The sequence below is a fragment of the Myxine glutinosa genome, unplaced genomic scaffold (assembly GCF_964187855.1).
Source record: "Myxine glutinosa unplaced genomic scaffold, kmMyxGlut1.1 SCAFFOLD_2412, whole genome shotgun sequence".
In the NCBI taxonomy this organism is placed as follows: domain Eukaryota; kingdom Metazoa; phylum Chordata; class Myxini; order Myxiniformes; family Myxinidae; genus Myxine; species Myxine glutinosa.
The window spans coordinates 1-67,500 of NW_027618506.1; the positions used below are offsets into that span (position 1 = coordinate 1).

The following is a 67,500-nucleotide window of genomic DNA, read 5'->3' on the forward strand; positions in this document are numbered from 1 at the left end:
AGGCGCCTAACAGGGTTGGCGGCACGAACCCGGAAGTCGGAACTCATTGTCATCAAATAAATGTGGCATGTATGTTTCACTCTCTGTCACATGCCGTTGGTCCCATGTCAATCGGATGAAGTGGAAAAATTAACATTACGAAGTTTCTCTGGGACGTACTGATTCCGAATAATGAAGTTGAAAAATTAACGTTCCGAAATACGCTAATTACGCTAACAGAAGCGCTGGCGCTGCGAAGCGCTAGAGGGAGCGCTGCGCTCCCTCCCTTCGATTCCCTCCCTCTTCTGCTAGCGTTTCTGCGCTAATACGCTAATTTTAAAACCCGAAGTTTTTTAAAATTTAAGGTGTGCTGTAGTTGCTCTGAGACGTACTGATTCCGAATATGCCTTTGGTTTTTCTCTGCGATGAGTAGTTCTCGAGTTATAAGAGGACAAACAAACATACTTTACTGCTTTATATTGTTACGGACGCGGTTTAGATGTTATTTACCGAGCGGTGGTATTGCCGCGACCGAACAGTTATTCCCCGACTAGACCCCGATTCCACCCAGACATTGACCAAATCGCGCTATGCCAAATCAATGATGGAAAGGACGCGATGACTGGGAAAGAGGAAACGACGCAAGGGGTACAGTTCTCAAGACCTCCGGAGGAGGGTATAATTACAGTGGTGGAGAAAAGGGGGTAGATTACACGGCAGAGTGAGGTAAAAGACACAGAAGAGATGGGCACTTAAATACAATCTTATCTATTCCCGGACAGACCACAGACAAACGGAACAAGGCTGACTTACACAGGGATTGATGGCAGGGAGGGACAGGTAGTTCGATGGCACAAGGTGCACCTTGGCTCGGGGACAGGATAAAGCACGGTCCAGTCCAGAAGATGCGGGGAGGCCTCACAGCGCTCGGAGGGTACGTCTTGCTTGCTCCAAGCTCAGCGCGCATCTGACGTCACCTCCCTCTCCCTGCGCATGCTCAGCGGGGAGTGACACGCCCTCGGCTGGTTGGCTCCGCCCCACTGGGGCCGGTCCGCCGCTTCCATTGGGTGCGGGGGTTACCGGGCTCCGCCCTTGACGAGGAGCTGACAGGGATCCCCTATTTGGTAACCCCGTCGAGCACATATTCGATGGCGGCTCGTTGGGGAGGCCTGGTGCCCTCCCAACACCCCCTACCAACCAAGCCGGAGTGAGGACGCGCACTACCCGCGCCCGCCGCTGCCGTTGTTGTTGTTGCTGAACCGTGAGGAAGAGCTGCGGGGAGGTATTGGGAGGTCCTAAACTTCCTAACGGTGCCATACAATCACATTCTGGTGCAACGAAGGGTCAGAATTAATGGAAACGAGTCCTTAACTGACATAGACTAAGAATAACTAGCAAGATGTCCTATAGTTGTCTTACATGAGATGCGGTGAACCTGGGCACGACATTTAATGGGGGAAATAGGGGGAGGTCGGGTCTACAGAGTGTTGTTTACAGAAAATGGGACTAGGGAATGGGGGATTGGGGATAGTTGGGAAGTATTGAGGAAACAGGGGAATATTTACAAGCGGATATGGATGGATGCAAATCCCATATCCGCAACAATATATATATATATATATATATATATATATATATATATATATATATATATATACATACATATATATATATATATATATATATATATATATATATATATATATATATATATATATATATATATATATATATATATATATATATATATATATACAGACTTGGCATTTAATATGGAATATTTTTTTTTCCTTGACTTGGGTTTACTTTCTTAACTCAGTATATCAATCTGGTGAGTTTCTTTTACACTTTGGTGATTTATTTGTTAAAAGAACCATGTCACTGATTGTCTGTCACAGCAAGAAGTCAACAACAGGATTACATCACAGGTGGCATGGCAAAATGTACAGACAGGTGCATTTGACGATTGGCTTCACAGTCGGGTATACAAGGGTTGTTGCGTTCTGTATTAGTGGAAAACAACTGCTGCACGTCTCCAAAAGTTATTGCCGCTTCCTCTGGAGATGGTCCGTCAACTCGACAATGCTGTTTGTCATGGAGTGGTGGCTTTACGAAATTACGGCATGAAACAGCGTGCTATTGCTCGGCAGTATGGCATCACTCAAGGTCAGGTGACAAAGATCCTGAAATGAAATGCTCAGAGGGATGTCTCTACTCCAATACCGAGGCCAGGCCGTCCCCGCAGAACCACAAGGAGGGATGATCGCCAGCTGCACCGGTTAGTCCGCAATGGCTGTACCAAGTCAGCTAATCGGCTTGGGGCTGAGTGGCAGCAACTGACAAATGTGCCTGTATCCACAGAAGGCTAGTCAACCAACGACTGGTTCAAGCAGGCTATCGTGCCAGGCGTCCCCTGAGAAAGCCAGGCCTGACCAGACAACACCACCAGCGCCGATTGCAGTGGGCCAGAGAGCACCTTCAATGGCAGCCAGGAGACTGGAATCATGTGATCTTCAGTGACGAGTCTAGATTTCTGGTCTATCGTCAAGATGGCGCGTCCGAGTGTACAGACAAGTGCATGAAGCCTACAACAAAGATTGTATAGTGCCAAGAGTCCAAGCTGGAGGTGGTGCGGTGACCGTTTGGGCTGCTTTTCATGCAGGGGGCAAAACTGACCTGGTTGTTCTGAATGGAAACCTGAACCAGTTCAAGTACAGGGCCATTCTGGAAGAAACATTGCTTCCATTTGCTCGTGCAGCCTTTCGAGGAAACTTTGTCTTCCAAGATGACAATGCACGGCCTCATCGTGCTCGCATGATCCAACACTTTCTTGCTGACCGTGGTGTAGAGCATATGGAGTGGCCTGCCATGTCCCCAGATATGAATCCGATAGAGAACTTGTGGGCAGAATTAACATGTCAAATCGACCACTTGGACCAGCAGCCGACCTCTGTGCGTGAATTGCAGCAGGCTATTGTCACTGCATGGCAAGTGATTCCTGTCCAAACCTTGGCAAATCTCGTGAACAGCATGCCTCAACGTGTACGTGCTCTCCTGAATGCTCGTGGGGGTTACACGAAATACTGAACTGTAATTTTACTGTCCGTAATCCCAGTCGTAATTTAACTTTTGTTTTTGTTAAAAAAAATTTGCCTAATGTGCAAAATAAAGAGATACTTCTGGAAAACGTACAGAAGTTTAACACAGTACTGTCCATGAATTGAGTTCGATATCAGTTTACATCACTTTCAAGGATCAATTTATTTGTTTCGAAATGTCAAATGTGGTTTTTGCTTCTTTTAAAGGTCAAATTAACAAAATCTAGAATAATTTCAACATAATTCCAATGAACTTTTGGTTCTAAGACATCTTGAAAAGTAAGTTCACCCCCACAAAAAAAATATTCCATATTAAATGCCAAGTCTGTATATATATCTATCTATAATTCCAGCAATCTCTGTGTGTGTGTGTGTGTGTGTGTGTGTGTCTGTGTGTGTGTGTGTTTGTCTGTGACCACTGTTTCTCGACAACCACGGGTCCGATATACTTGAAACTTGCCAGGTATATTGCTGGGGACCCGAGGATGTGCCTTTTCAAGGTTTTAAATTAATCGCAGAAGTAGTTACCGAGCTATGTCCAAAAAACGATTCAACCAATCAGAGAGCAGCGAGCTATCACGTGTGCCGAACGTGGCGAACAGACTCTGCCTCGGATGGCACATTTGAGAGCGTATTCATTTATTTCCCGTCGGCAAACTATGTTGGCGCTATGTTGGCGTTAAACGATGTTTTAAAACTAATTAAAACTAATTTGCGATTCTTTCGCTTTCCTGCGATATGCGACCTTCCGGAGCTCCTGTGAGAGCGTGCGCCATTACGGATAGTACGGGTACGGGCATGCCATATGTTGGCGTTAAACTATGTTTTAAAACTAATTAAAACCATTTCATGTAAATAGAGGGGGGCGGATTGTCACTGTACTCGCAAGCCGTTCGCCGTTCGCTTTGGCGTTGCGAATGGACCAAAACATTTCATGGACCAAACCATTTCATGTAAAGCGTTCGCCGTTCGCTTTGGCGTTGCGAATGGACCAAAACATTTCATGGACCAAACCATTTCATGTAAATAGCGGGGGGGGGGATATAATTTTAGATATATATATAGTACGGGCATGCCCTAGTATATATAACAAGGACATTATATAAGTATATATATATATAACAAGGACATTATATAAGTATATATATATATATAACAAGGACATTATATAAGTATATATATCTATCTATAATTCCAGTAATCTCTGTGTGTATGTTTGTATGTTTGTATGTTTGTATGTTTGTCTGTGACCGCTGTTTCTCGACAACCACGGGTCCGATATACTTTAAACTTGCCAGGTATATTGCTGGGGACCCGAGGATGTGCCTTTTCAAGGTTTGAAATTAATCGGACAAGTAGTTACCGAGCTATGGCGATTTAGCCGTTCGCCGTTTGCTTTGGCGTTGCGAATGGACCAAACCATTTCATGTAAATAGAGGGGGGGGTTCTGTGGTCGTTGCGAATGGACCAAACCATTTGATGTAAATAGAGGGGGGGGATTGTCACCGTACTCGCAAGCCGTTCGCTTTGCCTTTGGCTTTGCGAATGGACCAAACCATTCCATGTAAATAGAGGGGGGGGGGGTATAATTTTAGATATATATATAGTACGGGCATGCCCTAGTATATATAACAAGGACATTATATAAGTATATATATATATATAACAAGGACATTATATAAGTATATATATATATAACAAGGACATTATATAAGTATATATATATATATAACAAGGACATTATATAAGTATATATATATATAACAAGGACATTATATAAGTATATATATATATATAACAAGGACATTATATAAGTATATATATATATAACAAGGACATTATATAAGTATATATATATATATAACAAGGACATTATATAAGTATATATATATATATAACAAGGACATTATATAAGTATATATATATATATATATAACAAGGACATTATATCAGTATATATATATAATGTATATGTATATACATGATGTAAAAATCGTTATTATATATATTTTTATTTTTCTAATATCCTGAACATCTGAACCAAAGAGCTCTCTGGCGGACATTTTCCAACGCAAACTGTTCTCTATAGTGAACAAAAGGACTGAGGAGGATGTTTATATGTATGTGAGTGGGGGTTGCTAATATAAGATGGGGCCTATTGTATATTGCCCCATGTTACTTCATAGAAAGTTGATCATAGCTAATGAAGAAAACAATTTACAATTTAGTAACACTGATTGAAAATTGCTTGCATTGCAGTGCTTACAGGACTCTGTCTGAAATGTAAATGCTAAAACCTGCTTGGAGGTGGAAGTTTCACTTCCAAGGAAAAACTTCTGACCCCCTCCCCCCAGTTCAGTAGAACCTGAAGGTCAGCCTGATATTTGATATTGAACTTTGACCCCCAGGATGTATGAGGTTATGGAGGCTGAGGATGCGGGCGTGGGAGTCTTCGGGAAGAAGTCAAGGGTGGAGTGTTACAATGTTGACCAAGCGCAGCACGTTGATGACAGCAAATCCTTTATATTGTCCCTTATGATTCAGGTAGAAATGGAATGACGTACTGTTGGAAAGAGGGTCTTACAATCACATTGTGAAGATATGTGGGATTTGCTTTTCGTGAATAATTTAAAAACAAGTCAGTTATCTTTTTATATTGACAAATACTAGATTGTGTTTCCAACTTTTGATCATGATTACCAGAGAAATGGGACACATATTGCATGAACTACACTCTGAATACATCTTCTGAAAACGACGACACCGCACACAAACATATATGTACACACACAAACACACACATACACATGTACTGACACACACACACACACAAACACAAACACACAAACATACACACACGCACGCACACACACACACACACACACACACACAGACACACACAAACACACACAAACATACACATATACACGAAATGACACACACACACACACACACAAACACACACCCATACACACACGCACACACACACACACACACATATATACACAAACTGACACACACACACACACACACACACTGATACACACACATGCAGAATACACACACAAACACACACACACATATACACTAACTGACGCACACACAAACACACATATACACAAACTCACACACACACACACACACACACACAAACACACACACATATACACAAACTCTCACGCACAAAAACACACATATACACAAACACACACACACAAACTCACACACACACAACCACACACAACCACACACACATATACACAAACACACACAAACACACACACATATACACACACACACACATATACACAAACTGACACACACACAAACACACACATATACACAAACTCACACACACACATATACACAAACTGACATACACACACTGATACACACGCATGCAGAATACACACACAAACACACTGGCTGGTAATATTCTGACATCAGTGTAGTGTTGGACAAAAATTCGTATTTCCCACATTCACTTCGTTATTTTTGTTTATTTAATGAATTATAGCCAAAATAGAATACCGTATAATCGTCTGTTCATTATAAGTTAAAGAAACCTCTCCCTCATATTAAATTGGGGCCATTTGGTCAGTGATGCCTTTTCATGGGTAGAATTTTAGTGCCTACTCCAAGTTGCCCTGGGCATATTTATACTGAATCTTTCATGCAGAACAGGTTTGTAGGATTTAAGGGCTGTCTGTATCGCTCAAGAGGAGCCTTTGAGCTTGTTCTGGGTTTGATTCCTGACCCGACTATAAACTCCCACCCTGGTGTTTAACAGGATGGTGTCAGATCAATGAGTGTGCCATCTGTTGGAAGTCAAGCCGGGCATCATTTTGCCAGTGATAGTTGTTGGTGGGTGTTACATTCACAATTAATAGGTGAATAATTGTTGTTGGCACCGTGGCCAAATTCCAAATTCCTGCTCCAGATTTTGCTGAAAAGGCAACGACAAACCACCCAGTGTAGTCATTGCCATAAAACTGCTGTAGTATGCATAGAGATACAGATATGAAGAATTCCTTCAACTTAGGAGGATGAGGGGGAGGATGGGTAGGAGGGTGCAGAATCATTATATAAGTAGAATCAGAATCATAAGCATGTAATACAGAATCATATGAGCATCTAATGCAGAATCATTATACAAGCATCTAATGCAGAATCATTATATAAGCGTGTCATGCCGAATCATTATATAAGCGTGCAATGCAGAATCATTATATAAGCGAGTAATGCAGAATCATATGAGCATCTAATGCAGAATCATTATACAAGCATCTAATGCAGAATCATTATATAAGCGTGTAATGCAGAATCATTATATAAGCATGTAATGCAGAATCATTATATAAGCATGTAATGCAGAATCATTATATAAGCGTGTAATGCAGAATCATTATATAAGCGTGTCATGCCGAATCATTATATAAGCGTGCAATGCAGAATCATTATATAAGCGAGTAATGCAGAATCATATGAGCATCTAATGCAGAATCATTATACAAGCATGTAATGCAGAATCATTATATAAGCGTGTAATGCAGAATCATTATATAAGCATGTAATGCAGAATCATTATATAAGCATGTAATGCAGAATCATATGAGCATCTAATGCAGAATCATTATATAAGCGGGTAATGCAGAATCATTATATAAGCGTGTAATGCAGAATCATTATATAAGCATGTAATGCAGAATCATTATGCAAGCATCTAATGCAGAATCATTATATAAGCGTGTAATGCAGAATCATTACATAAGCGTGTAATGCAGAATCATTATATAAGCGTGTAATGCAGAATCAATATATAAGCATGTAATGCAGAATCATTATGCAAGCATCCAATGCAGAATCATTATGCAAGCATCTAATGCAGAATCATTATATAAGCATGTAATGCAGAATCATTATATAAGCGTGGAATGCAGAATCATTATATAAGCGTGGAATGCAGAATCATTATATAAGCGTGTAATGCAGAATCAATATATAAGCATGTAATGCAGAATCATTATGCAAGCATCCAATGCAGAATCATTATATAAGCATGTAATGCAGAATCATTATATAAGCGTGTAATGCAGAATCATTATATAAGAATATAATGCAGAATCATTATATAAGCATGTAATGCAGAATCATTATATAAGCGTGTAATGCAGAATCATTATATAAGCATGTAATGCAGAATCATTATATAAGCATGTAATGCAGAATCATTATATAAGCGTGTAATGCAGAATCATTATATAAGCATGTAATGCAGAATCATTATATAAGCGTGTAATGCAGAATCATTATATAAGCGTGTAATGCAGAATCATTATATAAGCATGTAATGCAGAATCATTATATAAGCATGTAATGCAGAATCATTATATAAGCGTGTAATGCAGAATCATTATATAAGCATGTAATGCAGAATCATTATATAAGCGTGTAATGCAGAATCATTATATAAGCATGTAATGCAGAATCATTATATAAGCGTGTAATGCAGAATCATTATATAAGCATGTAATGCAGAATCATTATATAAGCGTGTAATGCAGAATCAATATATAAGCATGTAATGCAGAATCATTATGCAAGCATCTAATGCAGAAGCATTATATAAGCATGTAATGCAGAATCATTATATAAGTGTGTAATGCAGAATCATTATATAAGCGTGTAATGCAGAATCATTATATAAGCGTGTAATGCAGAATCATTATATAAGCATGTAATGCAGAATCATTATACAAGCATCTAATGCAGAAGCATTATATAAGCATGTAATGCAGAATCATTATATAAGCGTGTAATGCAGAATCATTATGTAAGCATGGAATGCAGAATCACTATTATAAGCATGTAATGCAGAATCATTATATAAGCATGTAATGCAGAATCATTATGTAAGCGTGTAATGCAGAATCATTATATAAGCGTGCAATGCAGAATCATTATATAAGCATGTAATGCAGAATCATTATATAAGCATATAATGCAGAATCATATGAGCATGTAATGCAGAATCATTATATAAGCATGTAATGCAGAATCATTATATAAGCATGTAATGCAGAATCATTATATAAGCATGTAATGCAGAATCATTATATAAGCATGTAATGCAGAATCATTATATAAGCATGTAATGCAGAATCATTATATAAGCATGTAATGCAGAATCATTATATAAGCATGTAATGCAGAATCATATGAGCATCTAATGCAGAATCATTATATAAGCATCTAATGCAGAATCATTATATAAGCATCCAATGCAGAATCATTATATAAGCATGTAATGCAGAATCATTTTATAAGCATCTAATGCAGAATCATTATATAAGCATCTAATGCAGAATCATTATATAAGCATCTAATGCAGAATCATTATATAAGCATCCAATGCAGAATCATTATATAAGCATCTAATGCAGAATCATTATATAAGCATCTAATGCAGAATAATTATATAAGCATGTAATGCAGAATCATTATATAAGCATGTAATGCAGAATCATTATATAAGCATGTAATGCAGAATCATTATATAAGCATGTAATGCAGAATCATATGAGCATCTAATGCAGAATCATTATATAAGCATCTAATGCAGAATCATTATATAAGCATCTCATGCAGAAGCATTATATAAGCATGTAATGCAGAATCATTATATAAGCATGTAATGCAGAATCATTATATAAGCGTGTAATGCAGAATCATTATATAAGCGTGTAATGGAGAATCATTATATAAGCGTGTAATGCAGAATCATTATATAAGCGTGTAATGCAGAATCATTATATAAGCATGTAATCCAGAATCATTATATAAGCATCTAATGCAGAATCAGTATACAAGCATCTAATGCAGAAGCATTATATAAGCATGTAATGCAGAATCATTATATAAGCATGTAATGCAGAATCATTATATTAGCATCTAATCATTATATAAGCATGTAATGGAGAATCATTATATAATTAGAATCGTATAAGCATCGAATGCAGAAACATTATACAAGCATCTAATGCAGAAACATTATATAAGAATGTAATGCAGAATCATTATATAAGCGTGTAATGCAGAATCATTATATAAGCGTGTAATGCAGAATTATTATTTAAGCGTGTAATGCAGAAGCATTATATAAGCATGTAATGCAGAATCATTATATAAGCATGTAATGCAGAATCATTATATAAGCGTGTAATGCAGAATCATTATATAAGCGTGTTATGCAGAATCATTATGTAAGCATGTAATGCAGAATCATATGAGCATCTAATGCAGAATCATTATACAAGCATCGAATGCAGAATCATTATATAAGCGTGTAATGCAGAATCATTATATAAACATGTAATGCAGAATCATTATATAAGCATGTAATTCAGAATCATTATATAAGCATCTAATGCAGAATCAGTATACAAGCATCTAATGCAGAATAATTATATAAGCATGTAATGCAGAATCATTATATAAGCATGTAATGCAGAATCATTATATAAGCATGTAATGCAGAATCATTATATAAGCATCTAATGCAGAATCATTATATAAGAATGTAATGCAGAATCATTATATAAGCGTGTAATGCAGAATCATTATATAAGCGTGTAATCCAGAAACATTATATAAGCGTGTAATGCAGAATCATTATATAAGCATGTAATGCAGAAACATTATATAAGCGTGCAATCCAGAAACATTATATAAGCATGTAATGCAGAATCAGTATACAAGCATCTAATGCAGAAGCATTATATAAGCGTGTAATCCAGAAACATTATATAAGCATGTAATGCAGAATCATTATATAAGCATGTAATGCAGAATCATTATATTAGCATCTAATCATTATATAAGCATGTAATGCAGAATCATTCTATAATTAGAATCGTATAAGCATCTAATGCAGAAACATTATACAAGCATCTAATGCAGAAACATTATATAAGAATGTAATGCAGAATCATTATATAAGCATATAATGCAGAATCATTATATAAGCATCTAATGCAGAATCATTATTATAAGCATCTATGATTTGCTTTACCTATTGATGACTGACTCTCACAAACCTGGTCAATGATCTGTTACTGGTAAGTGGCGTATAATATCCAAACACAATGCCCTTCAGAAGGTATGTTAAGAGGAGCAATGAGTGGCAAGCAATGCAATCAATATTTTGGTTGTGTTGATCAATAGCCAAACTAGGGCCACCTGCATTGTTTTAAAATTCGTTTTAACTGAGATCTTGGAAAGCGCATCCAACAACCAGCGATCCATTAGAATCCGATCGCCAGCAGCCCCATACTGATGGTAGAGCCATCAGCCGTTATTATTTTTGCAGCTGGTGCTCCCTCTCTCCCACGGCTCGCAATTGTATTCGCTATTGGAATAAATCCAACGCTGAAAATCCCCCATGCTTAACTGCTGTTTGGATAGAATCAAATGTCGAACCGATGTTTGCACAATTGTCAAACAACGTGGGGTGGTGTGACAAAAGTCATTGGCCTCCCAAAGATATTTATTAATCGGGCATCGCATGGCCTTCCCAAATTGCGTAGCAGGTTTCGTTCCCATCACCAAGGGTTAGACTCAGTCGGTCTGAGTTTTGTTTTGTGATTTGTGGTTTTTCTTTTTCTATTCACTTGGCATCCCACAAATATGTCAATGGTCATCCCAAAAGTTTTGTTCCTCAACAGGTAACCTTTAGTTAAAAAATTTTGGCGATAGCAAAATTACGTTTAGCTTGTATATTTTCCATACATCTAATTATTCATTGATTTTTTTTTTCCACTCAAAACCCGAGGATCAGGTAAGGGCAAAATGACAAAGGTCACCATGTTTACAAACTACCACAGTGTATGTGTTGGTGGAGGTGGGTGGACATACTCAAGGAGGAAATGAAGAATAATACAAAAACGAGCAGCAATGTTCGGGGATTTCTTTACGTGTTGGTTGAATCTGCAGCTGCTGCTTCCACCTCATTAAAGCCAAGTTTTCCGAACCGGATCCGTCTTGTTTTTCTGTTATATCTTCATCCCTGTGTTACTGTTTGTGTTTCCGTCCCTTTTCCGTGTTAATTCGTACCTTGTTGTGCTATATTTGTTGAATTTGTTTTCGTGTTATTCAAGAACTACTACTCGGATAGTCGCCATGTATGTGTCCTTTTGATGCTGTATTCCTCGTTTTGCTTTCTTCTTCCAAAATACTGTACTTTCCACCTCTTCAACATTATCCTATCCTATTTCCCCTCCTCACTTCAAAAAAAATAAAAACAAGCAATAAATGAAAACATAGGGGCAATACCCCTGGCACTCAACTGGTAGAATAAACAGTATACTGTAGCGGTTGCCGGAAGGATGGCACAATTACCTTGCACCGGCCGATGACGCAACCGGCGAGCGGTCACTTGTCCGGACTCGCCCGGGCGTGTCCAGACTTGCCTTTCCCGGGCGAACACTTGTCTTGCATACCATGCCCCATTGAGAGGCGTGGCTTACCTATTTGCATACCACGCCCCACCTGAGAGGCGTGGCTTTTTGTGTGTTGAGTTTGCCTTATAAATTGCCGCCCGTTCGATGGGCTGATTCAGTGCTTTTGAGTTCTTTCGTGTTGAGCTAAAATAAATAGCTCGGTGAAACTTCGTTCCTGTGTCGTCCATTTTGTCTGGCTTTATCGTGCGAGCACAGCTCCCACAATTGGTGACCCCTTTCTAAGAACACGGCGATGGAGTCAGCTGTAGCTTTGAAGCTCCTGGGCTTTTGGGAGTCGCACGCGGCCGTTTGGTTTGCTCAAGCGGATTCTCAATTCGCCCTGCGGAAAATTACGGAGGACACGACGCGCTACCACCATGTCGTCTCCGCGCTCAACGCCTCCACCGCTGCCCGGGTCCTGAGCTTCCTACAGCACCCGCCGAACGCCGACAAATACGGCGCGCTCAAAGGCCTACTCCTCAGTGCGTTTGGACTCACGGAGACCGAACGCGCGCGACAACTACTCGACCTCCGGGAGCTGGGCGAGGCCCGTCCATCCGAACGCATGGACCACATGCTTGCTCTTCTCGGTGACCACAGCCCGGACTTCCTCTTCCATGAGCTGTTCCTCCGGCAGCTACCCGGGCAGGTATGATTTGCTTTGGCTAATTCGCCCATCACGGACCCTCGCGCCCTGGCCAAGGATGCCGATAAATTTTTCTCGGCCAGGCGACACGTCGGAGCGGCCACCTGGAACCCTGGGCCGACCAAGGCAACGCCCGCGCCACGACCAGTGCCACCACCGGCCGAGTCCGCGCCACTGACGGCAGCGGCCGCCGCGACGCCCCGTCGACCAAACCCGACGCGACCACCAGAGCGGACCATGTGCTATTACCACGCCAGGTTCGGGCAGAAGGCCAGAACGTGCCGCCCACCGTGCACTTTTGGCGGGTCGGGAAACGACCAGGCCGGTGCTCGCTGCCTGCCATGAGCGTCGGCCATTCAGTCAGCCTTCTGTTTATCACGGACACAGAGTCCGGGCGGCATTTTTTGTGTGACACCGGTGCTCAGCTGAGCGTGATACCCGCCTCGGTGCAGGACAAACAGGCCGCGCTGTGCCAGGCGGTCTCAAAGGCCTATTGGTCCCGGCCCCGCCTTGGTCACAGCAAACGGCTCCTCCATCCACACCTTCGGTTCGCGCAGCGTCGCATTCTGCTTCGGGGGCCAGCGCTTCAGGTGGGACTTCATCATGGCGAACGTGCCCATGGCCTTGCTGGGTGCAGATTTTCTTTGCGCGCATGGGCTTTTGGTCGACGTCAAATGGCGTCGGCTCATCAATGCGGAGACCTTCAGCTCGCTCGCTTGCTCATTGAGCGGATCCGCTCCGACCAAGCTAGCCTGCGCGCTCCCGGCCGCGGACCATTTCACCCGCCTACTCGCCGAGTTTCCCTCCCTCATGCAGCCGACGTTTTCGGCCGTCGCCGTCAAGCACGGCGTCGAACACCACATCCCGACCACAGGTCCACCGGTCTACGCCAGGGCTCGCCGCCTCGACCCGGCCAAACTCGCCATGGCGAAGGCGGAATTCGACGCGCTGGAGCGATTGGGAATTGTGCGGCGCTCGAATAGCGCGTGGGCCTCGCCCCTGCACATCGTGCCCAAACCGGGTGGCGGATGGCGACCATGCGGCGATTACCGCCGCCTCAACGATGCCACCACCCCCGACCGGTACCCGATACCACACATACAGGACTTTTCCGCCCGTTTGGCGGGGTGGGTGATCTTTTACAAGGTCGACCTCATTCGGGGCTACCACCAGGTACCCGTCCGGCCGGCCGACGTGCCAAAGACGGCGGTAATTACACCTTCTGGTCTCTTCGAGTTCCTTCGCATGCTGTTCGGCCTTAAGAACGCGGCCCAGGCCTTCCAGCGGCTGATGCACAGCGTGCTGCGCGACCTCACCTTCCTTTTCGTTTACCTGGACGACATTCTCGTCGCCAGCACTTCCCGGGCGGAGCACCTCATCCACCTGAGCACGCTGTTTGAGCACCTCGGCCAGCACGGCCTCATCATCAACCCGGCGAAATGCCAGTTTGGCGTAACGGCCGTAGACTTCCTGGGGCACCACATCATGAAGTGCGGGGCCCTCCCGCTGCCTACCAAGGTGGAGGCAGTCACAAGTTTCCCACGCCCCGGCTCCATGAAGGCCCTACAGGAATATTTGGGGATGGTAAATTTTTACCACCGGTTCGTGCCTCGCGCCGCCCAACTCATGCGTCCCCTGTACGAAGCCCTCCGGGGCAAGCCAGCCAAGCACGACGTCGCCTGGACCACAGAGATGGATGCGGCATTCACGGGTGCTAAGCTGGCCCTCGCCAACGTGACCATGCTGGCGCACCCGGCGCTCGACGCACCCATCGCCCTCACCACGGACGCTTCTGACTACGCGGTGGGCGCCGTGCATGAACAGTGGGTGAACGGGGCCTGGCAACCGCTGGCCTTCTTCAGCCGGCAGCTTCGCCCTAACGAGCGCAAGTATAGCGCTTTCGACCCCGAGCTCCTCGGCCTTTACCTGGCTGTTCGCCACTTCCGCCATCTTTTGGAGGGCCGCCCGTTCACGGCGTTTGTGGACCACAAACCCCTGGTCTTCGCCATGGCCAACGTTATGGAGCCGTGGTCGGCCCACCAGCAGCGCCACCTCTTCGCCGTGTCCGAATGTACGACGGACATCCGGCACGTTGCGGGCAAGGACAACATTGTGGCCGATTGCCTCTCCCGGTCCGGCGCGAACGCCGTCCACGTGGGTGTGGACTTCGCCCGCATGGCGGCCGACCAGACCGCCGACCCCACAGTGCAAGCCCTCCGGATAGCGGACACAGGCCTGCGGTTGGCCGACGTCCCCTTCGAGGACACAGGCACAGTTCTCCTGTGCGACATTTCCCTGGGACAACCTCGCCCCATCGTGCCCACCGGATGGCAGCGGCACATTTTTGACGCCCTCCACGGCCTTTCTCGCCCGGGCCGGAAAGCATCACAGAAGCTCGTGGCAGCGAAATTCGTCTGGCACGGGCTCCGTAAAGACATCCGTGACTGGGCCAATGCCTGTGTCGCCTGCCAGCGCGCGTAGGTCCACCGGCACACCCAGGCCCCATTGGCACCATTCGACGTGCCCGCGCGGCGCTTCGACCATGTCAATGTGGACCTGGTGGGACCCCTTCCCTCCTCGTGGGGCTTCACCCACCTCCTCACGATGGTGGACAGGACCACCAGGTAGCCGGAGGCCGTCCCGCTAGCATCAACAACATCCGCCGATGTGGCGCAGGCCTTCATTGGCACTTGGATTGCCAGTTTCGGCACCCCCTCGGACATCTCCTCCGACAGAGGCCCGCAATTCACCTCCGAGCTTTGGGGCGCGGTCGCCCAGGCCTTCGGGGTCAAGCTTCACCGCACCATGGCCTACCACCCCCAAGCCAACGGCTTGTACGAGCGGTTCCACCGCTCGATGAAGGCCGCTCTCAGGACCAGCCTCCAGGACGACGGTTGGGCCGACACGCTCCCGTGGGTCCTATTGGGCCTCCGAACGGCCACTAAAGAGGACCTCCAGGCTTCCACTGACGAGCTGGTCTACTGCCAGTCACTGTGCGTGCCGGGCGAATCCATCCCTGACGCCACCCGCCCCTGGTCCGCGGCTCGCCAACGCTCAGTCCTCCAGGAGGCCGCCAGGAGATTTGCCCCCGTGCCCACGTCCCACCACGGCTGCCCCCAACCCCACGTCCCCCCAGCACTTCGCACTGCGGAGTACATTTTTATCCGGCACAACGCACATCGGGGACCGCTCCGGCTGCCGTACGATGGACCTTTCCGGGTCCTGAAGAGGGACGACAAGTCATTCATCATCGACATCGGCGGCAAGCCAGACCACATCTCCGTGGACCGCCTCAAGCCGGCCCATTTGGACCTTGACCAACCTCCACGGTTGGCCCTGCCTCCACGACAGGGCCGTCCCCCATCAACCAAGCCCCCCGCCCGACCATCCACCGCCACGCCACCTACCACCCCCACACGAATCGCCAGGGGTCGTTTCGGCCGGGTCATCAGGACCCCCCTCAAACTGACTCTCCCGGTGCATGATCATTCTGGGGGGGGGGGGGCGCATGTAGTGGTTGCCGGAAGCATGGCACAATTACCTCGCACCGGCCAATGACGCAACCGGCGAGCAGTCACTTGTCCGGACTCGCCCGGGCGTGTCCAGACTTGCCTTTCCCGGGCGAACACTTGTCTTGCATACCACGCCCCGTTGAGAGGCATGGCTTACATATTTGCATACCACGCCCCGCCTGAGAGGCGTGGCTTTTTGTGTGTTGAGATTGCCTTATAAATTGCCGCCCGTTTGATGGGCTGATTCAGTGCTTTTGAGTTCTTTCGTGTTGAGCTAAAAGAAATGGCTCGGTGAAACTTCGTTCCTGTGTCGTCCATTTTCTCTGGCTTTATCGTGCGAGCACAGCTCCCACAATACTGCACTGACTAAAGGTATTTTAAACCAATTTCTAGCCTATAATTTTCCCATTGCAGACAAGTCGGTGGTCTCTCTGTCTTCTACCGCACCCATTCTGGTCTTGCACCCTCTGCTCTTTCCGTGCTTTGTCCCTTCCAGATTTGTGCATGGCACACACATTCCACAATCGACCCCTTTCCAGTGAAACTACCTAAATCCTAGATCACTGCTCACCTCCACTCATTTGTTCCTCTTTTTCCCACCTGTTGAACCAGCTTCCACATTCTCTTCAATTCAACTCTCCCCTCCAAGTCCTCAAGACAACTGTTCATCACCTTCTCATATCTTCCCCCATACAAAACTTTCATACCTCTAATTAACCCTCCCTCCCAACCCCAGCCCAACTCCTTCCAAATTTCCAGATTTTCCTTCCTGAGAGTTGCTTCTGTATCCATCTTGTTGACAACAGACAGCAGTAATCTATATAATAATACCGTAAGGACTCGACTTTGTTATCCCTTTTACGCCGCACCCAGTGACCCGATGCCCACGGCACTAATGGATTTACGATCTACGAACCACGCTCTTTGTTTGTCACGTACAGCCACACTTGAAAAATCTGAATTAGTCGACTTTGGGGCCCAAAAGCATCCGATTAACTGCCGATACGACGCCATCGTATTGGCGTCTGCTGGGCGAAGGCGAAGCGAGCCGTCCGCTGATTGGACAGTCGAGTGGTGTGAACATGGGTGGTGTGAACCAAATGGTCTTTTTATTCCCTTGAACATTTTAAATTAGGATATATAAGGAAGCGTCTTCATCGTCATTTTAATAAAGTTAAATGGAGTGACGTTGCAATACTCGGGGTGCGTTGCATAAATCCTCGTAACTCAGAGAGGTGTAGCAGGTGGCGAGACGTAAGGGAGCTTAAAGATAACGAGCTGAAACAGACGAACGATATGTCAATCCCTTTCTACACCGAACGGCAATCAAAGTATGAGAGCGGGAAGGCATGGCCTGAGCACTTCGAGCAGAGGGGACTGATTGGACTTAACTTAAAGAGAAAAAATTGGAGCTTAACGGAAGAAGAAGATCCCATGAGCGCTGCCGTCACTTATCGAGGTGTGTTGAGGTCTGAAGAGATGAGGTGGTTTCTAGGAGCGATTTGCACCTTTTTACTGCTTGAGGTGAGTTCGGTTCGTGTTTTGTGACTCGTAGATTTATTAATAAAAACATGGTCACAGTGGCGTCAGGCACTGTGACCGTGTATGTGACTCATATTCGCGATTACCACAGAAGCACATCGACGGGGAGTATCTATATAATAATAGCGTAAGGACTCGACTTTGTTATCCCTTTTACGCCGCACCCAGTGACCCGATGCCCACGGCACTAATGGATTTACCATCTATCCCCTATGCCATCCATAATGGTACACTCTATCCATACACCACATCCTCCCTTCCGTGGATGTTCCACGGGTTTCGGCTAGTCTATATAATAATAGCGTAAGGACTCAACTTTGTTATCCCTTTTATGCCGCACCCAGTGACCCGATGCCCACGGCACTAATGGATTTACGATCTACGAACCACCCTCTTTGTTTATCACATGCAGCCATACTCGAAAAATCTGAATTAGCCGACGTTGGGGCCAAAAAGCATCCGATTAACTGCCGATACGACGCCATCTTACGACGCCATCGTATTGGCGTCTGCTGGGCGAAGGCGAAGCAAGCCGTCCGCTGATTGGACAGGCGAAGGCGAAAGCAAGCCGTCCACTGAGTGGACAATCCAGAGCATGCATTTGTGCCGGTGTCGGCGATCGTTGTTCATATACGCACTCTTCATTCTCATCTTTCTTCCTAACTCTTACTCGGACAAGCAAATCCCCTATGCCATCCATAATGGTACACTCTATCCATACACCACATCCTTCTTTCCGTGGATGTTCCACGGGTTTCGGCTAGTTGTCACTATTCATGATAATTTGCTCTACTTATGCTTTAAGAATGGCATAGCTGTCATGACAAAATTCACGGGGCGTAGCATCTGTCGTGAATTATTGAAGCACTTGGAACCTCACGGGCGTGATTGGTTGGCTTCTCTTTTCCCGTACATCCATGCAACTGGAGCCATCCCATCAACCTGGAGAGAGGCTAAAGTCATAAACCAAGGAAACCTGCTGCTGTCCCATCTAGCTAGCAGCCCATATCTCTGCTATGTACGACATACAAGTTGTTAGAGCATGTCCTTTAGACAAGGCTCTCTCTACTGGTAGTGCCAAACCTTCCCAATGAACAAGCTGACTTAAGACATGGTAGGAGCTGTGTTGATCAACTACATTGAGGCTGGCTACCAACATGCGCCCAAGGCAGGTGTTGCACCAATTGATCTTTCATCAGCATATGATACGGTATGGCAACATTGTCTTTTTTTGAAAGCTGCCAGACTTTTCCAGTGCCAAGCCACCATGAGTGTCCTTGCTCTCTCTGAGAGCAAACAAGCTCCATCAGGACTCTGAATTATGGTCTTTCCCAAGGGCCTGTCTTAGCTCCAATCTTCTTCAACATATATGTGAGCGACATGCCTTGTATCACCTCCAGAAAGTTTGCCAACACAGATGATCTTGCCCTTGCTATCCAAGCAATGAACCTTGAAGATCTCAGCTGTACCCTTTAACAGGACTTAAAGGTAATGACGAAATTCTTAAACTACTGGCGCCTCTGCTCAAACTCAACTAAGAATACAGTTACCGCTTTCCATCTCAGCAACCGATTGGCAAACAGCAAACTCCAGGTTTCCTTTCGTAGCAAACCAGTCAAGAACAAACCGTTCCCAAAGTACCTTGGAGTCATCCTGGATCGTAGCCGCCTCACTTTCCGTGAACCTAACACGGGTCACAGAAAAGATCAAGACTAGGGTAAACATCATCTGGAAACTGGTGGACACCAGCTGACGATCAAGTGCATGCACTCTTCACACTGCTAGCCTTGCTTTTATATACTCTGCAGAAGTATATTGTTCTCCTCTTTGGGCAGCAAGCAGCCACAAAAACAGTTGGACACTGTCTTGAAAACACTGATGCGGATAATCAGAGGTACACTGATATCAACACCCGTTCAGTGACTCCCAGTCCTGACTAACATCCCACGCACTGATGTGTGCCAGAAGGCAAGAATGCTGAGAGAGTTTGACTACATCAAAGCCAACCCAGATATTCCAATCCATGAAGACCTGCAGAATCTACCAAATATGCAACTCAAGTTACGCAAAACTTTCTGGAGCTCTGCAAATGGTTTGAGTGATGCAGGGTTTAACACAAAGGACAGGTGGCGCAATCTCTGGACAGATAACGTTGCTAACAAAGACCTGGTGAGTGATCCAACAAAAGAGCCTCCAGATTTCAACCTCCACCAGAAAGAGGTCTGCACTCAACAGGATCCGTACTCTCCATGCAAGATCTTTTCTACCTCTGTTAATCTACCTTCTTCAAAATCCATTTTCAGTTCTGAAAGTCCTTGTAGTGTCCATCCTGTTTACCCAATGTACCCAGCCCAAGCCCTCTCTCTTCCACAAATCTCCCGATGTCCCTGTTCTCTCCTGTTGTTGTGTTTCCCTCTCTCGCCCGCTCCTTTTTTTTATTGTTCTATGTGTTAGCTGTTATACGAGCCTCGACTTGGTGTTTAAAAAAAACCAAGGATGTCACACCACCTCCACAAATAGGATTTCAAAGACAACCCAGCATGTGTCTGTGGTCATCCAGATCAGGCTATTCATCACATTTGGGTAGAGAGTATACCTCTGCCAGGCTGAACAGTTTGCGTTTTGTATCCCACGCATAGGCCCGACCTGGCTTCCGATCTCAACCAAAATCGAATGGGCTTGTTCTTATCACCTACCCGACTCATCCACCACGTTTTGTGATAGCTCGTCAACAAAATTTTGAGATACGGTGCTTTTATTTTAATTTTTTGGATACAAGATCGAGGCTCGTGTAACAGCTAACATTAATGACAAAAAAACAAACGGACACATAAGACAAAATAAAGGGAGCGGGAGATAAGATGGGAGAGAGGGGGAAGCACAAGTACAACATTTGAGAGCAGGGAGATCTGTGGGAGGGAGAGGGCTTGGGCGGAGGAGGCATGGGAAAAAGTGAGGGGGGGATTGGGAGAGGTATAAAACACATGGACACTGCTAGGACTTCCAGGAAAGAAGTCGGTATTTCAGAAAAGTGGATCTGGGGTGAATTAACGGGGGTAGAAAAGATCAAGGTTTTGGATGGGGGAAGATAAGAGATGGTGATGAACAGCTGTTTTAAAGACCTGGAGGGAGGAGTGGGATTGAAGAGAGCGAGGGAGCTTGTTCCAGAGGCGGGAGAAAAGAGGAATGAAAGAGTGAAGGTGAATAGAGAGTCTGGATTTTGGCAGTTTAACCATAAGAGGGTTGCTGGCAGATATTGTGCGACCTTTAGGAATATTTGGGGGACAGAGCACAGACTGGGCTGGGGGGTGGGGGGGCAAGGCCAGAGAGGAGTCGGTAGAAGACAGAAAGACCACCAACCTGCCTGCGGTGAGTGAGTGAAAGGCCCTCACAATCAGCTTAATCGTGGGAGATTCCAATGATTGTGAATGCTTTGGTTTCAACAGCGTGAAGCCGAGCTGGGTGTGAGGCAGGAGCACCGGCCCAGAGGGGAGAACAGTATTCCATTGAGCTGCGGATGAAGGCCTTGTATGTGGTGAGGAGCTCAGGTGTGCCATGGAAGGACTTCGCACGACGGAGGCTGCTCAGTCGGCGACTGGCTTTGGAGGCCATCTTGGAAATGTGGTTTTCCCGGGAAATATCATGGCAGATAGTGAGACACAAAAGCTTGAGTGACAGAACTTCTTGGAGAGGATTGTTGAGAAAGTAGATGGGAGGGTTTTCCAGTCGGTCCTTTCGGAGAGACATTGTAAGAGTGTGAGATTTGTCAGGATTGAAAGACATGTTCCACTTGTTTGACCAGTCTGTGATTTTGTCCAGGTCTGCAGAGAGTGAGGAGGCTGCAGACTGCCGATCTGAGGGATGAGGTATGGAGCGGCAGAGAATGGAGTCATAAGCAAAGAGATAGAGAGGATTTTCCAAAGATTCTCTCGGAGAGATCATTGATGAAGACCAGAAAAAGCACAGGCCCCAGAACACTGCCTTGGGGAACTCCAGCCTGAACAGGAAGGGGAGATGAGAGAAATCCATTCTGGGTCACACGTTGACTACGACCAGAGAGGAAGTTCGCAAGCCATGCGTGGAGATTTCCATGGATACCATAGGAGAGTTTGGTGAGCAAAGCGATATAATGTGCTATATAATGTCGTTTTTGGCCCAATCTATCATAGGTGAAGAATCACTTTCCTAGAACAATACTCTTCGACGTCACGACGTCGACCGATATGCCTCTGCCCACATTATTACTTCATTATAATACTTGTACCAAGTTTGATTTTAATCTGTACACTGTTCAGCTGTTCTCAAGTTATCACATTTTTACCTGTCATGACCTCTGACCTTTGACCTCAGGACCCCAAAATCTAATTAGTTAATCATTACATCATTATACACACCTGTACCAAGTTTGAATGAGATCACTTTAGCCGTTCTCAAGTTATAGACCGATTACAGACTTTGACCTTTAACCTCTTGACCTGAAAAGCTAATCAGTTCATTTTTACATCATTATACATACCTGCAACAAGTTTCACTAAGATCCTTTAAGCCGTTATCAAGTTATCGCGGTGACGAAAACCTATCATGGACGGACGGACGGACAACCTGAAAACATAATGCCTCCGTCGACTTCATCTGCGGAGGCATAAAAATAAATGATCGTATCCAGATCTTCATCAAATTCGAAACGATTCATCCTTCTCACATGCCCAAACTGTCCATCAAGTTTCATCCGAATCCGTCAATAACGTTTTGCGATATCTTGTTCACAAAACAAACAAACAGACAGTGGTGAAAACATAACCTCCATCCACCTTCAGGTGGTGGAGGTAACGAATGTCGCCGACGGGAGTTTGAAGGATTTAGGGCAATCCACCGAATACCAGACAGTGCTTTGACTTGGCTGTCCAATGGTGACTTAGATGTGTGAGCTGTAACTTGTCATACGCAAGATTCGATTGTGGCAAAATGTGATTTGTTCATTACCCTCGCCTGAGGAGAGGGGATTGCATTTGAGTCCGTTTGTTTGTCTGTTTGTCTTTGTCTGTTTGTCCGCACAGAATAAATATGATTTTCTCTGCAACCGTTAGTCCGGTTGACAGGAAATAATTTTCACCATAGGTGCAACTCCACCTGTAGAATTTTTAAATTATAATTATGACGTCATACGTCACGTGGTACGGGCGCCATCTTGGAAACACGGAAAACTTTTGCACCTCTTTATCTCCAAAAGCGCTACGTATAAATAATTGAGACGTGGCTCATTGTAAAGAACTCTCCATGGGGAATAAAATATGTTATTGATGATGTAATAGGACTAACAGGTGCCTCCATTATGACGTCGTAATCCGACAAGTACAAAACTTCATCTGATCAAGATGAAATTTCTTGAGCGTCATCTAGGGATAACTTTGGTGGAGAAAAAAATTATAATGATGACGTCATCGGTCACGTGGTTCGGCCGCCATATTTATTAACACAAAAGCATTAAAAACCACTAAAGCCCCTGTCACACCTTGACGATTTAGCCAGCGTATGCCGACGTATCAAAATTGAGTGCTGGTGTGAGTCATACGCTGGCATACGTCGACAAATTTTGTGCATGCACAAAATTTGTCGACGAGCTCGGCGTACTACGACGTATGCCGGCGTGCTTCAGCGTGCTCTTAACGTAGCCAAATTTTTCATACGTCGACATACGCTGGCTAAAACGTCAAGGTGTGACAGCGGCTTAAGACACGTCCTCGCGAAGGAATGCAATCTCTGATTGCTCTTTCGTGTTTATTATGCACTCAGTTCAGGACTATATTATTAAATGTTTCATTGTTTTGAGAAGATTTTTTTAAAGTAGCACTGCATTGTATTTACATTTAAAAAATATTGGATCGATATGGATTTTGGTTGATATCTCTTCTTTTATTATTACATAGACAATAAGCCATTAATATTTCATTTCCCATTTTGTATGCTTCCAAACTTTTGATATACAGAACGTCTTAAAAAAATATAAAATACAGTTTCAATGCAAACGCATCAATGGCTTTGCCTCCAAAATAAAAATAACATTATTTTAATATGTGCCTATTGATGAAAAATGCAGAATTAGTGTAAGGATTTATTATTAGCTCCTGGTGGACTTGGGCTTCGGCAGTCCACTCCCATATCTCGGAGATGTATGGACCAATTTTGTTCATACTTGGCACAAAGACAATACATGATGGTATACATACGCACATCATTTTTTTCGCGATGCGAACAAAGATGGCTGACTGGTGGCCATTTCAGTTGTAAAGAACCCAATATTGAACACGTCCTCGACTATTTTTCGGAAATGCATTTACTTATCTTGTTCAAACTCGGCACACAGATATAATGAATGACGGCTTACATAGGCAACTCACTTCTTTTCGAGATCAGATCCAATATGGCCGACTGGCGGCCATTTTGTTACTTCAAGTGTCCCCAACCATTTATTGGACATGCATGGACCGATTTTGTTCAAACTTGGCAAAAAGACAATACTTGAGAGTATACATACACAAGCAGATGATTTTGTTTTGGAATCCAATCAAAGATAGCCGACTGACTGGCCTTTAATTCCATACAAAAAATTTACTAAAACCATGGGGACTATGCCATTTTATGTCTTTTCCTCCTTGTGGATTATAACATTAAATGAAGTGTCTCAAAAATTTATATGAGGATCCCTGATAGTACGTTGTGGTAAGTATACCTGGATAGTCAAATGATTTATAAAAAAAGAAATAAACTATTCATCGGCCATAGATTTATTACATTGTCACTTTTAGCTGCATACAATTATTTATTCAACTAAACAACAAAATAGAAAAGTAACTGCCATTTTGTACCAATAAATAATCTTAATCAGTAGGACAACCCAACTGTCATTCGCAAATCGTAATCCTGGTGAGTAATAAATTTGACTTCCAATTGTAATATGTTAAGGGCTGGCAGGATGGCAGAAAAACCACCGTTTAGAGGCCATTTTTCCCCGCAAAGCGGGGGTTGGCCTTTTCGGGGACCGTGGTTGTTGTTGTTGTTTTTTGGTCCCCTTTTTGAAGCAATGTTTTACGGCCGGATGCCCTTCCTGACGCCAACCCTTTTTGTCGCCTTTTTACGACAAGCAGGGAATTACCAGTGTACTGGTACTCAATTTGCCGACCTCGGAAGGATGACAGGTTTTTTTTTTTTTTTTTTTTTTTTTTTGTATACAAGATCTAGGCTCGTGAAAGAGCGAACATTAATCACACAGAAAGACAAACAAACACATAAAACAAATAACATCGGGAGCGGTAGACAAGATGGGGAGAGAGGGGGAAGGACACAAACACAACATTTGAGAGCAGGGACCGAGAGACATGGAGACATGGAGAGATCTGTGGGAGGGAGAGGGCTTTGGGGGGGAGGCATGTGAAGGGGGGGAGGCATGTGAAGGGGGGGAGGCATGTGAAGGGGGGGGGGGTGGGAGAGGTATAAACATATGGACACTGCCAGGATTTCCAGGAAATAAGTTGGAATTTCAAACAAGGTGGATCTGGGGTGAATTAGTGGGGGTAGAAAAGATCAAGGTTATGGATGGGGGAAGATAAGAGATGGTGGTGAACAGCTGTTTTAAAGACCTGGAGGGAGGAGAGGGATTGAAGGGAGTGTGGGAGTTTGTTCCACAGGCGGGAGAAAAGAGGAATGAAAGAGTGAAGGTGAGCAGAGAGCCGAGATTTCGGCAGTTTAACCATCAGAGGGTTGCTGGCAGATCTTGTGCGACCTGTAGGAATATTTGGGGGACAGAGCACAGAGAGAGCTGGGGGAGCAAGGCCGGAGAGGAGTCGGTAGAAGACAGAAAGACCACCTACCTGCCTGCGGTGAGTGAGTGAAAGGCCCTCAGAGATAGCTTCATCGCGGGAGATTCCAATGATTTTGAAAGCCTTGGATTCAACAGCGTGAAGCCGAGCCAGGTGTGAGGCAGGAGCACCAGCCCATAGGGGAGAACAGTATTCCATTGAGCTGCGGATGAAAGCCTTGTATGTGGTGAGGAGCTCAGGTGTGCCGAGGAAGGACTTCGCACGACGGAGGATGCCCAGTCGGCGACTGGCTTTGGAGGCCAGCTTGGAAATGTGGTTTTCCCAAGAAAGATCATGGCAGATAGTGAGACCCAAAAGCTTGAGTGACAGAACTTCTTGGAGAGGATTGTTGAGAAAGTAGATGGGAGGGTTGTCCAGTCGATCTTTTCGGAGAGACATAGTAAGAGAGTGAGATTTGGCAGGATTGAAAGACATGTTCCACTTGTTTGACCAGTCTGTGATTTTGTCCAGGTCTTCAGAGAGTGAGGAGGCTGCAGACTGCCGATCTGAGGGAAGAGGAATGGAGCGGCAGAGAGTGGAGTCATCAGCAAAGAGATAGAGAGGATTTTCCAGAGAGTCAGAGAGATCATTGATAAAGACCAGAAAAAGCACAGGGCCCAGCACACTTCCTTGGGGAACTCCAGCCTGAACAGGAAGGGGAGATGAGAGAAATCCATTCAGGGCCACACGTTGACTACGACCAGAGAGGAAGTCCGCAAGCCATGCATGGAGATTTCCATGGATACCATAGGAGGAGAGTTTGGTGAGCAGAGCTGGGTGCCAGACCGTATCAAAAGCCCTTGATATGTCAAGGGAGACAGCTCTGATTTCCTGTTTGGCATTGAGGACCTCCATCCATTGTTGAGACAGCAGAAGCAGCATGTCCAGAGTAGAGTGACCTGGTCTGAAACCAAATTGATGATCAGAGATCAAGCCATTGGAGAAGAGGAAAGATTTCATATCCGAAGCAATGATGGATTCCATGACTTTGCTGATAATTGGGAGCAGGCTGATTGGTCTGTAGTTGCAAGGATCTGTTTTTGCACCTTTTTTGTGTAAAGCGGTAATGTTAGCTGATTTCCAGGATGCTGGCAGATGACCTTGAGCAAAAGATAGGGTGAAAAGAACAGAGAGAGGGTGAGATAGAGCGGCAGAGCAGGATTTTAGGACCCGTGGGCTGATGCCGTCTGGTCCAGTTGCAGAATCAGAGTCGAGGTTTGACAAAAACTCCTCCACCTTGTCAGGAGAGAAGGACACAGAGTCCAGGAGCAGTTGGGTTCGACTGGGAAAGGTGGGAACAGAGAGAGATGGGTTTGGGACTAAGGATTTCGAGGCGAACACAGAGTTGAGGCATTCGGCTTTGTCACGTGCGATGTCAACTGTGTGGCCATTTGAGGTAAGGGAGGGGATGGAGGGGGAACAAACACCAGAAACGGATTTGACCAGACGCCACCAGGATTTGGAGGAAGGAGACAGGTTTGAGAGTTCATTCTTGAGTGAGGAGAGATAGTGCTTCCTGGCACTCCTGAGGGTAGACACACACTTGTTCCGAGCTTGGTGGAAGGAACTGAGATTTCCTTCAGTTGGATTAGCCTTCCAAGAGGCAAAGGCAAGTTGTTTCAGGGCAACTGCCTCACCACAAGATTCAGTGTACCATGGACGGGAGGAAGGGTAAGACAATTGAAGGCGAGATGGGATAAATCTGTGCATGAACAGATGGAACAGATGGCGGCAGCATCTACCAAAGAGATGGGAGAAATGGGGGAGGAGATCAGACGAGGTGTGAGCGAGGAGGTCTCGGGGGTACGCGAGGAGGTAAAGCGAGGTGAGGAGCATATGGAGAAAGAGGTGAGGAATAGGACGGCTAGGTTACAGGGGGGAATAGAAGATCTAATGAGGGGAGTAGGACAGCTGACGGTGGGACAAAAGGAATTAGTGGAGCAAGTGGAGAACACTGCGGTAATCGGGGGATTAAAGGCGACTCAGAAGGAGATAAAGAAGGAATAAAGGATAAATAAAGGAATAAAGGAAGGAATAAAGGAAGGAATAAAGGAATAAAGAATAAAGGAATAAAGGAATAAAGGAGAATAAAGAAGGATAAAGAAGGATAAAGAAGGAAGGGGCTGAGTCAACCCCCCTGGCGTTAATTCAGCGATCGACCGGGATTAGCGAACCCAGGATCCTTGGATCCTAAGCTGGCACCCTAGCCGCTAGCCCAACACTAGCAACCCAACACCACCAGGCAGGATGGCAGAGATGGACGTTAAATACTCCACGATGCCCTTTGCAAAGTGTAGGTGAGCTATCGCCGGCACCCGAACAAAATTATAAATTCCTGCCCTTACCTGCAGGGGGCACCGCATCGGCGGCACAGCAGTGCCCTCAGCCATTATACTACTCGCAGCCTTGTGCTCCATATGAAATAAGAGGTAATGTGCTCTTCAGCCAAAGTTAACGCTTATCAAGTTGACCTCAAAATGAAACCTCACATTGAACATTTCCATTTTGATCCTTTAAAAAAGGGCTTCAGACCTTTCTTTTCCAGTCTGCCAACATGAGTTGGTGGATGTTAAAGACCCGCACAGTGTCCTTCACAAAGAGTAGGCAAACTATCGTCGGCACCATGAACAAATTTCAAATTCCTGCCCTAACTACTGCTGGGAAGGCAATTGCAAACCATCCAGTATAACACATCCTCAGAAAACTTCTTAGGTGGCACTGAAGCTCTGTGAAGAGTATGGCACTGTACATCAGAGACAGAGGAACTCCTCTTCATGTTTCCAGCCGAAAATATTGGGAACTTTTTGTTGACAAAACTCGTGCAAGAATTAAAACTAAGCAGGAATTGTGGATTGGCCTTTGATTCCCCAAAACAAGACCAAATGAAGAATGCCACATATGGCAATCCAAATAGGGGGAGCCGCATTGTCGATCGGGCCGATGTTCCTTCTGGGGGCATTGAACCGTGCCAACTGCATTTTGAGTTAGATCCTCGTGTAGTCTTTCACTATGCCGGATCAATTCCCTGGAAAGGTGAAATATAAAGTGTGAATCTGAATGATTATGACAGTTCCAGGCTTATGAGCTCCACACAACACTGTTTACCTAACTCTCATTTAATTAATTATATTCCAGAAGAGAATCAAATAATAATATTAGGAAGTCACAGTTCGACCTTTTATTAAGTTTTCCACTGGTATAATAAAAAGTCTTTTTTATGAACAGTATGCACAATCAAGAGCGAAAGGTATCGAGCGGGATGATGGTGTTGAGATTAATCAATATTAATCAAAATCCCGCATTTGTGCACAGGTGGGTACTTTGATGAATGAAAGCTTTATATTGTACAATCATAATGTATAACAGTCATCCGCTCTCCCATTCTGCATTCACCTGTTGAATATTGCCAGAATGCATAAGCAGTTGCATAAACAAAAAACATGGCCTCCACTTTTATTGAAACAAACATCCATTATGGCTTCAACAATCCAACAATCATGGATATGTCACAATGTTTTTTTTTGTTTTTTTTTTACTATAATGTAGTTTTATCATATTTTGTTGGTAACACCAACATCCTTCATATCTGGAAACGACCTCATACATGATTGTTGCTTTCTAAAACTACTTTTACACCGAACTATAGAAAGTAATGCAGAAGACATTTATAACAATTAAAATATATATGCATCAATAACATATGGGATCTTACTATAAGATACATTGCAAAAAAAATTATACAGGGCTATTAAACGGATATTTGGATAGATATCGTAATTAAACTGTATACTTTGTAACAATCAGCTTCATCTTTGCATAAACTTTTTCAAATTCCCACAATGCATTACATAAAATACCTTTTTCTGAAAAGGTGAGCATGCTGGATTATCATCTGGTGTTTAGTACGCCATGTAGATTTCTACCTTTGCCTCATCTAGTGGTGACTGGACAGCAAAAAGGTGTGTGCATTCGCCTTTGAGCTGTCGTAGAAGAGTGCACACTAAATAGAATGTCCACACCTCAAGAACAATGTCAAGGTTTAATTCAAAGGAGAAACCTCACTTAAATCGTCCAGCCTGGGTTTGAATCTTGATCCAACTATAAACTGCCATCCTGGTACTTCACATGCCGTCAAGAGGACCCATCTGCCATCAGTGGCTGCGGGCGGCCGTTAAAGATCCCATGGTGTCTTTCTTGAAGAGTAGGAAACTTATCAGATTCCTGCCACGTTCAGTCGAGCGAGTATCCTGCGTCGGACTGACAACCTGTCCAACATTAGTTCTAGTCTTGGAACGTTTTATGACTAGTCGTGGATGCCCCAAACCTCAGTCAAGAGTATCGGCCTTCATTATTATAATTATTACCTTATACAGACCTCATACGTAAGCGAACAAGACTGACATGCATGATCAAATAATTGAAATAAATGTTTTTACAGTGATGGTAGATGCAACATCTGATTGGGAAGTAAAATAGTGAATCAAATTTCCTGGAATTTCTTGGAAAACACCGGGCACATGGCATATTCCAAGGGAAAGAAAATGCGTTCAAGAAGGTGGCAGTAGATAAATAATCCACAAATGAATTAATGCTATTCATGATGGTGATAATAAATTTAAGATTTTAAGATTTAACCATAGTCATGGCTGAGAAGTGAACCAGCGCACAACCTGGTTGGTTTCCTCTCGTGGAAAAAACAAAACAAGAAATAATGTTAAAATTATAAAGAAAAATCCCACTTGCTAAGGATGATGATCAGATAGGTTATGTTAGTGTCAAAAAAATGGAAAATGAAGAGAGCGCATTTCAAGCATATACAGTGGGAACTCAAGTATTTGCTGACGGCCTATTAACACAATGGCAGGGCCAACACAAACAAACACCCTGTTCTACAGTTATGACAGGTAAGATACTTGCGAAAAGGAAAGTTTGAACGCAGACGCTGGAATTTTTCTATGCACAATGTTCAGTTGTGCTGTGGATATAGAGGTAAAGCTGCCACAAATTTCCACACACGAGGTTCCAACTTAAAGCAGGATCGTGCCTGCCCACCGCGTTTCCATTCGCACCTCCTACTCCGTCATCCCGGGGCATTTGCATTATGGTTCCAAACTGCAAAACAGATCATTGCACCATTTTAAAAACACCAACCCTTACAGAAGGGCCTAAAATAACTCTTTACAAACTCCATAGAATTATGTAGAGCTTTTACAAAATCTTTTTGTTGGGTTTTATACTACCTTGTTTTTATAATCGTGTTTTACAAGGATATTTTGCGAGACTTTTGCGCTACTACTACTACTTATGCAGTTGGATTGGATGCTGCTGGAATGTAAGGAAGTTGAGAAGCTCAGATCAAAACGCTCACCTTGTAAACATTTAGTTCAAAACAAGTCACTAGTTTGTTTAGCGGAGTTTGAAGTTTCCCGCTTTAAAGTAACACGAGGTTTCACGTTCAGCAACACGATGTATACTTGAGGTTGAGGTAGCAGATGTGTGTTAATTTGATATTAAGTGCAATTTCCCAACAGCAAAATGAGATGTTGCTTTAAGATCGAAATGTTAGTACCGATGCCTTCAATAAAAAAAAAGAAAGAAAACTATCCCACAAAATCCGATTTGTATTATTCACGGGATTTAGAAAACTAGAAGAAACAAATATGGCGAGAATCGATTCCTAATGACGTTCCAAACGACTATCTCGAGATTGCGAATTCAATCCCCCGAAACACAGGAAGCATGACAGGCACACAAGCGAGTAGGCACTCCGTCATGATGCAGGCTTATCGGAGAACTAAGACAAAGCCAAACATACGCTCACACGCAACAGTTAAAGCAGGAGCTCACACTTAAAATGTTAATTATTTCTTCCACTTGGACCAATCTGGCCAAAATGAGGCTTCAAGTCAAACTTGTTAATGGTGGTCATGCATGACGGTGTGAAGGAGAACGACAGCTTGCAGTTTGTTGGGTATAAAAACAGTATCGCTCTCGCTTGCAGTGACTGGTCAAATGGTGCCTTTCTGTTGTTCCCTCTTGGGCCGCCACACGGAGGCAGAAATTCTGTCATGTAGTGCAGGATCACGTAAGTGCTGTCACGGTAATGTTCAGGTCGGTTTTGGGTTTCGAGGACCAACCTGCTCTGCGATGCAGCTTCCCCCAACCTGGTGTCCGTTACTGCCATTATCTTCTCAAATATTGAGCACATGACTGCTCATGGTGATTGTCTTTGTATGCCAGCAGGTCAGAGATTGTCACCTGGCCCTAAGAGTGCAGTTCCCCATAAAGAAAAACCGATCGGACCACATTCTGCAATGCGGCATCTTGGGTATTATTTTTCAATACATACGGTAAGTATGCTATAGTCTTAGACAGCAAAAACACCAAACCAATTATATAGTGTGAAATCTCGGTATACGTACAGAATCGATATTCCAAATCATTCACACGATATCCAACTCCCCTAGCTCGGAACGACTCTCTTCGGATTGCAGCTTCTGAGCCACATCCTGGCGCTGCAGCTTTGCCAGTGCGGTGAGGAGTGTTGCCTTGGTGGTGCCTTCTTGTGCTGACCACCCTGACAGCAAGACTTGTGCGGGCCGCTCCGCCTGGCTGAAAGCCACAACGTCTTCCTCGGTGTAACCCAGAACCAATGCCAGCTCTCGCCAGCCCGCCGCCTCTTTGCTCTCGAGCAGGCCCTCGAGCTCCTCCTGAGCATGGGGTGGCAGTGCCGCATATGTCCAGCTCTTACACTCCACTGCCGTATTTTCTGCTGGCACTGTTAAAAAAAGAGAAGATGAATAACTGATCAGCTTCAAAGGTTTGAATTTGAACTTGCTTCCAAATCAACTTATGCAGACAAAAACGTTCTGCCGAAACATGACAAGGTACAACACTCTCAAAAATCCATATAATAACTAGAACGGCACTCAGTTGAGAGCATACCTCCGCCAGTTGAACAGTTTACGTTTTGTATCCTAAAGTAGACCAGAAAATCACAATACAGAATCACATTTAATCAAAATCATCGGTCCACAACTTTTTGAGATATCCTGCTATATATCGTTTTGGGCCCGAACTCCCAATGGTGAAGAATCACTTGAAAATTCTACTAGCCGGATCCGGATCCGAATCTTCACCAAAATCGAATCGATACTTCCTTGTCACACACCCAACCTGTCCACCCAATTTCGTCCAAATCCGTCCACAACTTTTTGAGATATCCTGCTATGTATCGTTTTTGGCCCAATCACTTAAAAATTATACTAGCCGGATCCAAATCCGGATCTTCACCAAAATCTAATCATTTCGTCCTTGTAAATCTAATCATACGCTACGATATAAGTAAAAATCGAATCATACGCTACATCTCTGACAAATTTCGTCCGAATCCGTCCACAACTTTTTGAGATATCTTGTTCACGGACAAACGGACGGACAAACAGACAGGGGTGAAAACATAACCTCCATCCACCTTTGGTGGCGGCGGTAACTATATTGATTATTTATCATTTATGCAACTCTGTTCACATCGATTTTGTATGGATAAACACAAATGCCTTCAAGAAATGCTACACATCGCTGCACTGTCTGCTTTCCCAAGCCACATCTGGAATGAAAAGAATGCCAAATGGGCACAGGGCTGAACAAGACTTGCCCACACACAACTGGTTCTTATTGCGGAGTGTTTGTGTTTTGTAAAAACGCCATATTTCAGTTCTTCTGAAGCATCCCAATCACCCACAGGCACAGTTTCGAATCTTTTGAAGCTAAGTCGAGCAGTTTGAACTAACTGGGTGCTGCTCAGTATTTTATCCAATCTGTGTTACACACTTGCGTCAGCCACAGGCACAGATTTCAATCTTGCACACTGTTCCTTTGCTGAGAAGGAGACTGCAGAATGCTGATGCTGAATGCACTTCCTTGTAGTAAAAACAGAATTTTGTTCAGATGTTTAAAAAAGACAATTTCAACGATAGATATGACGTGTTGTTTGTAATCGAATGATGCTGAGCACACCCTCTCCCCCTCTCAGTGCCCCCTCATCCCCCCGAACGTCCTCTTAAACCCCCTATAACAATATAAAAAGGAACTCAAAAGTCAAGACCGTTCGCTCTGACGAAGGGCTAATGCTCAAAACGGTAGTCGCACCTTCATTGTTTGACTTGTACGTCAATGCAGACAAACACAAACCTTCACGAAGACCAATAATTATTCCCACCTCCCTTGGCCCAAGTCTTTGACGAACCGGCAGGCCAGGGCTGACGTCGAACTGAAGGTGGAAAGGATTTTTAATTTGCTCAGGGGGCCGGCGATAACTCGCCTACTATTCGCGCAAGATACTGTGGGATATTTAACGTCTACCAACAACCAATGGACATCCAGCGTAACATCCATGCGATGGATGGAGGACACATTGATGCATCGTCGTGCATGCCAAACACCAGGGTGGCAGTTTACAACTGCGTTGGCATTTGACCCCAGTATAGACAGCTCAGAGGTGAATGGAAGACATGTTACCATCCCACCTAGATGTGAACCCACAATCTCTAACATACTAGACTGGTACCATGATCTACCAATAAGCCACCATCATATCCATTGTTTTTATTGTTCCATCGATAGCCGTTGTGTTGTTGTTATTAGTCCCCTACCGGTGCACACCGGAGGGGACTATAGGTTTGCACTCCGTCCCTCCGTCTGTCAGTCTGTCCGTCTGTCTGTCCGTCTGTCACGCAAAGAACAGTTTTCCGGACTTTTTTTTCTAAACTCTTAATGCTAATGATTTCAAACTTGGTACATGGTTTCCTAATGATAAGTTACAGATCAAGTTCGAACTTCACGACGTTTCGATCATTTTTGACAAAGTTATGGCACTTTGAACTTTGGGAATTTCCCCAACAGTTTTCCGGACGACAGACTGCCGGTAGGGGACATGTATTGCAGTGCAATACTCAGAATGCTTGTTAGTCCCCTACCGGTGTACACCAGAGGGGACTATAGGTTTGCACTCCGTCCCTCCGTCTGTCAGTCTGTCAGTCTGTCCGTCCGTCACGCAAAGAACAGTTTTCCAGACTTTTTTTTCTAAACGCTTAATGCTAATGATTTCAAACTTGGTACATGGTTTCCTCATGATAAGTTACAGATAAAGTTCGAACTTCACTATGTTTCGATCATTTTTAACAAAGTTATGGCACTTTGAACTTTGGGAATTCTGATAATTCTGATGATCCTAAACTCGGTGCCATTTTAAGTTTTAATTTCCTTTAAAAAATATTTTCTCCGCAATAATAGAACCGATTGAGATCAAATTTTTACCGTAGGGGGGACTCGGTCTGTGGAATATTTTAATGGTAATTATGATGTCACAGGTCACGTGTTTCGGCCGCCATATTGTTTTTTGTGAAAACACGCAAATCCCTTTTTCTCTGCAACGGCTAAACAGATCGAGGCCAAACTTTGCAGGCAGAATCGCATACCCACGACGAACAAAAAAATCACCGAGCATGACGTCATGCATCACATGGTTTCAGAGTTATGACGTTTTTAAGCATGAACATTTAAAACCGAGCTCCTCCATCATTTTTTATCCAATCGAGGGGAAACTTCACAGATCTGTTCAGCATGTCAGTCTACTAAAATGTCCTTTTGGAATTTGCGATAGGGCACGTGGTTTGGCAGGTATCGTTAATTAAACGAAAATATTTTTTAAATGGATATCTCTTGTTTTTTATTCTAGAGTTCTCCTCAAGCCGCACCGCGCGCCCTCAGCCTCGTCTGCGAACGCCAAAAGCGCGACACCGCGCGCGCTTTCGGGAGGGGCGGAGCCAAGCCGAACAACATATATATACACATCGATCATTGATCGTGAACCGGAAAATATAATAAATTACTGATATTTAGCGACTCGAAAGGTTCTTTATCAACAACGTATTTTCTCATGCTTCTGCTGACCTGTCTGCAAGGTGTATAAATCGAAGTCCCGAGTGCGAATCACAGGTGAGCCCGTCCTGAGGTAATTAGCGATTGGGAACGATTCAGAACCTGTGGGTAAATAACCCTTGGTAATTTCCCCAACAGTTTTACGGACGACAGACTGCCGGGAGGGGACATGTATTGCAGCGCAATACTCAGAATGCTTGTTCCTCTTGGTGTATAAATAATAACTTGTTGGCCACTATCACGGATGTCAAGCGAAGTGTAGTGGATGCACAATGGGAGGATGCAGTTAATACGAGTAAAAAGCGGTTCTTATGAGGAGAGTTCCAACAGACCAAGCAACACCGAGCTATGCTATGACCCTTCAGCCAAGCTTTGTTAAATTCCTTCACAGCAACAATTTGATTTTGTTAACCATTTGTTTGGTTAATTTAAATTGGAATTTATTGGAAATTTTACCTGCAGTTTCAAAATGTCGTGGGAAATATCCTCGAATTTGAGGTCCCCGGATGATTGCCGCTGAAACTCGAAACTGGATAATATAAGGCTTGAATCTGGAGAATTTTACCCCGGTGTGTTTTCACGAGAGTAATTGAAGGCATAACTACGTTGGTACACTGAGACGTTGATCAAACGTCTCTGGCTAACCTGAAGTGAAGGAATTTCAAACGGAGTTTGATGTGACAAGTATAATCATGATACAAGTAATATATACAAATTATTTTATTTGTTTTAAATGTGTTTCCAGTCCTCCTGGGTGCACGGTATATACACCAGTTCAGTGTTAAGGAAAAAGAAAGGTGTTAGGATCATACCTGCTTTGGTCATAGGCTGGGCCTCAGCCTGAGCCTGGATGTCTACAAATACACCACTGTCTGTTTGTTGCTTCTCTCCACCACCAGTGACACTGTACTTGCCACGAGCCTCGCTTCCCTGTACATTCTTACAACTGTGCCACCTGAGAATGGACAAACACACAGGACATTGTTGGTGAGTTGTTAGGGTTTATATAAAAATAGAATATAAAAACATATAATTGTTTATAAAAATAACAGTTTGATTGGGCCGTGCTATTTAAAAGTGAATATTGGGATGATAAGCAGAATCTGAGGTTGAAACACAGACAAATTAAGCAATACCGAACAGAGTGTGCTCCTTCTGAACCAGATCCTCACTTTTCATGGTTTTGGCGAATTAACAACAATAATAATAGCGATAAGGTAAGTAAGCCGGCAAAACATATTTTATCTTCATAAAATTGGCATTAGTGCTCATGAAGAAAGTTAGAGCACAGACTTTGTCATATAGTAAATTAATCAGGGCCATGCATCTGTGATGGCATCAAATGTTTTGATTACCAAAGGTGGACGGAGGTTATGTTTTCACCCCCGTTTGTTTGTTTGTCCGTTTGTTTGTGAACATGATATCTCAAAAAGTTGCAGACGGATTTGGACGAAATTTGGTAGAGAGGTAGCATGTGTGACAAGGACGAAATGATTAGATTTTGGTGAAGATCCGAATTCGAATCCGGCTGGTAGAATAATTACATGATTCTTCACTATTGGGAGATAGGGCCAAAAATAATACATAGCAGGATATCTCAAAAAGTTGTGGACGGATTTGGACGAAACTTGGTGGCCCGGTTGAGTGTGTGACAAGGACAAATGGATTTAATTTTGGTGAAGATCTGTGTATGGATTCGGATATGAGAATTATTTAATTCCTAAGTGATTCTTCACCATTGAGTGATTAGGCCAAAAACGATACATAGCAGGATATCTCAAAAAGTTATGGAAGGATTTGGACGAAACTTGGTGGACCGGTTTTCTGTGTGACAGAAGAATCGATTCAATTTTGGTGAAAATCCGGATCCAGATCCGGCTCGTAGAATTTTTTAAAAGTGATTCTTCACCATTGGAAGATAGGGCCAAAAACGATACAAAGCAGGATATCTCAAAAAGTTGTGGACGGATGCTTTTGATTAAATGTGATTCTGTATTGCGATTTTCTGGTCTACTCTGGGATACAAAACGTAAACTGTTCACCTGGCGGAGGTATGCACTCTACTGAGTGCTATTCTAGTTTTCCACCTGTGTTGAGCAACTTTTTTCGAGTACGAGGAGAGAGTGACAGCGAGAGAGAATGTGTGGTGTCTGCACCACTGTGCACTTCCTACCCTCCTCCAGCCTCAGTGAAATAAAGGAAACAAAAACTGATCGATTGAATTAATGTGGTATTGCTAGAACACCAGCAAAACAATGGCCCAGGAAGGTAAGGGAGTTGTGATGTGCTGGGGAAAGAATGGTGCAAAGGTTTGGGTATTAACTACGGAGGGATGAAAAATCCAAGGAAGAACTCAAAATTGTATTTTTCCTTGAGGGTGAAAGTTTCACATGCATCTTCTTTTGTTCTTGCTGGTCTTGATTTAATTAACACCAGGTTAGGACCTCAGTGCATTTGATTCTATGGGGGCACAATCATGATGGCAAAATTGCTTTACCAAGGTGAATTAGGTAAAGTAAACAAAGTGAAGAAACTCAGAGGCTTTAAACAAGAAAATAGTAATCAGGAAAATAAATTATCCCAAATTAGTTTGGGAAATTGTAAACAAAGTTTAATTGCCTTCCGCTTCCTATGAAATATGAGTAGCAAACACAAAGACAGCAAGTGCATTGCACGGCAGAGGCCTTTTAGGATTAAACACTAAAACATGGCCTTTGGGCTTGAGGAAATAAAATTATCCCCAGTTGCTATAAATGAGTTTCTGAACCTTTGTATTTTGCAAACTATGTATAAACAGAATTTCTGTAAACCAGGATGAGACGTCAACTGGTTACCACAAGTTGACATGCTTTTACTTCGAGAATAAAGCAGTCACAAATGTCAAACAGTTACTGCAGTCCAGATTAAGTGACTGTTGGGTAATACAATTGATTCCCATAAGAATAAACAAGTGATGTGAGACATTCTGGATTTCAGTTCAGTATAATGTTTCAAAGATGTGGACACAATTTGTACTTCAAAAGAAAAACATAACTCAGAAAATGATATCATTGTAGTTTACCATATCATATAATTATTCCTGGTGTTGGCTTAATGCAGCTGGCTTAAGATCTTTGGGTCTTGAGTTTGAGCCCCGTCATGCTGTTGAAATAACACCAGGTGGGTTGACTCAGCCTGTCATCCTTCCGAGGTCGGCAAATTGAGTACCAGCTTACCGAGCTGGTACATTGGAGTAATAAGCCATTCAAGTATCCTGCGTCAGAGTGGCCACCCGTCCAGGATTGTACTCCTTAGCCAATAAACCGCCTCGGCAGCCCTATGCGCCTCACGGCATGAAATCAATGGTTGTTATTGGTTTATTGTTATATCATATCATTATACTTTAATAATTACAAAAACAATACACGCAGAGGTGTCAGTACCCAATGATTTGGGCCTAAACAACGCATAAATCAACGAAATTACCAAATACCAGGATCTCAAAAATGAACTCAAAAGATCATGTAAGCTGAAAAGCACCAAAATTATACCACTGATAATTGGAGTAATGGGAATGTTAAAGAACCTCATGGGAATCTTAAAAACAATCCCTGGGGATATTACCACAAACGAACTGCAGCTGTAACTACAGCAGGAAGCTCGGCGATGATCATGAAAAGAGCCCTCGGAACAAAACTTTGAGAACAAGAAAACTTCAGAGCTTGGTCCATAAATCACAATCCCTTAAAGGTGCACAGAAATGCAGAACATTTTTGACTTATTTGTATGAGTATCATTTAAAAAAAAAATAGAAATCGATTTCTTGTAATAAGTAATAGCTAATTTTTTTTTATATAATTTTTTTTCCTTTCCTTTTTAGCGCTCTTGCACCCTGCTAAGCCCCGCCCTAAAAAAAACACCCGAATTTCACTACTACCAGATCACATGGCGTATGACGTCACCTCCAGAACGAAGTCCGTGCCATCTCGATTCGCTATGCTTCGGCCCACGATCAATTTCCATGTAATTTGTACATACACTACTTTTGATTTGCTTGATCTTGATCTGAGGTATGCTGAGACACATGTGTGTCATGCCTCGCCTCGTTGATAAGCCCGCAAGGTTACTCTGTGGAACGGCCTGCACGTATTCAACTATGTGTGAATTATATAATTAACAACTCATGGTCTGAGGTAACTCGGCTAAAAATTATCCGATTTGCACCAAATAAAGTTTACGAATGGTTGCTCAGACCCCTAATTCTCACTAAAAGTGGAAACAGAATGTAAATTGGAGTTAAAATAAGTGTTTGATTTGTATCAAGCAAATGCACGTGGAGCGTGCTTGCGAGCAAGCTGCCCTCTGGAGGTGACGTCACATGGATTACGTCATCGGCTTTGAGGTATGTGGCAGAATTTTTAGGGGCGTTCCCAAGTGGTTCGGTTTTCTTTCATTTTTAATGTTTCAGAGTGAATATAACAAAAAATCAATGCCATATTTGAATTCACCATAAAAAGACTCATTTAGGTGACATCAAATGCATTTTGAGTGAGATTCCGTGGCTGTGGACCTTTAATGAAACAGAAGTACTGTAGATATTTCGAGATGTTGGGGGGACTCCATTCCACCCTCTGAACACCACATATGGCGATAATAATCAACGACACATGTACAAAAGTCTGAGTCCAGTAGCAAATTTATTAAATCAGATATGATAAAATAAATTACTAAAATATGAAACCAAAAGCACTACACATCGGGATTTCCACTGACTTTTAAGGATATTATAGAGTAACACTTCTTATAATAGGGGAAAATAATAACAATCAAATAATCAATGTTGACCTCCTTTTGTTTTGAGCCCTGAGTGAACTCTATTTGGCATCAATTCAATTTGTTTATGGATTATCCTTCAATTAAATATTTCTCAGCAGTTTTCTAATGCATTCCAGAGCATAATCAGACTGCTCATCAATTTTAACTCTCTCTCAAATATACTGACACTTAATTTATTATATTTAGACAAAGTTTATAACTGATAAATGAAATTATATGAATAAATGACTTCAATATAATAAAAAATTGCTGTTTGAAATTGTGGAATGAGAAAACTGGGCATCAATTTTGGTGAACCCAGACTTTTGAAGCCAACTGAATACAGTATATGATATACAGTCGTGGCCAAGAATATTGGCACCCTTGCACTTTTTTCAAATAACTCACAAATTTCTCTAAAGACAAGTTGAAATTGACAAAAGTATTTGGCCTCCACAATTCTTTATTTCACTGTTAATATTACAGAACCTTTTTTAAAATTTTATTTATTCAGAACCTATTATATCCTTTAAAATCGGAAAATAAAAATAAATGGCATTGACAAAATTATTGACACCCCAGACTTAATATTTGGAGGCACAATGTTTGGACAAAATAACTGCAGTCAAGCGCTTCCTATTGCCATGAATGAGCTTCCTACACCTCTCTACTGGCAGTTTGGCCCACTCTTCTTGTGCAAACTGCTCCAGTTCTCCCAGATTTGAAGGGTGCCTTCTCCCATCTGCTGTTTTCAGATCTCCCCACAGGTGTTCAATGGGATTTAGATCTGGACTCATTGCTGGCCACTTCAGAACAGTCCAGCATTTGTCTTGAACCATTCCTGGGTGCTTTTTGAAGTGTGTTTGGGGTCATTGTCCTGCTGCAAGACCCATGACCTTCGACGGAGACAGTTTTCTGACACTGGGTTGAACATTGCACTCCAAAATGCCTTGGGAATCTCCTGATTTCATGATGCCATGCACACATTCAAGTCACCCAGTGCCAGAGGCAGCACAGCAACTACAAATCATCACTGAACATCCTCCATGTTTGACTGTAGGGAAGGTGTTCTTTTCTTTGAAGGCTTCATTTTGTTTTCTGTAAACATAGAGACGATGTGCTTCACCAAAAAGCTCTAATTTGGTCTCATCTGTCCACAGGACATTCTCCCAGAAGGATTTTGGCTTGTACAGGTGTGTTTTGGCAAACTTCAGTCGGGCTTTCTTATGTATTTCTCTCTCAGCAGTGGGGTCCTCATGTATCTCCAACCATAGAGCCAACGATGGATGGTGCAAGTTGAAACTGCCGTACCTTGTGTCTGAAGGTCAGTTTGAATATGTTTGGCAGTTGATTGATGTGATTTCTCCACCATTCGAACAATCCTTCACTGCAATCTTCGATCAAGTATTCTCTTATGGCCATGTCCAGGGAGGTTGGCCGCAGTGCTATAGGCCTTAGACTTCCTGAGAACGTTTCATATGGTGGACACAGGAACATCAAGGTATCTGGAGATGGACTTGTAGCCTTGAGATTGTCCATGCTTGGCTACAATCTTGTGTCTGACCTTCTCAGACAATTCTCTGGTTTCCTTCTTTTCTCCATGCTCATTGCGGTACACACAGTGACACAAAACAGCAGAGTGACTCCTTTTCTCTATTCAAACTGGTTGAATGAGTGATTTTTATATTGCAGGCACCTGCAATTCACCACAGGTGAGTTCATTTCCAAAGTAAAGGAGAATCACCTGCTTGAAATCTAATTATTTCTAACAACTTCCAAAAGGTGCTACTAATATTGTCCGGGCAATTTTAGGATTTCTGTGTGGAATAAGCTAAGAAATACATTTGTGGAAACCAAAATATATTTTTAATTTCAACAATTTTTTGAAAGAAATGATGCATTATTTGAAAAAAGTGCAAGAGTGCCAATATTTTTGGCCACGAGTGCACAAGAGGGGTTTGCTTAGAGATTGTAAGGAATACCGAACCATGCTTCTTCGTATGTACATGTAGGTAAATAATAAATAGAACCCTTATGATTAATTATGGGCAAGCATCACTGACATCCTGTTAGATATCAATTTAGGTTTTTTATTTCACAGTTTACAGTTACATAAATTACAATTCTTTTTTTTTACGGACGCATTTACGGTTTTTTAATGGAAATTTTCATTTGCGGATTTTCATTTGCGGCCAACACTTATGTGAATATTTTCCCGGTGCATCGGCTTTGATGCCTGTGGCGCACAAAATTTCAGCTTTATATGACACATGGAAGGTACCGTCCAGTAATATCAGTCAGTCAGTCATTAGAATAGCAAAAACCAAGCCATGAGGTCGAAGGAACTGCCTGCAGAGCTAAGAGACAGGATTGTGTCGAGGCACAGATCTGGGGAAGCCTACAAAAAAGATCTCTGCTGCATTGAAGGTTCCCAAGAGCACAGTGGCCTCCATAATTCTTAACTGGAAGAAGTTTGGAATAACCAGGACTCTTCCTAGAGCTGGCCGCCCAGCCAAACTGAGCAATCGGGGGAGAAGGGCCTTGGTAAGAGAGGTGACCAAGAACCCGATGGTCACTCTCGCTGGGCTCCAGAGATCCTGTGTGGAGATGGGAGAAACTTCCAGAAGGACAACCATCACTGCAACACCCCACCGATCTGGGCTTTATGGAAGAGTGGCCAGGCGGAAGCCAAAGAGTTCAATCTTGGTTTCATCAGACCACAGAATCTTGTTTCTCACAGTCTGAGAGTCCTTTAGGTGCTTTTTTGCAAACCCCAAGCGGGCTTTCATGTGTCTTTCACTGAGGAGAGGCTTTGGAAAATCGTCTTTAAATAATACTTTAAATAAATTAAATGGTTTTGGAAAATTGCTTATTTTGAAATGAGTACCAATCTGAATAATACTTTAAATGTAAGGTTCGTCAATTAATCAATCGATCAAGCAGGCTTAGTATAGCAAATAAAAAGGTGGAAAAGGAATTTAAAGGTGGGGCAGGTTGTAAAAACGACAGGCTTTTACAAATTCCAATTATCTAACAAGTCACTGTCTGTTTATTGTCTCTTGTACTTTAAGCTGGCATTTACAAAGGCAAGATTTAACATGTCATAAAATGTCTTCTATAGTTACAGAATATATAAATGCTGGTATTTCTTGTTCTGCATCAGTAAATAATGTTTTTATATATATATATATACTGTATATATATATATATGTGTGTGTGTGTGTGTGCATAATAATATTTACGCCACTTTGCAAATTAAATAAAGACCTGCCTAAGGAAAAAAGAATTGTGCTCCAAAAGCGGGACGTCATTTTTGGCCTTCATATTTTCTAGACATCAGACAACTAGCACAATCCTCCCAGCCCTGTCCATCTGACCTGTGGCAATGATGACACTCGGCGTGAATGGCATACCATGATGTTTTCTTTCTGGCAAGTGAAGACATGTCACCTGGCCTTGTATGAGTTTGAACCTCAAGGCAATAATGAACAGAAAAATCCACGGAAGTGGGTACTTCGATTCGCAAGTAACGCCACTTAATTGTTATTTGGTTAATTTGCTGACAGTATCCCTCTGCAGATAGAGGAATTGTTCAAACGATATCATGCGTTCCTTTATATGGTTAGAAATTAAGCAAGCAAAAGCAGGAAAGGTTATTTGACCATACACATTGACCACCTGTGGATGAGCAAAAGTATTACAAAACAAGAAGTACGCATTGAGGGCAGCCACCAACTGCACCTCAAAATGGTATAAACAAAACCAAGTTTCATCTGAATCCATCCACAACTTTTTGAGAAATCGTGCTGTATATCGTTTTTGGCCCTATCTCTCAATGGTGAAGAATCACTTGAAAAATTATAGTATTCAGATCGAGTTCTTCACCAAATCTGTTAAACTACACCCAACGTGCATCAAATTTTGTCCGAATCCATCCACAACTTTTTGAGATATCCTGTACACAAATGAACAAACAGACAAGGGCGAAAACAACCTCCGTCCATCTTTGGTGGTGGAGGTAATAATGCTTCGGTGGCATCAAAATGTGGAAACTTTGGAGGGGGGTGAATACTTTTGCAAGCCATGTTATCCTTTCATTTTCTACTGTGTCTGAGTTTTTGTAAACTTTTTCTTCCCCAGGAAATGATTTCATAATCAATGCATTGATTGAATCAACAGCAATGTTTGTTGGGGGTAATAACTGCAAGGTTTGCAAGCCATTTTGGATCCTGGTGGTTGTTTTCAAGACCATTAAAAGCAAAATCACAGAGATCACTCAAATTGTCAGACTGAAGGAGGTATTCATTTGGAATTTTAATCCTAAACTGGCCGAGTGACTTATCCACAGTAGTTAGTCCATTTCCAAGATCCAATAAGTACTTGCTAAACTTGGCCTCATCGGAATTTTCTCCAGCCACGGCAGCTCTCATCTGTCTCATCGTTTTAAGTTAACTTCAAAACATGTGACCAAAGAACTGAAATTTCATCAATCACCAATAGTTCCGCCTTTTGCATCAAAGTGCCAGTGGCTTCTCTTCTGGTATAGTTGCACATGGATTCCTGCTTGATATTCAACGCAATCTTGCATCTTTAATGGAGAGTTCGACCATTTTTCCGTGGAGTAGCAGCTATCCCAGATGTGGAAGTAGCAATGGCAATTTTAACCTGAGAGCGAACTTTTGACAGGATAAGATTGATAGTGAATGTTTTCCCAGTACCGGCACCTGCATCGAGAAAAAATATTTTTCCTTGTTAAGATGCAATCGATGCCATGACCTGATCATAGACAAATCTGGATTGAAATCTGGATTCTGGATTGAAAGGTGGTAGTTTTACTTGCACAAATAGCTCAAGTCGTTGTTTATCAAAATCTGTTTCCTTACAAATTACTCTTGGCACTTGAGCTTGTCTCAGAATATTTGGATCAGGAATTGGCAATGTGCAATTGACATGAACGTCCATTCCCTCTCGTTCAACTCGTTCTTGCAAGTGAAGCAACGCAGTATGTTCAATATGAGGAGAGGAGACATTGGTGTTGTGCTTGTGATCCAGGTCTTGTCCAAATTGGTATTTCCATTTTTTCCAAATATCCAATTGTTTTGCAGGAGTACAATATAGGAGGATAGTTGCAAATACATCCTGAAGTTGAGGCCCAAACCTGATGGCATTGGCTCCTTCCATGACTCTATCCTTTTCAATGTTATCTTCAAGGAGTCCAAATTTTACACAGACATCTTGGAATGTTTCACAATGTTCACCATCAATGGTGCACAAGTCTTCATATGAAGTGACTGTTTTATTCTGCAGATGGAGTTCCAGATTCTAACTCACTTTGCCCAAAAAAATTAACTCAAGTACTTCTTCCACTCAGGTCTTCAATTGCATCAATGAGATCTTGGTACTTGTCAACTCGAATTGTTTTTTAGTCGTGCTTGGCCCAATCCATTAGACACTCAATTTTTGCCGAGGCATCGACTGTAACATCGCCAATCATTGACTTTGACATTTTCAAGAACAATTTGACATTTCTTTCAAACTTGCAACAAAATATGAGTAGAAGTTGGTCGGGCTAAGTGTACTTCCATCTTCCTTATTTAGAGTAAGCTACCAGCTATCATCACCATGAGGGAATAGGAGAACATAATGCAAAGGTTCATGTGAACGATGCAGCAAGTTGATTGATTGGATGCTACCATCTCTGCAGTAGACTCTGACATCCAGATTTCTAACAGAAGATCCAGGAACTATGGCTGCTACATCAGAGGCTATTGGAGGATTGTACCTTCGACAATGCTTATTTGTTGGCTTTTGAAGTTTATCTGCATGAATGAAGAACAATGTCACAATTTCCTTCAGCTGTAAGAGTGATATCCGCTTTAAATCTTGTTATGTACATTTTGTATTCACCGACAGAAGAAGTGTTGAGGTCTCTTATGATGTTTCGGTCAAGATTAGTGTGAGAAATTCTGTTCTCCAACTCATTTTCTGAATCCACAAAATAGAGCTGAGCAAACTTTGGTTCGTCATTATCTTGAGGAAGAAGTGATCCAAGGCAGTGATAGATTTTACCCTCGATTGTCAATGTAGGATTAAATCCAGGTACTTTGATCTGTTGACAACCAACCATGCCAGAATGTTGCTGTGCAAATGCCACAATGTTGCTGTGCAAGTGCCACAATGTTGCTATGCAAGTGCCACAATGTTGCTGTGCAAGTGCCACAATGTTGCTGTGCAAGTGCCACAATGTTGCTGTGCAAGTGCCACAATGTTGCTGTGCAAGTGCCACAATGTTGCTATGAAAGTGCCACAATGTTGCTATGCAAATGCCACAATGTTGCTGTGCAAGTGCCATAATGTTGCTGTGCAAGTGCCACAATGTTGCTGTGCAAGTGCCACAATGTTGCTGTGCAAGTGCCAAAATGTTGCTATGCAAGTGCGACAATGTTGCTATTCAAGTGCCACAATGTTGCTGTGCAAGTGCCACAATGTTGCTGTGCAAGCGCCACAATGTTGCTGTGCAAGCGCCACAATGTTGCTGTGCAAGCGCCACAATGTTGCTGTGCATGTGCCACAATGTTGCTGTGCAAGTGCCACAATGTTGCTGTGCAAGTGCCACAATGTTGCTGTGCAAGTGCCACAATGTTGCTGTGCAAGTGCCACAATGTTGCTATGCAAGTGCCACAATGTTGCTATGCAAGTGCCACAATGTTGCTATGCAAGTGCCACAATGTTGCTATGCAAGTGCCACAATGTTGCTATGCAAGTGCCACAATGTTGCTGTGCAAGTGCCACAATGTTGCTGTGCAAGTGCCACAATGTTGCTGTGCAAGTGCCACAATGTTGCTGTGCAAGTGCCACAATGTTGCTGTGCAAGTGCCACAATGTTGCTGTGCAAGTGCCACAATGTTGCTGTGCAAGTGCCACAATGTTGCTGTGCAAGTGCCACAATGTTGCTGTGCAAGTGCCACAATGTTGCTGTGCAAGTGCCACAATGTTGCTGTGCAAGTGCCACAATGTTTCTGTGCAAGTGCCACAATGTTGCTGTGCAAGTGCCACAATGTTGCTGTGCAAGTGCCACAATGTTGCTGTGCAAGTGCCACAATGTTGCTGTGCAAGTGCCACAATGTTGCTGTGCAAGTGCCACAATGTTGCTGTGCAAGTGCCACAATGTTGCTGTGCAAGCGCCACAATGTTGCTGTGCAAGTGCCACAATGTTGCTGTGCAAGTGCCACAATGTTGCTGTACAAGTGCCACAATGTTGCTCTGCAAGTGCCACAATGTTCCTGTGCAAGTGCCACAATGTTGCTGTGCAAGTGCCACAATGTTTTTTTTTTTGTTTTTTTTGTATACAAGATCGAGGCTCGTGAAAGAGCGAACATTAATCACACAGAAAGACAAACAGACACATAAAACAAATAACATCGGGAGCGGTAGACAAGATGGGGAGAGAGGGGGAAGGACACAAACACAACATTTGAGAGCAGGGACCGAGAGACATGGAGACATCGAGAGATCTGTGGGAGGGAGAGGGCTTTGGGGGGCAGGCATGTGAAGGGGGGGGGGGTGGGAGAGGTATAAACATATGGACACTGCCAGGACTTCCAGGAAAGAAGTTGGAATTTCAAACAAGGTGGATCTGGGGTGAATTAGTGGGGGTAGAAAAGATCAAGGTTTTGGATGGGGGAAGATAAGAGATGGTGGTGAACAGCTGTTTTAAAGACCTGGAGGGAGGAGTGGGATTGAAGGGAGTGTGGGAGTTTGTTCCAGAGGCGGGAGAAAAGAGGATTGAAAGAGTGAAGGTGAGCAGAGAGCCGAGATTTCGGCAGTTTAACCATCAGAGGGTTGCTGGCAGATCTTGTGCGACCTGTAGGAATATTTGGGGGACAGAGCACAGAGAGAGCTGGGGGAGCAAAGCCGGAGAGGAGTCGGTAGAAGACAGAAAGACCACCTACCTGCCTGCGGTGAGTGAGTGAGTGAAAGGCCCTCAGAGATAGCTTCATCGCGGGAGATTCCAATGATTTTGAAAGCTTTGGATTCAACAGCGTGAAGCCGAGCCAGGTGTGAGGCAGGAGCACCAGCCCATAGGGGAGAACAGTATTCCATTGAGCTGCGGATGAAAGCCTTGTATGTGGTGAGGAGCTCAGGTGTGCCGAGGAAGGACTTCGCACGATGGAGGATGCCCAGTCGGCGACTGGCTTTGGAGGCCAGCTTGGAAATGTGGTTTTCCCAAGAAAGATCATGGCAGATAGTGAGACCCAAAAGCTTGAGCGACAGAACTTCTTGGAGAGGATTGTTGAGAAAGTAGATGGCAGGGTTGTCCAGTCGATCTTTTCGGAGAGACATAGTAAGAGAGTGAGATTTGTCAGGATTGAAAGACATGTTCCACTTGTTTGACCAGTCTGTGATTTTGTCCAGGTCTTCAGAGAGTGAGGAGGCTGCAGACTGCCGATCTGAGGGAAGAGGAATGGAGCGGCAGAGAGTGGAGTCATCAGCAAAGAGATAGAGAGGATTTTCCAGAGAGTCGCAGAGATCATTGATAAAGACCAGAAAAAGCACAGGGCCCAGCACACTGCCTTGGGGAACTCCAGCCTGAACAGGAAGGGGAGATGAGAGAAATCCATTCAGGGCCACACGTTGACTACGACCAGAGAGGAAGTCGGCAAGCCATGCATGGAGATTTCCATGGATACCATAGGAGGAGAGTTTGGTGAGCAGAGCTGGGTGCCAGACCGTATCGAAGGCACGTGATATGTCAAGGGAGACAGCTCTGATTTCCTGTTTGGCATTGAGGACCTCCATCCATTGTTGAGACATGTTGCTGTGCAAGTGCCACAATGTTGCTGTGCAAGTGCCACAATGTTGCTGTGCAAGTGCCACAATGTTGCTGTGTAAGTTCCACAATGTTGCTGTGCAAGTGCCACAATGTTGCTGTGCAAGTGCCACAATGTTGCTGTGCAAGTGCCAGAGTGTTGCTGTGCAAGTGCCAGAATGTTGCTGTATGCCCTGATTTTGGAATGGAATATTTTCCACTTTGGTTGACATTCAAGTACAGAATTTAATCATCTGGGGAGGAGGTGGAGTAAATGATTGTGGCTTGACTTTCCCTTTGCCACAGCATACCGATTCAGATTCATCACTCTGCTTCTATGCATTACAGTATTGACAACACTGTTCAAATAGGTTTGCAACATTGTGCCGCCCAAATAGTCAGGGCCCTTAGGGATATTTTGGGGCCGTTTGGTTCAAATTCTTCCAAAAGCACCAAATTTGGCCCAGATGTTGCCCATGCCATACTCTTTCGATTTTTGACAGGCGCCAAGACGGGCGCCCCCCCCCCACCCCCCCCCCGGGGGCCACATATTGGCGAAATACTAAATGGCCACCACCCGGATTAGAGGAAAATCAGTTAAATAACCAAAAGGGTTGGAATCATGTATGATACCACTTTTCAGGGGTTTTCGAGGTCGAGGAATCCAACTATGATGTTATTTTGATGATTCGAGGTCAAGGTCAACCCTCAAGGTCATCTTAAAGGTCATTTTTGAGTCAAACATGTCGGTTTTTGAGTTTTTGTCAAGATTTACGCGAGGTTCACCATTTTATGTTTCTGGGTTGGGTAATCGAACTCTGACCTTATTTTTGACAATTAGAGGAAATATTTACATGTCCATTTCCTAATTTTCAGGCATGTGCAGTTCATCAGTCTAATTACAAAGGTACGGATTTTGATGTTTTATGAACTGTATGCCATATCCTTGTGTTTAATTTTTGTGCGATCATGATCCGGGTTCATGTATACATGATAGTATACATGTCATAAATATGACGTCATAGGTCATGTGACCTGGCGGCCATATTGGATTTTATGAAAACCTTAAAAATGGATTCCTGCCTTCATTTTTCGCTCGATTCATTTTGTACTTTGACCACTTATAGTACGCCATGTGATTGGATGCATATCCTAATTATGACGTCATAGGTCAGGTGACATTGCGGGATGGACCGGTATGGTCCCCGGATCATACCGCCCTTGGCGCCCGTCAAAAATCGAAAGAGTATGGCATGGGCAACATCTGCGCCAAATTTGATGCTTTTGGAAGAATTTGAACCAAAATATCCCTAAGGGCCCTGACTAAAAGGCGTGTTCTGGTCGGAGAGTTGCTTCACAAAGTTGATTGACATAATTGTCTGGTGCAGCATTTGTTGTAGTTTGATTTGCTTTGATCTTTACAATCTAGCATTGTTATTGATAGCCAAGCGATTATTGAGCAATAACTCTTGAGTTTGTTGTTCGGTTTCATTTGTTTGATGTTGTTCCATAGATTTTTCATTTTGCTCTCGTCGAGCTTGTATCTGTCTGTTCTGTCGTTTCATTCCTTCGGTGTTGTGCCATTGTTTTGTGAAATTCAGATTAAGTTTTATTTGTTCTCGACATTGTTGCTTTGCCAGTTTGTCATTTTCTGCCTGCTTCTTCATTTCTGAGAGGATTAATTTGCTCTGCCTGAAGCTTTACTTTTTGTATCAAAATTTCCTTTCTTGTGTGAATACACTTTTGCACTCTTCCTGCGAAAAAGGGGAAGGTAAGACACGATCATTTTGGCTGTGTTTTGTGAAAGTGTTTAGAAAAAGAAGTTTAAAAAAAACTTTTAGTCATAAAATGTGCTATTTAAAAATAAATAAAAAGTCGAAAATGTAAACACTTTTAGTCAAAGTGCTTTTTACCTGCAACGCGTCGCATGTCCATAAGAACTTGGTGTGGTTGCAATTGGTAATTGTTGCTGTGATTCATTGTTGCTGTTGGTCAGCTGCCGGACCCCACCCACAATTGTGGTTTGACTCCACCTACAATGGTAACCAGACGAAATATTATGGCCGCCATATTGGTTTTCTGGAAGGCCTACGACATCAGACCTGCAGGCATTTGCTGATGATGCACTACCCGGGTTTGGATTTTTTGCGTCAGATTTTCATGGGGCTAATTTCAATCCAATGTTACTTGTGATGAGGAACCCCAGAAAATGCAATAGCATGTCGAGTAAAAATTATCAATACGCTTTAATTCAGCATGTAATATACATAACCCTCCTTAAAGCAGTTCCTGGAGTAATTTTTTTGTTTAGAGTCATCCAATTTTCATCAGATTTGTTTCAATCGACGATGATGTTCACATGCATCTTTTGGTTCCTCTGCCATACCCTGAGTAAAATGTGCTTCACACATAATTAAAACTGTACCAACACTTGGCGAAAGTCATCCACTCACTTTGTCTTCTTTTTTTAAGTTTTCCCCATTAAAATTTGTGTACAATTTAAGTTTTTTCGCGTAGCAGGCTGTGACCACAGTGTGGTCGTTTCTTACTTGTTAAAGAAAGAAAAATTGATCTGAATTTTAGAAAAAGAAAAATCTAAAATTTAAACACAAATTAGATTCACCATGAAAAATATTTAGAAATAAAGAAGATACAAAAATGAAATACATATATTCTCTTCCTTATACTTTGAAGAGAACATCATGAACGTTTCAGCTTAATCTGGCCACCTATACATGTGTGAGAGGCTGGACAGACAAACGCACAAACATTTGCTCCATTATAGTATGATATTGTATTATTTAGTGTACATATTGTATTAGTGTACCACTGTACATATTGTATTAGTGCACATATTGTATTAGCGTACATATTGTATTAGTGCACATATTGTATTAGTGCACATATTGTATTAGTGTACATATTGTATTAGTGTACATATTGTATTAGTGTACATATTGTATTAATGTGCATATTGTATTAATGTGCATATTATATTCGTGTACATATTGTATTGGTGTACATATTGTATTAGTGCACATATCGTATTAATGTGCATATTGTATTAATGTGCATATTGTATTGTCACGCGATCCCTTCCAGGTTAACACAAGGGACCGCGGATGGACCAAACGGATTAACTTGAGGCGACGATCAAACACGGACTTTGCTATAAACCCGCGGGAGGAAGAAGGGAAGAGGAAGATGCGGCAAAAGCGCTTACCTTGAGCGAACCGACGGCAGCTCCGATCCTGCAGGGGAATTAATGAACACGAACAAACACAAGATTTAATGTACAAAAATAGAGATTTATTACGGACCTGATACAATGGACACGACGGAAGAAACTAAATCCTACGTTGGGACGTCCCCACACCAGACTTACCAACAGGACACAGGAATGAATGAAAGGAAAATAAAGCGTTATGGTGTGTATTTGTGAAATGTGGTGCGTTTTAACTGTCTGTAGTCTGTCGTCCAACGCGGCTCCCTCCTCCGGCGTGAAGAAACCCTTCGTCCGCTTCGCCCACGCGCTCCGCCAGGCCCGAGCCAACGCCCCACTCGCCCCAGCCTCGTCCTCTCCACGGCACGCCTCGCTCCAAACCCCTTGTCAGTTGCACATGAGGTCCGTTCGCTCACAGCACCAAAAGCACCGAGGGTCGATCTCCAACACGAGCCTGAACTCAGAATGAAGAGCGAAGAAGAGAAGAGCAGCCCCAAGAGACCAGCGAAGAAGCCAAAAGAGAGCTGCTAAAATGTTGTGCAGCGCGCCCTTTTATCACCTTGCGTTCACTCTCCTCCCATGTTCCCTTTCGCTGGCGCCCTCTCATTGGCCGAGTGCCTTCCGCCCTGGTGTTACTCGCCCCTCCCCCTGCCCAATCAACAGTCCTCCTGGGCGTGGCTCCCAGCCCTGCCACGAGGCTGGCTGCTAGGCCAGCTGGTGGCGTGGCTGGCTGCGGCCCCATCGGCGGTGCCCCATCCTGGCTTTCTGCCTGTTTGTCTTCCACAGTCTTTGTAAGGGAAGGGAACTAATTAATGTGTGCACGAAAGACCTATCTAAGTGTTTATATGTGTGCGTTGCCATAAGGGACAAAGGAATGATTACCAGGTCTGACACACAGGGGTTTATCTTAGTCCCTACACTATTTATCACCCGAACATCCTTGTATGTTCACAGGTATACTCCGACCCGACAAACCGCCTAAAACACAGAACATATTACAGGGTGGATTCCCTATCGCGACAGTCGAATACCTACCTATACAGATCTACCTGCCTCTAGATATTCCTTTACCCCCCAGACATAACAGTATTAATGTGCATATTGTATTAATGTGCATATTTTATTAATGTGCATATTGTATTAATGTGCATATTATATTCGTGCACATATTGTGTTAGTGTACATATTGTATTAGTGTACATATTGTATTAATGTGCATATTGTATTAATGTGCATATTATATTCATGCACATATTGTGTTCGTGTACATATTGTATTAGTGTACATATTGTATTAATGTGCATATTGTATTAATGTGCATATTATATTCATGCACATATTGTATTAGTGTACATATTGTATTAGTGTACATATTGTATTAGTGTACATATTGTATTAGTGTACATATGGTATTTGTGTACCTATTGTATTTGTGTACATATTGTATTTGTGTACATATTGTATTTGTGTACATATTGTATTTGTGTACATATTGTATTTGTGTACATATTGTATTTGTGTACATATTGTATTTGTGTACATATTGTATTAATGTGCATATTGTATTAATGTGCATATTATATTCATGCACATATTGTATTTGTGTACATATTGTATTAGTGTACATATTGTATTAGTGTACATATTGTATTAGTGTACATATGGTATTTGTGTACCTATTGTATTTGTGTACATATTGTATTTGTGTACATATTGTATTTGTGTACATATTGTATTTGTGTACATATTGTATTTGTGTACATATTTTATTTGTGTACATATTGTATTTGTGTACATATTATATTCATGCACATATTGTATTAGTGTACATATTGTATTCGTGTACATATTGTATTCGTGTACATATTGTATTAGTGTACATATGGTATTTGTGTACCTATTGTATTTGTGTACATATTGTATTTGTGTACATAATGTATTTGTGTACATATTGTATTAGTGTACATATTGTATTAGTGCAAATATTGTATTAGTGTACATATTGTATTAGTGTACATATGGTATTTGTGTACATATTGTATTTGTGTACATATGGTATTTGTGTACATATTGTACATGGTGTACACATTGTATACAATATGTACACAAATACACTATGTACAATATGTGTACACATTGTATTTGTGTATATATTGTATTAGTGTACATATTTTGTTCGTGTACATATTGTACACATTGTATTAGTGTACATAGTGTGTTCGTGTACATATTGTACACATTGTATTAGTGTACATATTGTATTCCTGTACATATTGTACATAGTGTATTTGTGTACACATTGTATTCTTGTACATATTGTGTTGCTTCAGCAATGGCTTTCATTTGACAGACAGTGACAAATAGTGAGCATATTAACTGCTCAAACTTTTGTCTCAGACTTTAGCAATACTGTACTCAGATTTGACTTAGTGCTCTCATCTGAACTGATGCCTCGTGATGCTGGAAAGCCAAGTTTAAAATAAGACAAAGGTATAAATAGAAATTTGTCGTTTCAGTCAGTGTTGATTAAAAACATATTTTGCAATGAAATGTTCTTTAATTGGAGGTGCAAAGGTCCAATGGTGCAGCATTTCAACTAAGGCCTGTATCATTCTGTGGCACACCACATCCCAGGGGGGAAACCAGCAGCACTGCCATCCTGCGGATCTGGCATCTGCCTTTGAGATTTGTGAAGTCACCGATGGCAGGCTGACAGCTTCTGTATTCCCTCAATGTTACATCTCCCACAGCTTGTTTGGTAGATGTCAAAACGTCAGCAAAACCTCCCGTCAAGGCTGATTCGCTGTTCTCTGGCAATCACTTCAAATTGTGTTTTCGTGGTCGGAGCAAAAGGTATTGCATCAGGCAATACCCGAAGGTAAAGTTGAATGCCTCAAAAAGGATTGTTCAAATGTGTTGTTAACCCTCACCTTACACCCACTGTTATGTCCAACACAATCCCCCATTACCTCCTCCTCCTCACTTCTATCTCCTCCAAAACTTCTTTCCTTTTGTCGCTCGGCTCCTCCTTCCCTCTCCCATTTGAAACAACTCCCCGTCTATCTCCTGCCCCTACCATGCTTGTGAATGTCACACGTAAATGGACTATTTACACAAAGAGTCTTACATGATGTGGTTTTAAGCCACTACATCATGGAAGCTAATCTTCATGTCAAATAAGGTGCATCATGACGATAAGGAAACTACTTCATTTAGATGACTACAAGTACACATACATTCAAAGTACACCGCCCCCATGCCAAATAATGAAATATCCTACAGCGCGGCAATACCGCAGTGCAGCTCATAGAGAGTGCATTGGGAGGGAGAGGTGTACAATAATTGATTGATTAATTGCATAATTAAAATCAATAAAAGATTGTTATAAAATATTTTTTCATCAATTGGCTAATAGCATAATGAAACCACTCGTGCTTCATCCGAAGATGTATATTTTAGAAATTTAATTAAATAAGTCATTAATAAAAAAATTAAATAATTAATTCATTATTCAATAAATAATCGATTAAATGATTAATCAATAAATCAAAAATATCCTTTATAGCCACATCGCCTGGTCACTGTCATGTCCAAATATTAGCTTCCTAGCTCAAAAGGTGCCTGAGATATTGCCCAGATGAGAAAGAAAATAAATAAATGATTAATAAATGAAAATAAATAAATAATAATGGTCAAAAAAATTAAAATAGTTAATCAATTGGCTAATATAATACATAAACCACCACCATTTCATCAGAATCTCTAACTTTAAAAAAATATATTTAGTCATTAATCGAATAATTAAATAATTAATCGATTAATTAATTAATTGATTAATCAATAAATCAAAAGTAGACTTTGCAGCCAAATCACTTGGTCATTCTCATGTCCAAATATCAGCTTCCTAACCCAAAAGGTGCCTGTGATAATGCCTAGAAGATAAAGGAAATGCATAAGTACTGTGTTTTGGTGGTCAGAGCAAGAGGTTTTAGAGAAAAATACCGTTTTTGACAAAGTACTTGCTCACTATTGTGCCGAAATTTCAGCTTCCGAGCTCAAAGGATGGCTGAGATATCGCCCAGACAAACAACCAAGAAAACAAGAAAGAAAACAAGTACACATACATTCAATGTACACCGCCCCATGCCAAATAATGAAATACAAGCCGAAACCCGTGGAACATCCACGGAAGGGAGGATGTGGTGTATGGATATAGTGTACCATTATGGATGGCATAGGGGATTTGCTTGTCCGAGTAAGAGTTAGGAAGAAAGATGAGAATGAAGAGTGCGTATATGAACAACGATCGCCGACACCGGCACAAATGCATGCTCTGGATTGTCCACTCAGTGGACGGCTTGCTTTCGCCTTCGCCTGTCCAATCAGCGGACGGCTTGCTTCGCCTTCGCCCAGCAGACGCCAATACGATGGCGTCGTAAGATGGCGTCGTATCGGCAGTTAATCGGATGCTTTTGGGCCCCAACGTCGGCTAATTCAGATTTTTCGAGTATGTCTGTACGTGATAAACAAAGAGCGTGGTTCGTAGATCGTAAATCCATTAGTGCCGTGGGCATCGGGTCACTGGGTGCGGCGTAAAAGGGATAACAAAGTCGAGTCCTTACGCTATTATTATATAGATCCTACAGCGCGGCAATACCGCAGTGCAGCTCATTGAGGCTGCATTGGGAGGGAGAGGTGCACAATAATTGATTGATTAATTGCATAATTAAAATCAATAAAAGATTGTCATAAAATATTTTTTTAAATCAATTGGCTAATAGTATAACTAAACCACTAGTGTTTCATCCGAAGATGTATATTTTAGAAATTTAATTAAATAAGTCATTAATAAAAAAATTAAATAATTAATTCATTATTCAATAAATAATCGATTAAATGATTAATCAATAAATCAAAAATATCCTTTATAGCCACATCACCTGGTCACTGTCCTGTCCAAATATTAGCTTCCGAGCTCAAAAGGTGCCTGAGATATTGGCCAAATGAGAAAGAAAATAAATAAATAATAATGGTCAAAAAAATTAAATAGTTAATCAATTGGCTAATATAATACATAAACCACCAACATTTCATCAGAATCTCTAACTTTAAAAATATATATTTAGTCATTAATCGAATAATTAAATAATTAATCGATTAATTAATTAATTGATTAATCAATAAATCAAAAATAGCCTTTGCAGCCAAATCACTTGGTCATTCTCATGTCCAAATATCAGCTTCCTAACCCAAAAAGTGCCTGAGATAATGCCTAGAAGAGAAAGGAAATGCATAAGTACTGTGTTTTGGTGGTCAGAGCAAGAGGTTTTTGAGAAAAATACCGTTTTTGACAAAGTACTTGCTCACTATTGTGCCGAAATTTCAGCTTCCGAGCTCAAAGGATGGCTGAGATATCGCCCGGACAAACAACCAAGAAAACAAGAATGAAAACAAACAAGTACACATACATTCAAAGTACACCGCCCCCATGCCAAATAATGAAATATCCTACAGCGCGGCATTGCCGGGGCGCCTCCGGCACCCGGCAATACCGCAGTGCACCTCATAGAGGCTGCGTTGGGAGGAAGAGGTGTTCGCTAATTGTTGATTAATTGTATAATTCAAATCAATAAAAGATTATCACAAAATATTTTCTTAATCAATTGGCTAATAGCATAACTAAACCAGTAGTGCTTCATCCGAAGATGTATCTTTTAGAAATTTTATTAAATGTCATTAATAAAAAATTAAATAATTAATTGATTAATCAATAAATAATTAATCAATTAATCAATAAATAATTAAGCAATTAAATGATAAATCAATAAATCAAAAATATCCTTGATAGCCACATCACTTGGTCACTGTCATGTCCAAATATTAGCTTCCCAGCTCAAAAGGTGCCTGAGATATTGGCCAAATGAGAAAGAAAATAAATGAATGATTAATAATGAAAATAAATAAATAATAATCATAAAAAAATAAATTATTAATCAATTCGGTCGGAGAACACATAAACCACCACCATTTCATCAGAATGTGTAACTTAAAAAAAAAAAATTTTTTTGTCATTAATCGAATAATTAAATAATTAATCGATTAATTGATTAATTAATAAATCAAAAATAGCATTTGCAGCCAAATCACCTGGTCATTGGCATGTCCAAATATCAGCTTCCTAACTCAAAAGGTGCCTGAGTTAATGGTCAGAAGAGAAAGGAAATTTAATTAATTAAATAAGTACTTAATTAAACGCTAATAAATAAATAACTCCTCAATTAATTGATTAATCAAAAAACAAAAAATACCGTTTTTGACAAATGACGTGCTCACTATTGTGCCGAAATTTCAGCTTCTCAGCTTGAAGGATGGCTGAGATATCACCCGGACAACCAAGAAAGCAAGAAAACAAACAAACAAACAAACAAGAAACCAGAGTGAAAACTGAGTACTCTCTTTCAGCGTGCGTCACTGCCGAGCCCCCTTCGGTGCCCGGCAATGACGATTTGCAATGCCTGGAGGTGGCATAGGAAAGGAGCGGTGTACAACAAGTACACATACATTCAAAGTACACCGCCCCCATGCCAAATAATTAAATATCCTACAGCCCGGCAATACCGCAGTGGAGCTCATAGAGGCTGCATTGGGAGGGAGAGATGTACATATAATTGATTGATTAATTGTATAATTAAAATCAATAAAAGATTATCACAAAATATTTTCTTAATCAATTGGCTAATACCATAACAAAACCACTTGTGCTTCATCCGAAGATGTATCTTTTAGAAATTTAATCAAATAAGTCATTAATAAAAAACTAAATAATTAATTGATTAATCAATAAGTAATTCATCGATTAATCAATAAATAATGAATCGATGAAATGATTAATCAATTAATCAAAAATATCCTTGATAGCCACATCACTTGGTCACTGTCATGTCCAAATATTAGCTTCCCAGCTCAAAAGGTGCCTGAGATATTGGCCAAATGAGAAAGAAAATAAATAAATGATTAATAATGAAGATAAATAAATAATAATCATTAAAAAATTAAATTATCAATCAATTCGGTCACAGAACACATAAACCACCACCATTTCATCAGAATCTGTAACTGGGGGGAAATTTTTTTTTTTAGTAATTAATCGAATAATTAAATAATTAATCGATACATTGATTAATTAATTAATAAATCAAAAATATCCTTGATAGCCACATAACCTGGTCACTCATGTCCAAATATTAGCTTCTGAGCTCAAAAGGTGCCTGAGATATTGGCCAAATGAGAAAGAAGATAAATAAATGATTAATAATGAAAATAAATAAATAATAATCATTAAAAAATTAAATTATTAATCAATTCGGTCAGAGAACACATAAACCACCACCATTTCATCAGAATCTGTAACTTTAAAAAAAAAATTTTTTGTCATTAATCAAATAATTAAATAATTAATCGATTAATTGATTAATTGATTAATTAATAAATCAAAAATAGCCTTTGCAGCCAAATCACCTGGTCATTGGCATGTCCAAATATCAGCTTCCTAACTCAAAAGGTGCCTGAGTTAATGGTCAGAAGAGAAATGAAATTTAATTAATTAAATAAGTACTTAATTAATCGCTAATAATTAAATAACTCATCAATTAATTGATCAATCAAAAAACAAAAAATACCGTTTTTGACAAAGGACTTGCTCACTATTGTGCCGAAATTTCAGCTTCCTAGCTTAAAGGATGGCTGAGATATCGTCCGGACAAACAAACAAGAAAGCAAGAAAGCAAGAAAGAAAACAAGAAAGAAACCAGAGTGAAAACTGAGTACTCTCTTTCAGCGTGCGTCACTGCCGAGCCCCCTTTGGTGCCCGGCAATGACGATTTGCAATGCCTGGAGATGGCATAGGAAAGGAGCGGTGTACAACAAGTAAAGATACATTCAAAGTACACCGCCCCCATGCCAAATCATTAAATATCCTACAGCGCGGCATTGCCGGGACGCCTCCGGCGCCCGGCAATACCGCAGTGCAGCTCATTGAGGCTGCATTGGGAGGGAGAGGTGTACACTAATTGATTGATTCATTGTATAATTAAAATCCATAAAATATTATCACAAAATATTTTCTTAATCAATTGGCTAATAGCATAACTAAACCACTAGTGCTTCATCCGAAGATGTATCTTTTAGAAATTTAATTAAATAACTCATTAATAAAAAATGAAATAATCAATAATTGATTAATCAATAAATAATTAATCGATTAATCAAAAAATAATTAATCGATTAAATGATTTATCAATAAATCAAAAATATCCTTGATAGCCACATCACTTGGTCACTGTCATGTCCAAATATTAGCTTCCCAGCTCAAAAGGTGCCTGAGATATTGGCCAAATGAGAAAGAAAATAAATAAATGATTAATAATGAAAATAAATAAATAATAATCATAAAAAAATTAAATTATTAATCAATTCGGTCAGAGAACACATAAACCACCACCATTTATTTCATCAGAATGTGTAACTTAAAAAAAAATTTTTTTTGCCATTAATCGAATAATTCAATAATTAATCGATTAATTGATTAATTAATAAATCAAAGATAGCCTTTGCAGCCAAATCACCTGGTCATTGGCATGTTCAAATATCAGCTTCCTAACTCAAAAGGTGCCTGAGTTAATGGTCAGAAGAGAAAGGAAATTTGATTAATTAAATAAGTACTTAATTAATCGCTAATAATTAAATAACTCCTCAATTAATTGATAAATCAAAAAACAAAAAATACCGTTTTTGAAAAAGGACTTGCTCACTGTTGTCCCGAAATTTCAGCTTCCTATCTCAAAGGATGGCTGAGATATCGCCCGGACAAACAAACAAACAAACAAACAAACAAACAAACAAGAAAGCAAGAAAACAAACAACCAGAGTGAAAACTGAGTCCTCTCTTTCAGCGTGCGTCACTGCTGAGCCCCCTTCGGTGCCCAGCAATGACGATTTGCAATGCCTGGAGATGGCATAGGAAAGGAGCGGTGTACAACCACCAGAGTGAAAAGTGAGTACTCCCTTTCAGCTTGCGTCATTGCCTAGCCCCCTTCGGTGCCCGGCAATGACGATTTGCAGCGCCTGGAGATGGCATAGGAAAGGAGCGGTGTACAACAATTGGATCAGGGATCTGACACCATAATAACTAGAACGGGACTCAGTAGAGAGCATACCGCTACCTGTTTGGCCATATCACTCAATGGTGAAGAATCACTTAAAAATTCTACTCGCTGGATCCGGATCCGAATCTTCACCAAAATCGAAGGGAATCCTCCTTGTCACACACACAACCTGTCCAACAAGTTTCGTCCAAATCCGTCCACAACTTTTTGAGATATCCTGCTATGTATCGTTTTGGCCTTTTCACCCAATAGTGAAGAATCACTTATAAAATTATCGTAGCCGGACCCGGACTTTCACTAAAATCTAATAATTTCGTCCTTGTCACAGACGCTACATCTCTGCCAAATTTCGTCCGAATCCGTCCACAACTTTTTGAGATATTTTGTTTACAAAGAAACGGACAAACGGACGGACAGACAAATAGACAGTGGTGAAAACATAACCTCCATCCACCTTTGGTGGTGGAAGTAATAATAGGAATTCCCTTAGAAGGAACTTCAACGCAGGAGCAGGCCATTAGGGTCTTCAACCCTGCACAATAGTTGCCATCCTATGGTTGTTTGTTTGTGCTCCATCCTTAGGGAAGCAGTACTATGGTACAACTGTGGTATGACACTACCAGGGTCAGGTTCGAACCGCCGACCTCCCAGAATCAGGGTAGACCCTCAATCCATTCATTGCAACACCAAGTGTCCCATCTAATGTGTAGGGCTACACAGCTCATTCTATGTCACAAAGACCACAATAAGAATCCTATTTAACGTTGTTGAGATCAGAACATGTGGAATGTAATTTAGCATCACGAGGAAATTATGTTAATGTGGAGACCAACGGAATCAAGGTTATATGCTCAAGAAAGAAGTTAAATTTGTGTAACCTGGTTGGCATTGTGCTTACAGTCCTTGCTTCATAGTACTATGACCCCATTTTCTCACATTTCTAACAAAAATATGTCCTTCCGACCTTGGCCGCTAACGCAGATGACTGCAATTTGTGTCGGTTTGTAATGAAATTTGGAGAATGGATAAGAAATGTAATAATTTAACAATAGGGAGTCTTGATAACAGTTTCTGAGTAGTGAAGATGCTGGATTGGGATCAGTGAGGGTTTGTGCTGAAACCTAGCTCAAGGAGCCGGATACAGCATTGAATTCTAAGGTTAAACTTAATAAACCACCTTCTGCAGAGGGGGTTTATTCACCCTCTCATTTGCAAAAGGTAATCTGCCATCTGCTTGGAAATCAGCAAACGTTACTGGTTTATATAAAAAGGTGCAAAAAGAGATCCATTCAGCTGCAGACCAATCAGCCGGCTCCCAATCATCAACAAGGACATAGAATCCATAATCGCTTCCGACATTAAATCCTTCCTCTTCTCCAATGTCTTGATTTCAGATCATCAATTTGGATTCAGACCAGGTCACTCTACTCTGGACATGCTTCTTCTGCTGTCTCAACAATGGATGGAGGTCCTCAATGCCAAATAGGAAATCAGAGCTGTCTCCCTTAACATATCTTGTGCCTTCGATACGGTCTGGCACCCCGCTCTGCTCACCAAACTCTCCTCCTATGGTATCCATGGAAACCTCCACACATGGCTTGCGGACTTCCTCTCTGGTCGTAGTCAACGTGTGGCCCTTAATGGATTTCTCTCATCTCCTCTTCCTGTCCAGGCTGGAGTTCCTCAATGCAGTGTTCTGGGCCCTGTGCTTTTTCTAATCTTCATACATGTTCTCCGACTCTCTGGAAAATCCTCTCCATCTCTTTGCTGATGATTATACCCTCTGCCGCTCCATATCTCAACCCTCAGATCGACAGGCTGCAGCCTCTTCACGCTCTTCAGACCTGGACAAAATCACAAGATCGTCAAACACGTGGAACATGTCTTTCAATCTTGACAAATCGCACACCTTCACTATCTCTCTCCAAAATGACCATCGAGATACATCATTTGTGGTGATCTAAAAGTGATTTCTCTCCTCCTAGGACTGCAGCTGTGGTACACAAAACACATGTGCTTCTTGTGCCTATGGAACAGCCGCGCTGACAGCAATCATTATGTTGTAAAAGACTGGCCTGAAAGGCATGAACACGTCGTTGGCAGGTAAAATGTGCATCATAAGCCATTGGTAGAACGACAAAAAGTCTACCTTCCACCACTTCACATCAAACTTGGCCTTATGAAAAACTTTGTAAAGGGATTGGATCACGACGGTAATGGCTTTCGATATCCCAGAGAGACGTTTGGCACAGAGAAAACTGATGCTAAACTCAAAGCAGGCATTTTCGTTGGGCCCCAGAAACGAGACTGATGTGTGATCCCAAGTTCAAAAATAAACTGAAGCCATTTGAGTTTGCAGCATGGGAAACATTTGTGTTGGTTGTGCAGAACTTTCTTGGGAACCATAGAGCTGGAATGTATGCTGAATTAGTCGACAACTTGCTGAAGACCTATCAGCGAATGGGCTGTAGGATATCTCTTAAAATGCACTTTTTGCATTCTCATCTTGATTTTTTCCCACCTAATCTGGGTGAGGTAAGCGATGAGCATGGCAACAGATTCCACCAAGACATTTTGGTCCTGGAAACTAGGTCTCGAGGCCGGTTCAGCCAAAACATGATGGGTGATTGCTGCTGATTGCAACGGTTCCTGCAACGGGAAACAAATTCCACACACATGCACATAGCAAGTGTCTCATACACTTCTGAACATGTCTGAACAGTGCCTACGCTGACTATATTGCAAGGAAGAGTGTAAACAAAGTGTTGTTTCCGAATCACTCACAATGGGGCAGATTTCCCGATCAAGTTTACACCCTTCCTAAGATTACCATGCTCTCATGTTTTATTAACTTCTTTTTCTGCAACTTGTTTGTTCTTGGTTTGTGTACGACACATTATACACGGAGATCAATCATTGTTATCTAAATATGACGTGAAAGTAATAATTACTAAACACTGATATTAGATGTCCTATGTGGCGATCCCTAAGTAGCAGACGAAAAGTTTTTTTTGTTGCCCAGTGTAATAAATGTATTTCTAAAATAATCAAACCTTTCTTTATGAAACTTAAATTATTTAACAACTTTGCTGTGATGGTGGTGATGGGGGGAGGGGAAGATGTTCTTGCCCCCGTTATTCTCAGCTCATCTCCAACTGCAAGCTACGCCGAATAATATTATCATCGATGCTAAATGTATGAAAACCATTTTTCTAATATTCTGAAATGTTCCATCAAGCATTTCAATCGCTATCTAATCTTCTCTCTCAACTTGCTTGGGCCGGCATAGTCAGGGCCCTTAGGGATATTTTGGTTCAAATTCTTCCAAAAGCACCAAATTTGGCGCAGATGTTGCCCATGCCATACTCTTTCGATTTTTGACGGGCGCCAAGGGCGGTATGATCCGGGGACCGTACCGGTCCATCCCGCCATGTCACCTGACCTATGACGTCATAATTAGGATATGCATCCAATCACATGGCATACTATAAGTGGTCAAAGTTCAAAATGAATCGATCGAAAAATGAAGGCAGGGATCCATTTTTAAGGTTTTCATAAAATCCAATATAGCCGCCAGGTCACATGACCTATGACGTCATATTTATGACATGTATACTATCATGTATACATGAACCCGGATCATGATCGCACAAAAATTAAACACAAGGATATGGCATACAGTTCATAAAACATCAAAATCCGTACCTTTGTAATTAGACTGATGAACTGCATATGCCTGAAAATTAGGAAATAGACATGTAAATATTTCCTCTAATTGTCAAAAATAAGGTCAGAGTTCGATTACCCAACCCAGAAACATAAAATTGAGAACCTCGCGTAAATCTTGACAAAAAACTCAAAAACCGACATGTTTGACTCAAAAATGACCTTTAAGATGACCTTGAGGGTTGACCTTGACCTCGAATCATCGAAATAACATCATAATTGGATTCCTCGACCTCGAAAACCCCTGAAAAGTGGTATCATACATGATTCCAACCCTTTTGGTTATTTAACTGATTTTCCTCTAATCCGGGTGGCGGCCATTTAGTATTTCGCCAATATGGGGCCCCCGGGGGGGGGGGGGGCGCCCGTCTTGGCGCCCGTCAAAAATCGAAAGAGTATGGCATGGGCAACATCTGGGCCAAATTTGGTGCTTTTGGAAGAATTTGAACCAAACGGCCCCAAAATATCCCTAAGGGCCCTGACTAGCAGGATAGCTTCGAGCTATGCACGTTCACTTTCTGTGTGTGCACAATGTTGACCCAGCCACGCAGGGTGATTCGTTAATGTATGTGCCGTCCCTCAGGTGGATGTTAAACTTGGCAGTACATCTGTCGGGATTAGTTGGTGGACGTTAAAGATCCCGCGGTGTCCTTCACTAAGAGTTATCGCCGGCATCCTGGCCTACATCAGCAGCACAGTCGCACCTCCAGCAGTGACGCAGCCCAGCAGCCGGGTGCTACATGCAAAATGATTATGATGTCTCTGCTGTGTCTATCGAGCCTGTATTTATAGCTGAGCATCGCAAACAAAGGTTACACATATATTCTGCAGTGATTCCAGTCTATCAGTTGTGCTTGCACTGTCAGGGCACTTGATCTGAAACCTGTAAACATGTTCATCCATAAAATATGCATACTTCACTGAAAAATGGTCAGATAATTTGTGCCAAATTTTCTTCTTCAATTTAAACATTTTCTGATGACAGATACCTCACTGAATCTCCACAATATCACTTAATACAAACTTACACAATTGGAGCTACATTTAAAAGGCCTACAATTTTTCTTTTTTTGAATACAAAATCTAGGCTCATGGAAGAACAAAGTGACAGTAAAAGACAATGTAATGGCAGTGGGGCAATGGGGGGCGGGGGGGGGTGGATACAATAAGCCAAGGGAATGAATGAACAGGAAAAGAGGAAAAAAGGAGGGGAGGAAGCCAAGTAACCTGAGAGTTGGGTTCAGCACAGTCCATGGGAGTAGAAAACATTGCGAGTTGGGATGCAGAATGACATGATGGGGGGTTGATTGACATCACAAGTAGGGATAGGGGGGGGACAACATTCCCAACTATTTCTCTCTTTTTTCGAATAGCTTACTCAGCTGAGAACTATTCCCCATAGAGGAAGGCACAAGTTTGGTTTCCTACTCTTATACAGCATACATTTTGTCTGTTATGTCATGTATTTTTCCTTCCTGTAATCGAAACCCACTATAGTCCATGAGTTATACTCATTGCCGACATCATGCCTTTTCACTGCATGAATCCTCTCTGGTATTTGTAACTCCTATTTTATTACACTTGTGCATCTTTATATCAGACCAAAATGTTAGGTCAAACCTTCCACAAAACAAGTAATTATGACAGTCTCTTGTACATATTGTACAAGTGTGTGATTGTACTTGTACATATTGTACAATACAATGTGTACA

The 67,500-nt window shown here is 42.2% G+C and overlaps 1 protein-coding gene across 1 annotated transcript; it reads right to left on the bottom strand.

The window, feature by feature from the left end:
• Nucleotides 1-29,293: 29,293 nt before the first annotated feature.
• Nucleotides 29,294-37,373, bottom strand: LOC137414107 (tumor necrosis factor receptor superfamily member 16-like). Its single transcript, XM_078769411.1, has 3 exons — nucleotides 37,366-37,373; nucleotides 36,885-37,027; nucleotides 29,294-32,908 (listed from the first exon to the last, which is right to left on the bottom strand). Exons 1-3 carry the CDS (start codon nucleotides 37,371-37,373, stop codon nucleotides 32,574-32,576), a joined length of 486 nt encoding a protein of 161 aa, XP_078625537.1. The 3' UTR covers nucleotides 29,294-32,573.
• Between the last annotated feature and the right edge of the window lie 30,127 nt (nucleotides 37,374-67,500).

Bases quoted from the DNA above. Each gene is read 5' to 3' on its own strand.
- LOC137414107 (XM_078769411.1), bottom strand. The intron at 32,909-36,884 runs GTATGATCCTAA...TTTTTTTAACAG, and splicing joins CCAGCCTATGACCAAAGCAG to TGCCAGCAGAAAATACGGCA.